Source organism: Accipiter gentilis, chromosome 19 (assembly GCF_929443795.1).
Source record: "Accipiter gentilis chromosome 19, bAccGen1.1, whole genome shotgun sequence".
In the NCBI taxonomy this organism is placed as follows: domain Eukaryota; kingdom Metazoa; phylum Chordata; class Aves; order Accipitriformes; family Accipitridae; genus Astur; species Astur gentilis.
The window spans coordinates 28,493,275-28,552,661 of record NC_064898.1 but is presented as its reverse complement, the minus strand read 5'-3'; the positions used below and the strand labels follow the sequence as shown (position 1 = coordinate 28,552,661).

Sequence of the window (59,387 nt, the reverse complement as noted above, 5' to 3'; positions counted from 1 at the left end):
AGGGAAGAAGATTTCTAAAAATGTCTTTTGGCCAGTCTATGGGTCAGAAGAAGATTGGGTAAGACAGCAATTAAACCTCTGGGTTAATAATAAAAAACCCCTTAACCCGGAGGAGAGTCAGTATGCGGAAGTGTGGCTAGAAAGACCGGGAGCTAGACTTTACCCACTGAATGAAGTAAAAACTAAACAAAAGAAAAAGAAGGAAGAGTTAGACGAAACCCTTCTAACCCCCCCCCTTACATTCCTCCTCCTGCTCCCGCAGCCCCTCCAGAGGTCCCCAGAGCGCCCACTCCCCAACCAGAGTTGGAACAAGGGTCCCCCCTTCCTCCTAGACGTGTGACTAGGAGCCAAAAAGGGGCAGCTCAGATATATCCTCTAAGGGAAATGCCCATGGGGGGACCTCAACCTGTGATTGGATATATTTCTGTACCCCTAAGCTCGGCTGACCTGCGAGATTTTAAAAGAACCGAGATGGAAAACTTAATTGAGGACCCACTCGGAGTGACAGAAAGATTAGATCAATTTTTGGGACCAAACCTTTATACTTGGGATGAGATGCAATCTATCCTTGGTCAATTATTTACTACCGAGGAAAGAGATATGATTAGACGAGCAGGAATGAGACTGTGGGATGCTCAGCATGCCCAGGGACCCCAAGCAGATATTAAATGGCCACTCCAAAGACCTAATTGGGATAATCAGGATCCGGTGCATAGAACTCATATGCAGGACCTGAGAACTATAGTAATTCAGGGGATTAGAGAAGCAGTACCCCGTGGCCAGAATATCAATAAAGCATTTAATGAAATGCAAAAGAAAGATGAGAGCCCTACTGAGTGGCTAGAACGACTGAGGAAAGCCCTTCAGCTGTACTCTGGGGTAAATCCAGACGACCCTTTAGGACAAGCGCTCCTCAAAACTCAGTTTGTGGCAAAATCATGGGAAGATATCAGAAAGAAAATTGAAAAGTTAGAAGACTGGCAGAATAGAGGGTTGGATGAATTATTATGGGGGGCTCAGAAAATCTACATAAGTCGGGAAGAAGAGAGCAGCAAGCGACAAGTAAAAATGATGGTAGCAGCAGTTAGAGAGGGTCGCAAAGGGCAGATCGGTGAACATAAATCTGCTGGAACGAAACAAGGGAACGTAGTAGTAAGGAAGGAACAGAGATGTTGTTTTTACTGTGGAAAGAAGGGACATATAAAGAAGAATTGCAGAGAAAGGATCAGGGATGAGGAAATATTGAAAACAGAATAGGAGAGTCAGGGGCTCTATATCTTAGGGGACCGGAGTCATCATGAGCCCTTGATAAAATTAAAAATAGGTCCCCATAAACAAGAGTTCACCTTTTTAGTAGACACTGGGGCTGAGAAATCAACTATTAGGCAAATACCTGAGGGATGTAAAGTTTCCCCTGAAAAAGTACAAGTAATTGGAGCAAAAGGGGAACCCTTTAAAGTAAGCAAAATCAAAAATGTGGTGTTCGAAACTGAAAATAAATTTGGAATGGGTGAACTCTTGCTCGTCCCTGAAGCAGAATTTAATCTGTTAGGACGGGATTTAATTGTCGAATTACAATTAGAAATTAAAGCAAAAAACCAAGAGCTAATGGTGTCTGCTTATCCTTTAACTGTGAACGATCAAAAACAAATTAACCCTGATGTCTGGTACTCTCCGGACACAATAAGTAAACTGGAAATCCCACCGATTAAAATTCAAATCTCCGAACCCCACATACCTGTGAGGGTGAGGCAATATCCCATATCCCTAGAAGGACGGAGAGGATTAAAACCAGAAATTGATCGATTGTTAGCACAAGGAATCTTAGAGCCTTGTATGTCACCCTTTAACACCCCCATTTTGCCTGTAAGGAAGCCAAATAGGAAATATCGGCTTGTACATGATTTAAGGGAAATAAACAAAAGAACTATCACCCGGTTCCCTGTAGTAGCAAATCCATACACACTGCTAAGCAAGCTAGGACCCCATAACTCCTGGTATAGTGTGATTGATTTAAAGGATGCCTTTTGGGCCTGTCCACTGGCAGAAGAATGCCGTGATTATTTTGCATTTGAATGGGAAGACATAGAGACAGGCCGTAGACAGCAATTGAGATGGACCGTGCTCCCCCAAGGGTTCACTGAATCCCCTAATCTGTTTGGACAAGCCCTGGAAGAGCTCTTAAAAGAATACCAGGTACAAACAGGAAACGTACTGTTACAGTATGTAGATGATCTGCTCATAGCAGGGAATAATAAGGAGGATGTAAGAAAAGAAAGCATTCGACTCCTAAACTTTCTTGTACAAAAGGGACTGCGGGTATCACAAGAAAAGTTGCAATTTGTGGAGGAAAAAGTGAAATATTTGGGGCATTATTTGTTTAACGGCAAGAAGATATTAGATCCAGAGCGCATTAAAGGAATTTTAGAATTACCTATGCCTGTCACTAAGAGGCAAATTCGGCAGGCATTAGGGCTATTTGGGTATTGTAGACAATGGATAGAGAACTACAGTTTTAAAGTTAAATTTTTATATGAACAACTGTCTAAAGACAAAATACCCAAGTGGACCCCTCAGAATCAAGAGCAGTTTGCCAGTCTCAAAAGGGAGCTAAGTCAAGCACCGGTTTTAAGCCTCCCAGATTTAAAGCGGCCATTCCATTTATTCGTTAACATACATGAAGGAACGGCATTCGGAGTATTAACTCAGGAATGGGCCGGACAAAAGAAACCGGTGGCATACTTATCAAAGCTGTTGGATCCTGTGAGCAGGGGTTGGCCAAGTTGTTTACAAATCATTGTTGCTGCTGCCTTATTACTTGAGGAAACGAATCGCATTACCTTTAATGGAGAAGTTGTCTTATATACACCTCATAACATCAGGGGAGTGCTACAACAAAAAGCAGAAAAGTGGCTTACAGATAGCCGATTATTAAAGTATGAAGGAATACTTATAGAATCCCCTAAACTATCTTTAAAAACTATTGGAGCAGTTAATCCCGCTGAATTTTTATACCCAGGAGAAGGCAATGAACTATTGCACAATTGTTTTCAAACAATTGAACAGCAGACACGCATTAGGCCAGACTTAAAAGAAGAAGAACTACAATGTGGAGAAGTATTATTTATAGATGGGTCATCACGAATAGTGGAAGGTAAACGATTATCCGGATATGCCATCGTTAAATTGGAAAAAGGAGAATTTAAAACAATAGAATCAGGCCCCCTGAGTGCCAGCTGGTCGGCTCAAGCCTGTGAGCTGTATGCATTGTGGAAAGCATTAGTGTCACTGAAGGGAAAGGATGGAACTATATATACAGACTCACGCTATGCGTTTGGAGTGGTACATACCTTTGGAAAAATATGGGAGGAAAGAGGATTTATTAACTCACAGGGAAAAGAACTGATACACCCGGGATTAATTCGGCGAGTTCTGGGGGCATTGAAAATGCCGAATAAAATAGCAGTTGTACATATAAAGGGACACCAGCGAGGTACAAGTTATCAAGTTAGGGGAAATAATGCAGCTGATACAGAAGCAAAACGAGTGGCAGGCAATTATAATACGATTTTGACTATGCAACAAATACCTGTTAGTAAAAATTTGAGCTTTGAGTCTGCAGAAAAGGAAAAATTAGAGCAAATGGGAGCTAAGGAACAGGATGGTAAGTACGTATTGCCAGATGGGAGAGAAGTCTTGCCGAAGGGCATAGCACTCGAAATATTTTCAAAAATACACAGCAAAACACACTGGGGAACCCAGGCGTTAGTTGATCATTTCAATCAACAGTTTGCCTGTATAGGCGTATATAACATAGCAAAGACAGTCACGACAGCCTGCGAGACCTGTCAAAAGGTTAATCGAAACAACATGAGACAAAAACCTCTTGGAGGACGTTCCCCAGCATACAGACCTTTTTCACACATACAAGTGGATTTTACTGAACTACCCAGGGTGGGGCATTACAAATATTTATTGGTAATGGTGGATCATTTAACACATTATGTTGAGGCTTTTCCTACCTCCAAGGCAACTGCTAACCAAGTTACTAAGGTATTACTTGAATACATTATACCTCGATATGGTGTACCTGATGTAATTGATTCAGACAGAGGAACACACTTTGTGTCAAAAATTGTTAGAGATCTAACAGAAAGCTTAGGTATTAAGTGGGAATACCATACGCCATGGCATCCACAAAGTTCGGGAAAAGTTGAAAGGATGAATGGGGAAATCAAAACTATTTTGACTAAATTAATGATAGAAACTAAATTATCATGGATTAAGTGCCTACCCATGGCACTATTAATTCTCAGAACCAGACCCCGAGCAGATGTAGGAATATCAGCGTTTGAAATGGTGTATGGGATGCCCTATAGAATTGAAAGTCCACAAACAAATGTTTTGATTCGAGATCGTGTGATTAATGAATATGTTTCACAATTAGCAGAACATCGTAACAAGCTTTGGGAACATGGACTGATTGTGCAACGACCTCCGTTGGACTTAAAAATTCACAATTTTAAACCTGGGGACTGGATATTGGTTAAAACGTGGAAAGAAGAAACCCTAAAACCCAATTGGGAGGGACCTTATCTTGTTTTGCTTACAACAGAAACAGCTGTCCGGACTGCTGAACGTGGATGGACTCATGCTAGTCGCATTAAAGGCCCAGTGACAAGACCCCACTGGAAAGTAATCAGTACTCCAGGTGACACCAAGATAACCCTGAAAAGATAACGTCATGATAGAGACTTTATTTGATTATTTTGCCGCATTACCTTTTAGTGTAAAGTGTATATTGCTGTTTATATTTGCTATAATTACTTCTTTTTTTATCTACTATATATGGAAACATACAAAGTGTGCTAAAGGAAATTGCTAAACCTATGCAACCATACAATATTGAATATACACAAATGTAAATAATTTGAGCACTCTAGATGTATGAATTAGGTGTAATAATTTGAACTGTAATTATTATCCATTTGCTTGTTTCAGGTGTAAGGTATGCCAGAATAAATGGTGGACACACTGTGAATATGAATACCCTCCGATAGGAGTTTGCACACAGTGTTGGAAAAATCCAAAGAACTCTCACTGAATGGAAACTAAAACAATTAGAGTCTAAACAAGAAATTATTTGAAAATCCCATGAATGGTGGGAAATTTTTGCTAAAGGAATAAACCCACAATATTATTGTTACCATTCCAACAAACCAGTCCCCTTTGTAGCTGAAATCTTGGCTATAAAGTGCAGAAGGGAAATACTAACTGTGTCTTGCTTTGTCCCATTAGTCAAAGCTGCAAGGTGGGAAGCCTATGTAAACAGGCAGAAAGCCCCAAACAGCTGTTCTCCTGAAGAATTCCCTTGCTGCCGAGAAGATGATATACCCCGTGGCTCGAAGCAACCGAGTCGACGGGCAAGGCAGAGGAGGAACAAACTGTGGAGAAAAGAACCAGAACAATGGGACACAAAAGCAGCAATGGCCGAACTTCCCCAGGACTGGTAAAAATATACTTAAATTGGCAAAATTGACGGACTCCTTTTTTTCTGGTATACCGTTAGCTTTGTTATTGATAATTACACAAGCAAGTGGGAACCCTCATCAACCTATGAATTGGACAATAACAAACATAAGATATCCAAGTAATCCAATCCAAGCACGAACTACACCGGGCATAGTTAGTTTTAATGTGAGTTTACATGATTTAATTACTGAAGAAGATCGCAAAGATGAAGCAGATATATGTAAACCAATTTATATATGCCCAGCATCAAACCCTGGTAAAAGTTACTGTAATTCTCCAGGTCATTATTACTGTGCATATTGGGGGTGCGAAACATGGGCTTCTGAGTGGTCCGCATCTGGAGACCAGTATCTAGAAATAAAATGGTCACCGGAAGGATGCAAAAGACCTAAATTAACCGGAGACCGATGGGGCCATTGCTTAAGACAAACGATTCCTTGTGTGGGCATCAATATAACTATAAGAAATCCTGCACAGGACTTTTGGCTGGCAGGAAAATATTGGGGAATTAGATATTGGGAAACAGGTGCGGACAGAGGAGGAATTTTTCAAATAATGAAAAGTCCAATGCCTCATGATCCCTTACCAGTAGGACCAAACTTAGTCCTGAATCCACCCACTTCTTCTGAAGAAAAGGATGCCCCCGTAATTGTTGTAACCCCTCCTCCAGACTCTCTTTCGGAAAGTGACACTATGACTGAATCATCCCTGTCCAGGGACCTAGAGTTGTCAGGATCCAAAGACCCCTTATGGAATCTAATGCAAGTCTCTTATCGTGCTCTTAATGAAAGCAAACCAAATTTAACTGAGGAATGCTGGTTATGTTATAATGTTAGACCACCATATTTTGAGGCAATTGGAAAACCAGGTAAGATTCAATGGTCTAATGGTTCAAACCCACGAGAATGTCCATGGGATGACCGGAGGAATCATACGCAAGGAATCACTATTCAATTAGTAACAGGCCAAGGAAAACGTATAGGTACAGTGCCCAAAAAGTACCAGCCTTTGTGCAACCGAACAGTCACTAACACCAACATAGAGAAACATAAGAATCAAAGGGACAAATGGGCTATCCCGACACCAGGAGCTAAATGGGTTTGTTCAGACATCGGAGTAACGCCCTGCCTATCCCTAAACGTGTTTAATCAATCTCAGTTTTGCATACAGGTGATTATTGTTCCTCGTCTGATCTATCATACCTCTGAGGAAGTGCTACGCCACTTTGAAGGAGACCTGAATAGACAAAAACGAGAGCCAATTACAGTGGTAACCCTGGCTACACTGCTGATAGCGGGCGGAGTTGGAGCAGGTACAGGCATAGCCTCCCTAGTAAAAGGCCAGGAATTACAAAGTTTGCAGATGGCTGTAGATGAGGATTTAGCAAAAATAGAACAATCTATCCAAAATTTAGCCACTTCAGTAAAGTCTTTATCAGAGGTAGTGCTGCAAAATAGAAGAGGATTAGATCTATTGTTTTTAAAGGAGGGAGGGTTATGTGTAGCTCTCAATGAAGTGTTGTTCTTTTGCTGATCACACGGGAGTAGTCCAGGACACCATGTCTGAACTCCGAAAAAGATTGGACAAACGTAAAAAGGATCGCGAAGCGAACAAATCATGGTATGAAAACTGGTTTAATGTTTCACCTTGGCTAACCACTTTGTTGTCTGCTTTAGCAGGACCGCTTATTATGTTGATTTTGGGACTTGTATTTGGGCCTTTTATATTACGCTATATTTTACACTTTATTAAAGAACGGTTAGACATGGCTAAACTGCTTATTTTAACTACGAGGTCTGGGGCAAAATATAAGAGTGTACCTATTAATGAGGATGAAGATTGTTGTGAAGACGTTATGCCACGTGAAAACTATACCTATTGTAATTGTGAAGTATTACCTTGTGAATGTTATGATAAATGTTGGGATTATGAGAAAAGTTTGGCTTACAGTACCGAAAGTGAAAGTAACGTCTAATAAACAATAATAGGACAAAAAGAAAAAGGGGGGATTGTGAGAAACTATGAATATGATATTGTTTATTAAGATTTATGTTAAACCCAGTGTAAAGATTAAACTGCAAAAAGACATGAGATCGCTTATGTAATAAACGGGTTAAATTTGTTCAGGAAATCAAGAAGGGGGAAGAGATGTTGAGAGTTAACATATGCCTTGTGTAAATGACAAGACTTGCTCGAATTATGTGTGGAGGTCCCGGGAAGAGGGCACTTGCTATAACTTACTAGATAAGGGGGAAAAAGTAATGGCTATGACTCCCTAGATAAGGAAAGGAAGAACAACAGCTGCATTTCTCCACATCAAAAGACATTCTATATCAAAGGACAGTCATCCTTGAGAAAGATCTACCGAATCTACATGGTAACAGACTTACACCAGTGAAGAAAGAAGAAACAAGACAAGGCGGAGACTTACAAGAAAAGGGTACATGAAATGTATATAAGGAATGTAACTGTAACCTAAAGTTACGGCAGTTGGTGGAGCGCAGACTCCCCTGCCGTCCAGCGCTGTATTTGCTCATATTCTACTTGCTATAATTAATAAAATTTTAATTGGATTATGATCCCTTGTGGTCGCAATTTATGACACCCCCATACTTCTTTCCCGACGGAGAGGTGATGCACCTGATTTGAGGTGGAGTGCAGACAACCTTCTCATCTAGTGCTGGGCAGTTTATTTGTCCCATAAACAAACCCCAGGAAAGAGAATGCACGGTTGGACGGGTGCACCTGAGATTTTGACCACGCGGTAGCACCGTTAACTGCTGAAAGAGCAGGACTCTCTGCCGCTCTGTGTCCATGTCACGACTGCCCTCAGGTCCCCAGTCTGCACCCAGCTCCTCCAGAGTGTGCAGAGGGGCTTCCAGCCCTGGCTCAGCAGGCGTCCACATAAGATCACCCAGCCAAGAGGGGGGTGTATGCTCACCTGCCACATCAATACCGTGGGTACATTAAAAGCCACCCCCCAACCCTTTCCCCAGAAGTGCTTGTGGGAGGCTTTTCATTCATCTGGCTGTAAACCCCCTCCCCCTCAGGGAGACCAACATCCAGGCATGCCTTGCTCTAACTCCCCAAATCCACTGCCCTCCGAGGAATAAAAGGTGTCTGGGCCACTACCCTGGCTCTAATCTGCAGATATGCCTGGCTTCCCAGAAGTAGGCTGAGAAAGCCAGCATTAAGGCAGTCCTTCCCACTCCCAGATCCACAAAATCCTCAGAGAAAAGAAGAAAAATAGCCACTTCACTGCAGCATGAAGTAAACGAACTTGGGGGACACAGGAGGCCAGTTCTCCTGGGGTCAATGGAAAGGAGGGGTAGATGCAACATATCTGAGGATTTTCCATGTGCACAGCTGAAACAGCCATGCGTCAAGCAGGGATGCGTCCCATTTATGGCAGTTCCTCCCCACTTCTCATCCCCAAAAGACAAACTCAGGCCTCCGCCTTCTCCATGTGTAGCTCCCCACTCCCTTCAGCACGGAGCTGCGAGGCTCTGGGTTTGTGGAGAACCACAGGTGGGAAACCAAGGCTACTAATGGTGACCACAGAGAACAGACCAGCTCGGAGGGGGCGAGGAGGGCTGATGCACAATTTCTACCTTTGAATTTGTTGGGAACTTGGTGGGAGTCACAAGCTTGCAAGCCACAACCCCAGCTATCCAGGACATGGGCTTACCAACATCACAAAACTCCGGGGACGGGGACGGCGCCTGCGCCGGCGAGCGAACGCTGGGCTGCCCCACGCGAAGCATGGCGCATGCGCCCGGGAAGCGCATCCGCACGGCTGGTCGGGGAGCGGGCGCAGCGGGAAGCCCACGGAAAACCACGCGAAACCGGCAACTCTCCCGAGTCTGACCTGGTCGGACTCCGGGGTCCGCGAGGACTACGCCCCGCCCGAGAGCCACGCTGCTGCCCGGCCGCCGAGTCCGCGAAAACTACAGCTCCCGGCATGCCCTGGGAGGCAGCCTGCCCTGCTGCCTGACCCCGAGGGGACGCCGCTTCCGTTCCCCCCCACCTCCCCACGCCGGCGCAGCGGCAGTCCCCGCCGAGCCCCCAGCGCCGCTCCGGGTAGCTCCGGCGCTCTCCCGCCGCCACCGCTCCGGCACGGCACGGCCCCGCTGCCGCTCCGTGCGTCCGACAGGGACCCCGCCGTCCTCCTCGGGGTTTTCCCCGGGACCCGCCGGCCGACTGCGCAGCCCCGCCACGGGGCCCGGTGAGCCCCCCCGCGCGCCCGTTCTCTCAGCCGCCCTGTCAGCGCCCCCCCTCCCCCGCGCGCCCGTTCTCTCCGCCGCCCTGTCAGCACCCCCCCACCCCCGCGCGCCCGTTCTCTCAGCCGCCCTGTCAGCACCCCCCCACCCCCGCGCGCCCGTTCTCTCAGCCGCCCTGTCAGCGCCCCCCCTCCCCCGCGCGCCCGTTCTCTCCGCCGCCCTGTCAGCACCCCCCCCACCCCCGCGCACACGTTCTCTCAACCGCCCTGTCAGCGCCCCCCCACCCCCGCGCGCACGTTCTCTCAGCCGCCCTGTCAGCGCCCCCCCACCCCCGCGTGCACGTTCTCTCAGCCGCCCTGTGAGCCCCCAGGGCTCCCCCCCGGCCTCGGCACAGGCGGCCCCCACCTCCCCCGGGCCACCCCGGCCTCCGACGTTAGCGCTCCGAGGGGCGCCCGGCTCCGCTCACCTTCTCCCTCGGGGCAGCCGCAGCCCGGTCACTGCTCAGCTCCGCTCCGCTCCTGCCTGGGCTCCCGGCGGCCCCTCCCCCGGCAGCCCCTCCCCTTGCCAGAGAGGAGGCGTCGCCATCAGCCTCACTGCCCGCACCTGCGGCTCCTCCAGCCCCGGCCCGCAGCTGTGGTACCGAAACGCGGAACAAAACCCCTCAACACCAAGGTGAAGTGAAGCAGCAGGCACTGCCTTGATTGAGTGAAAGATGTCAAGAGTCATCTGATGTGGAAGAGGTGTTAACTGGGGTCAAAACACAGATTTTAATACCCATCTTATTTTAGTTCTAAGACTTGGCGATTGCCAGGTCTCATCTTTTCGATTTCCCCAGGTCCACCAGAGAGCGAGGCCACAAGGGAGATTTCTTCCAGAGAGACGATAGAGTTATTAAGTCTAAAGACCACGATTTGCTTTTCTCCTTCATGAAAAGGTGAGTGGATCATATAGCATCACTAGTCTCCCAAACAGTTAACCCTGAACTTTTCACCTGTCCTTTAATGCAGTCAACTCCAAGCTAAATTTTTCCCGTTATTAAGAGGGGACCAAAGATCATGTGAAATATTATTATACTTTCTACAAATACACCCCCATCTTAGAGCTTTAGCTACTAGAGAAAGTCTTTGGAGTTTGGGGTCAGAGGAGCTGCAAGTATAAACTTTCATACAGCTCTGTTTAGGATGTGTGATGTTCCTCTGGTTGTCTAAACCAGTCTAAATTTCCACAGATGGTCCCGACTCTGGGTGGCTCTAACAAGCATCCTGGAACTCCAGTAAGTTCTAAACATCGTTTTATATTTTAAACATGATCCCAAGTTCCTTTTTGCACTTGTCTCTACGGTTTTGGCAGCTGACAGCCCCAAGGGGTGCTTGTACAAGTTTCTCCCGAAGGGCGAGTAAATTAATTCTTTTGTCCGTGATGGTTTGGTAACGTTATAATTCACAACGCTATAATTCCTTCTTTCAAATTTAAAAAAAAATAATTGCCTTTTAAATCCATCCAATTTAATCTGCTAAAATGATTCTCGTTGTTCTACCTCTTTTCTCAAGTTTTGGTTAAATTCAATGTCAGTATTCTCCACGGAACTAGATTTTCATCTGACTTTGGAATCGGAAGGCAGGCTGTTACTGAGGTTCAATTTTGTGTCTTTACAAAACTTTGAATCAGTTACAAAACTAGATTATTTTTTTTAATCCAAATTACAAAAACGGTTAATATCAAGATGAATAGCTCAAACAATAATTGTTTCATTTTGTTTATCTCATGTTTAGAACCCCTCAAAAAAAATACATACAACCTCTAAACACACAAAAAGATTATTGCCCTCGACAATATTCCTCATAGCAACCCCAACATTATAAACTTTACACAACTGTTTTCCCAAATAGATAACATGAAACTTACTTATAGATTTTCCGTTTTAAAGGGCCAGTTTCTTTAGACTTCCAGTTTCTTGTTGGGTGCTTTCTTTATTCTCGAATAATGAAGCCAAGGTTCTTCTCCCAGACCTTTACTGCTACAAGTGTTGTTAAAATGACTCGATACGGTCCTTTCCACTTCTCGGTGATTTTATATATATTCAATCTCCTGGTCGGAAGGGATGCGCTGCTACGTCCAATTCTAAGGGTCCAGCTGTGGAGACATACTGACAAAGCTCTTGAAAAGAATTGCTTAAAGAAATCATAACACCTTTTAAAAACATATCTCCAAAGGCACTCAAGATACTCAGAACATAGGACTCTTGATATGGTCTTTCATACAACATTTCATAAAGACTTGACTTTTCTTTCTCTTCTGGCTATACTCTGATTCTTAATAGAGCCACGGGTAACGCTTTAACCCATGTGAGGAGTGAGGTTTCCTGACAAATTTTACTCGACTGTTGCTTAAGGATATAGTTCATTCCCCCCCTCTCTCTCTCTCTCCCTCCCCCCCCACACACACACTTGCTTGTGGTCTATGTGGGGTGTGATAGTCTCAATCCATAGATAATACTTTGCTCAACTTGTCTCATGATCTTTGCTATAAAATGAGGGCCATTGTCAGATGACATTCTTACAGGCACCCCATATTTTGGTATTATCTCTTTGAGCAAGACTTTGACTACTTCCCTTGCTTTGTTGGTGCGACAAGGGAAAGCCTTGGGCCACCCAGTAAAGATATCAACTAAAACTAGGACATACCCTTATTTTCAAGGCAATTCTATAAAATCAATTTGCTAATATTCTTCTAAAAAATTTCCTTATTTAATAATCCCAAAGATGATCTTATTACTGATTCGGGGATAATTTTACATATACATTTCACGTCTGCTTATAATTGTTTAAACAATCTTTGTCATATTTCACTTTCTGTTTCCCAATATACTTTGTGATGTTCAGTGGGGCAATTTCTCTTATTATTGTGGGTGGGACTATTATTCGACCTGTCGGTGTTACAGCCTATCCTGTTTCATTTTGTTAGCCTGCAATCTAATAATTAATTCTTCATCTTTTTCATTACAATTTGGAGTTTCTTTAGGCAATTTTATACCTTCCTCTGGAACTAGTGCTAGGATGCCTTTTTCTGCAGCCTCTTTAGCAGCTTTATCAGCCAGTCGGTTACCTGCGTTAGGACCAGTCTTACCTAACTGGTGTGCTTTACAGTGCATTATCGTGACTGCTGTTGGGTTTTGAATGGTTTCTAACAATTTCAGTATTTGTTCTGCGTGCTGAACAGTGGTTCCTGGTGCAGATAACAGTCCTCTTTCTCCCCGTATCGCTCCATGCGCACGTACTACTCCAAAAGCATACTTTGAGTCTGTCCAAGTGTTGACTCGCTTTCCTTGACTTAGTTCCAGAGCTCGAGTAAGAGCTATCAATTCAGCTTTTTGGGCAGATATCATCGAAGGCAAAGTTGGCAACGCAATTACCTCCTCAGTAGTTATTGTCTATCTCGATAGACGTTTTCCTTCACAGATGGAACCGCTTCCGTCGGCATATAGTTCCCAATCTGTTTCTTCTAGTGGCACATCTCAGAGATCCAGTCAGCTGGAGTAAACTCTTTCGATTGCCTGCAAGCAGTCACGTTCCAGTTCTCCTTTAACTTGGTCAGTTGTTGAAAACGCAACAGGGTTAACGGCAGTAGTAGTTTTTAAGTAAACATCATCTTGGTCCAGCAACAACACCACTTGGTATTTCAGCATTCTGCTAGGGGATAACCAGTGCCCCCCTTTCCGTTTTAGCACAACAGTTATCATATGGGAAACGTACAGTAATCCTTTGTCCTCAGGTGAACTTACGAGCTTCCTGGATCAGTAGCACAGTTGCAGCGACGGCTCTCGGACGACCAGAGCATCCCAGACTCACATTATCTAATCGCTTCGAGAAGCAGGCCACAGCTCGCCCACTTGGCCCTAAATATTGGGCCAGGATACCCAGAGCTCTACCTCTTCTTTCACGAGCAAAAAGTTCAAGTGTCTCTTGTGAGATCTGGCAGACGCTAGGGCTGGCACCCCTATTACAGCCTGTTTCAATTCTTGGAAGGTAGCTTTCTTGGCATCGGTCCAATCCATCGTTTGAGGTTTTGAGCTGCTCCTATAAAGGTCAGGCCAGCAAGCCACAATTTATAATCTACAGGTGACACCACTCGACCATTCCTGGAAATGCTTGTCATTAATTTTTTTAGTCTTAGGTTTGGGGAGACGACACATTGCCTCTTTTCCCTCAGGTCCCAATTGTCTCTGTCCTTTTAGGATTTTAAAACTCAAATAAGTTTCTTCTTTCTGGGTTATTTGGGCTTTTTCTTTTGACACTCGATATCCACTGATTCCCCAAAAGTTCAAAAAGTTAAGAGTTAACTTTGTGCATTGTTCTTCCTTCTCAGCTACAATTAACAGATCATCCGTATATTTCAGCAAGATTTCTTGATTATTTTCTTTCTTCCAAATCTCTAATTCTTGTGCCAGTTGATTTCCAAAAATGGTAAGACTATTCTTAAAGCCTTGAGGCAAGACTGTCCACGTATATTGTGTTTTTCTCCCAGTCTCAGGATTTTCCCATTCCAAAGCAAAAACCTCTTGACTATTGGGATCCAAGGGAATACAGAAAAAGGCATCTTTTTGGTCTAACACTGTGAACCATTCTCATTTCTCCGTTAGGGTTAACAAAGTATAAGGATTTGCCACTACCGGATGAATATCTTGTACCATTTGATTTATTGCTCTGAGGAGGTCTTGAACTAATCTGTCATCTTTTTCATCAGCCTTTTAACAGGCAAGATCGGGGTGTTATATCTGGATTCACATTCTATTAACAATTTGTATCTTAAAAATTTTTGTATTACCATTACTAACCCTTTCCAACTTTCTGGTTTTGGGGGGGGTATTGTTTAATTCTTACCGGATTCGATCCTGGCTTTAATCAACTCTCACAAGTTCTGCTTTTTGGATTTACCAGGAACTTCCCAGTCCAGACGATTGGAATGACAGCATTATACTTGGACTGGTATAATCTTCTGCTTTCGGTAAACATCCTGTTAACAACAAAGCCACTGCTTCGATCCGTTTAGTTTCTGGAATTAAAATTTTAATCTCTCCATTTTTAAATTTAATTTCTGCCTCTAAGTTCTCAAATAGATCTCTCCTTAACAGGAGTTTAGGAGAATTTGGCACATACAAAAACTGCTGAGTGACCCATTGCTTTCCTAATTTCATTGTTAAAGATTTAAAGAAGGGTCTAGTTTCTCGTTTGCTTGTTGCACCACCACCACCAATTTCTTCAAAACTTAACTCTCCCTCTAAGGTATTTAAAACTGAAAAGGTGACTCTAGTGTCAACTCAAATTCAATTTTCTGTTCTCCCAGTTCAGCTTGTTGCCGAAAACCGGAATAAAACTCCTTAACAGCAATGAGAAGTTAAGAAGCACGTACTTTATTGCAGCGCTGGGCATACAGGGGATCATTCCACCTAGTGTGTGCACCTGTCTAGTTTAATCATGCAGGTTAAATACACACCCGTTATCCATATTCACTAAATTTCTGGGAAATGTCATACATAATCATCAACTGTCCGATAAATCATTAGCATATGTAAATGTCCTTCTACGCAGGCATGGTGAAGCCTCTGGTGGTCTTCAGAAGCCCGCTGGTGGTCTTCCATAGTCTTCTTCACTTTGTCCGATAGTTGACCTCTCTTATGTGATTCTGCGCAGTATGATTTTCGCCATCATGTATTAGATTTACATAAAAGTACATTCAATGTTAATTCTTGAATTTAACGTTTCTAGTGATTGGCCCTCAGTCACACCACCTTCTCAATATTCTTATACTAAAACATTCATTAGTTAATCTTACTTAATTCCACTAACTGGAATCTTGATCAAAGTGGTGTTTCTAAGCAACAGAACTAAGATCCATAACGATCTCTCTTAGTTTCTTAGGATGAAACACTAAAAACTAACAAATCGGTCGAAGTTTCTATGGTTAACTTATTTTAGACAATACTTATTTTCTTATGACTGTATACAGCACATTTTGTATGTTCCTAACTTTCGATGACTACATTGCGAGCTTCAAACCCCTATATATTCTACAATCTTTACTTTTTCATCAAACCCAGCTTATATAAAATTTTAACTTATCAGAATATTTGTAACAAGCTGTAACCAGAGGTTCTGCTGCGAGACTTCCCTCCGGTCCCTGTCAGATACGTTCACTTAAAAAGAACAAATCTACATGTAGTACTTTATTCCATTTACTCTCTCTCCTACAAAACAACAGTAATTGCAATATAGTATTGTAACTCAAAGTTCTGTTTGTTTACCATTTTTCCTGCAATTCACCCCAATGTGCCAATAAACATCCCAACGGTGATGTTTCTGGTAACTTTTCATCAGCAGTTCTATTTCCTGCACTCTTATTCTTAAACAATTTTGCTAATGCCATTACACTTATATACATTCAAATACTAAATACCAAACAAATGCAAACGACAGCTGTCCCAAATAATACACAAAGTCCAACCCAGCAATAGCTTCCGCTTATGACTTACGGGCAGACGCCTAGGCTTCCACTGCAGACGGGTACCCTCCAAGCCCCAACCCTGCAAAGCTTTCGCTGCGCTTCACGGGCAGGCTTTCCAAACAAATTCCAAAGAAGCAGCGCCTTACCTTTTTTCCAGGGAACGCTGCGAGGAGCTTTGCGTGTCGAGGGTGACGGTTGTCCCCGACAATACCTCGGTGCCGGCCGGAGTTCGATCGACACTCGATCTCGTCCAGTCTCACTCGCAAGGTCCCATCTGGGTCGCCAAAACCGTTACCGAAATCCAGAATAAAACTCCTTAACACCAACGTGAAGTTAAGAAGCAGGCACTTTGTTTATCGCAGGGCTGGGGACACGGGGGATCGCTCCTCCAAAGGCGTGTCCCACTTAGTATCAAAATCCATCAGCTTTTACAGACTTTTCCCGTCAGGTCATTGTTACCTAAGCTCCTTCCGTAAAAACGCATACTATGCTCGTTCTTAAATTTAACCTTTGTAATGATCGGTCCTGTGATTATATAACCTTATCAATATTCTTATTTAAAAACAATCATTGGTCAGTGACACTTGGCTCTGCTGACTGGCATCTTCGATACTCAAATCAAGATGGGAAGGGTAAGGGGGTTTCCAAGCAGCAAACTGGTGTCCACGACGGTTTCCTTAGTTTCCTGAAACAGCATGCAGAAAAAACAGTAACTTCCTGGTGAGGTCTCTAGGGTTAGCTGTTTCAAACTTTAACAATATTACGGTTCCTAGCGTCACGCATAACACAGCTCCTAAAGTTTCTATGGCTACGTTTCAAACTTAACAATCCTATACGTTATGTTTCACAATATTACTTCTTAATCAAACCTAACTCTTTTGTGTGATTAAATGTTGATTTCTTTACCAGAATATTTGCAACAGCTGGAGCCCAGCAGGAACAGGGGGGAGCACGGCCCGCCCCCCCCAGTGCCTCACCTCCTCCTCCCCTGGGCTCCCTCACAGCCCCTCGCCCCATGCAGAGGGAGCGCAAACGCAGCCCGGAGGGCAAAGGGGCCGGCCGGCCAGCGTCTATTCAGTCAGTCGTGCGCCTATCGAGTCCTGCCAGCGAGTCTGCTCCGGGGCTCGGGGCGCCCCCCGGCGCTCCCCCTGCCCCTCCGACACCTCTGATAGCATATTTCCATACGTTCTATATGGCACGTCTAAATATTTGGATGGTTTTAATACTTTGTACCAGCTGTGGTTTGCTGCTAGGTGACTGTAAAAGTGAGATTTGGTAAATAATTATTAGAAATCTTATACTAACGCTATGACTGAAACAATAGACAAAAGTATAGCCGAGCAATTAACTAGCAGAGGTAGGTACTCCTAAGTTTTGCAGTTCTTTGCTCTTATGACTAGATGTTCCCCTGTAAGCTAAATGGGAACAATGCTGAAACTGATCACATGTGATTGAAACTGCGTTAAGCTTCAAGATCAAAGAACAAGGACAAGAATAAAGACTTCGAGGACAGCCAGCAAGAACTTCAAATGGGTCGGTGGTTGCAAAAGCATCCCTTTGTCTCAAATGGACCCTTCATTGCGCGTGATCGGATGTAGGCAGTGCTATGATAATTGGTTGCCTTCATTTTTATGTATATGTATACTAATCTGATTAATAAGCAATTACTTATTCTATATAACCTGTTTGTGCTAAAGCTGTGGCATGCACACTAGGTGGAACTATCCCCCGTGCATCCAGCGCTGCAATGAAGAACGCCTGCTTTCTAAAACTCCAAAACGAGTCTTAGGGAGTTTCTTCGACCGGCTTTTCAGTATCAGAGGTACAAGGGAGGAAAGGAAAAAAAAAAAGGCAGGGGTGTGGGAAAGAGAGGGGACCAGGGGAGGGAGGGGCAGGGAGGGACCAGAACACCGAAGAGGGGAGACAGGGCCCCGAGGGCCCGGGGCTCACCACAGCTCTTGTTCTTGGCGCTGCCAGGAGACTTTGCCAGTTCAGCCGCTTCTTTCTCCTTCTCTCCTCCCTTCCTCTTCTGTAACTCCAGTCGCTTGGCTGTCCTCCACATAACGGAACACGCGAGCCCCTCGCAGCTCTTACGAGATGAGGCCTCCTAGACACGTAGCCTCGCTTGCTCGCTCACTACGTGGCCGTACCGCGCTGCTGGTCGTGCATACAGACCCTGGCGGTCTGACCTGCTGTGGACTACGAGGAGGGATCCTCCCACACCCACAGAGGCAGGGTCTCTCTGGCCTGCAGCGGGAGGCAGCTGCCAGCCAGATGGCCTTCCGTTTCTTCTTCTTTACCTTTCTGTGGCCTCTCCAGCTTCAGCAGCTCCCGTCCACAGCCAGTAAGCACTCCGCCTGTCCCTCTGTGCTCCCATGCCACGAGGAGAGGGAGGCTGGGCAGAGACAGCCCACGCGAGCCTGAGGCTGCTGCAGTCAGCAGCATCCCCAGGGACAAACAGACAACCGCGCTCACGGCGTGGCCTCTGGCAGAGGGAAAGAGGCAGCAGCGACCGTTATTACCGCAGCTCCGCCCTGGCCGGAGCCCCTCCGTCCGCAGGGGCTTCCGCGGACGGACGCCGCTCCTTCCCCGCGCCGCTGCTAACGGCACCCGCGTTAAGGGAGACTCGAGAACACCGGAGGGCCAGCTTGCCGCCCTCACGACAGGGCTCGGGGGCTGCCTGCGGCTGCAGCACAGGCTTCAGGGGAGGGGCTGCAGCTGGAGGCAGCCGCACGGGCCGAGGGAAGGCGCCGGGGGAGCTCCGGCGACTCGGGGAGGCGCCCGCTGGCCGCGCCTGGGGGGTTGCCCGCCTCCGTCCCCTCTTCCCTTCTGTCGGCTCTCGGGGACCTGCCCGGCGCTGCCCTGGCCCGGCTCGCCTCCGGCGGACCGGGAGTCTGCCGCGGCGGCCGCTTCGCAGCTTCCCGTCCCGCCAGCCCCGGGCAGCCAGTGGGCAGGAGGCACCCACCGCCCCCGCCCCCGCCGGAGGGGATCGCTCGCCTCACCCGCGGTCCCGGCGCTCGCCCGCTGCCGCCGAGACCCGCGCCCTGCGCGCCGCTACGCTGCTCCCGGAGACTGCGCATGCGCGCCGGCCGTACGACGGCGCGCCGGAGGGCTCAGAGCCGGCGCGCGAACGCCGGGCTGCAGTACCGCACTTTGCCCACAAGGGGGCACCAGCGGCGGCGGCGCTGCTGCTGCGCACCTGTGCGGTGCCGCCGCTGCTGTTCCGCGCTTTGCGCGCGGAGCGCCCGCCGACACCGCGCCCACGGGGCGGCAGCGGCGTTTCCTTACCGGGAGGGAGGAAGCAACGAGTGCGGCGGCACTATCCCCCGGGGACGCTCTGCCAGTACCGTCGGACCACGGCTGCCGTTACAGGGGCACCACCGCGCCTTTGCAGCCTCCGAGCTGTAGTACTGGATGGATTTTGGGCGCCGGGCAGCAGCAGCCCCGCCGTAACGATCCTCTTCTGAGCGTCAGCTGCATGAGGGATGACTGACAGCTCAGCCGGATGCCCAGCTGCCGTAATGCGTTCTGGTTGCTAGGCGACAGCAGGAGTGCCGCCGCGCATGCGCAGTTACCGAGGCGTCGTGTCTCGCTTTGGTTGCCGGGCAACAGCGGCGAGCGCCGTAGGCACAGCGCGCATGCGCGGATGCGCAGCTGCCGTAACGCGTTCTGGTTGCTAGGTGACAGCAGGAGCGCCGCCGCGCATGCGTAGTTACCGAGGCGTCGTGCGCGCTTTGGTTGCCAGGCAACAGCGGCGAGCGCTGTACAAGGCGCAGCGCGCATGCGCGGTTGCCCAGCTGCCGTAACGCGTTCTGGTTGCTAGGTAACAGCAGCGAGCGCCGTACAAGGCGCAGCGCGCATGCGCGGTGCCCAGCTGCCGTAACGCGTTCTGGTTGCTAGGTAACAGCAGCGAGCGCCGTACAAGGCACAGCGCGCATGCGCGGTTGCCGAGCTGACGTGACTCGTTCTGGTTGCTAGGCGACAACAGAAGCACCGTAAACTGCGACGCTGCGCATGCGTAGTTACCAAGGCGTCGTGTCGCGCTTTGGTTGCCAGGCAACAGCGGCGAGCGTCGTACAAGGCGCAGCGCGCATGCGCCGTTGCCCAGCTGCCGTAACGCGTTCTGGTTGCTAGGTAACAGCAGCGAGCGCCGTACAAGGCGGAGCGCGCATGCGCGGTTGCCCAACTGACGTGACTCGTTCTGGTTGCTAGGCGACAACAGAAGCACCGTAAACTGCGACGCTGCGCATGCGTAGTTACCAAGGCGTCATGTCGCGCTTTGGTTGCCAGGCAACAGCGGCGATCGCTGTATACGGCGCAGCGCGCATGCGCAGATTCCGAGCTGCCGTATCGTGTTCTGGTTGCCAGGCAACAGCGGCGAGCGCCGTACACGGCGCAGCGCGCATGCAGAACTGCCGTAACGAGTTCTGGTTGCTAGGCAACAGCAGGGAGCGCCGTACAAGGCGCAGCGCGCATGTGCGGTTGCCGAGCTGACAACTCGTTCTGGTTGCTAGGCGACAACTGGAGCGCCGTAAACCGCGACACCGCGCCTGCGTGGTTATCAAGGCGTCGTGTCGAGCTTTGGTTGCCAGGCAACAGCGGCGTGCAACGTAGGAGGCGCAGCGCGCATGCCGAGCTGCCATAATGTGCTTTAGTTGCCAGGCAACAGCGGCGAGCGCCGTACATGGGCCACTGCGCATGCGCGCCTGTCAAGATGCCTTACCGCGTCTCAGTTTTCCGTCAACAGGAGCCCACAGACACACGCCACCGCGCATGCGCGCCTCCCCAACGCCAGTTCCCACCTTCGGCCACGGGGCAGCAGAATCCGCACTCTCGCAACGATCCTCTTCTGAGCGTCAGCTGCATGAGGGATGACTGACAGCTGGGCCCAGTAGAGACCAGCCGCAGGCAGCAACTCCTTACTGGGGGCACAGGGCTGACATCGCCCTGCCCCTTCCCCACTCGCAGCCCGGGCAGGCCTCTTCATCGCCTCCCTTCCAAAAAGCACCCGAGGGGCTGGAGTGTTTACAGCAGTCAAGTGCAAGGAACAGACAATTCGGGCGCCCGCTTCTGTCCCTGCCCCCCCACCCCATTATCTAGAGAGGAGAAGCAGCACAGGGAACCTGCAAATTGTGGGGGGGACAAGGGGGGTGTCCCCTGGAGCAAGCCCCAGGGACTGCTGTATCCCTCTGCATGGGGCATCAGGGTTGCGGGAGCGACAGCAGCCAGTCACCAGATGCTGGCGAGAGATTTACAACAAAAAATAACGCCTGGTTCAGCTGACAGCCTGAAGGCAGGCCTCAAGAGACCCAAAGCTGCTTCGTGCAGCTCTGCTCAGCAGGAAAGGCCGCGGCCCAGCGCACCAGATGCGAGCGGCCCACCTGCAAGCGAGCGATACCCCGGCGACCCTGGGGCTCGGTCGGGGTGGGCACCTCCATGCTATCAGAACGCTGCTCTCCTAATCCTGCACACATGCAAGGCTCCTTGCGCGGGGCTTGTCTCTTATCGAAAAGACGCTGCACGGTGTTACTTACCGCCCTGCCCTCCGGCATGCAAAGTAATCAGACGTGAGGCAGGGAAAGCAAAGAGACCTGTCGGGATATTAGATGTCCTCAGAAGAGGACCACAGAGCTCTCGAGGTTCCATCTTTGCTCCCTACAGGAGCGTGGCTCCGCACTCCTTGCCGCTCCTGCCAGCAAGCGTCACAATTGCCCTTTGCCGCCTGCAACACGGCCCCAGTACTGCCGTTTACAGAGCGAGAGGCGCTCGCTATAAAGCGGCGATGAAGAACAAGCACGGCCCGTCGAGATGGCAGGAGGAACATAGAGAGCCCCCAGCATTAGCCAGGCAGGGCTTGCAACTCACCTCATGTCGTGGTTTAATGCCAGCCAGCAACGAAGGCCCACGCGACCGCTCACTCGCTCCCCCGCCCCCAGCGGGATGGGGAGACAATCGGAAGGGCAAAAGTGAGAAAACTCGTGGCTTGAAACGAAAACAGTTTAATTATCATTAAAAAGAAACAACAACAACTTGTAAGGAAAAGGAGGATAAAGAATGACAGAGAACAGGGTGCAGGCAGCACACCAGGGGTCTGGAGGCTGATGGATGATGGGGGCGTGGAGGGGGTGGTGTGGAATATGGAGGAGGGAAAGGAAGCAGGGGGGAGCAGGAGATAGGAGAGCAGGGGGTGCAGGGGGAAACAACTCGCGTGGGTTAGAAACTCAAATGGGTGAAGGGGGTGGGCTGGAGCAGCGGGGGGCATATGGGGGAGAAACACACGCTGGGGAGAGGGTAGGTGAGGGTACAAAGGTGCATGGTGGGACACAGGTGGGGATGACCTACCCCAGGGAGTCCACCCAGGATGATCCACAGCAGGTAACTCACCTGGGATAACCCGCAACAGAGCATCCACACCAGATCATCCACGCTGGGAGGACCCCCAGCAACGCCCCTCAAACTGCCTGTGCTTCACCGCCCGTCTTCCCCAAACTGGGGAGTTTTTTGCTCTTTCAAAATACTCAGTTTGGGGTGTGTTTCAGTGCTTTTCCACAACATAAAAAGGGGTGATCTTTTTGGTTGTGGTTTGTGCATGCAAATGGGGTGGGGTTTTTGCTTTCCAGCTGCGCAAATCCAGGCGGATTTGGCTTTCCCAGGAGTCCCAAATTTGTTTGGTATTTTTCCTTTGCAGACCCAGAATCAGGGGGTTTGGGGTTGTCCTGGTTTTGGCTGGAATAAAGTTAATTTTCTTCTGAGTAGCTGGTACAGGGCCATTTTGGATTTAGGATGAGAATAATGTTGACAACACACTGATGCTGTAGTTGTTGCTAAGCAGTGTTTATACTAAGTCAAGGACCTTCCAGCTTCTCATACAACCCTGCCAGCAGAGGCTGAGGGTGCACAAGAAGAGTCACTGAGCTAAAGGAGGATTCCAGGTAAAAAAGGTCAGCTCGAAATACATCACCTCCTCTAAAAGTTAAGAGCGATTTGAACACTTAAAATCAGCATTTAGGCTAATCGATACCATTTTGAACACCTTCTTAGCATACAAGTAAACACTCTTGCCGGTGTTGGAAAACTGTCTCCTTCCTTCCTTACAGCACTGCTGCAGGGAGATAACCCTGGGAGGCTGCAGGACGAGGTCATACGCAATCAGAATCTACACTTACGGATCCACCACAACAGCTACAGCCCTTGCGCTGCTGCTGCTGCTTTGCATCTTGCTTGTTTGGTGAATAAAGCTGAAAGTGAAGTGGAAAACTTCAAAGAGCAAAATGAAAAATAAAGAATAAATCTCAGTAATTCACTTTACACTAAAAAGGTGTGCCCATGTTTATATACATCCAATGAAAACACTTATACTGTAAAAGTATTTGATTTCCCTTTCCTATTACCTTAACTTGCACAGCTCTGAATTCGTACCGTTAAATTATCCCTCTCCAAAGTACACAGTTATAATGGGACTAGGGGGTTTTGTGCGTGTTGCGTAACATGGAGGGACACCTGGCCAGCTGAGCTGCCCAAGAGAGGCGCTACTGAACTGCCAGGGAAATGCACCATTGAAAGCCAGACAGAAAGAAAGTACTTCAGAGCACTCCGTCAAAACATCAGGAAAAAAAACCCATAACATTCAGTTGCCTCTCTTTTTAAACGTTTAGAAAAATACCTAACTGCTTACATACACCTAACACATCATATACTACAGCTATTTGGCAGTTACAGTTTAAACAATGCAAGTCAGTTTGTAAAATCCCCAGTGCTGCAATACCTCAGACTACCAAAAAGCACTGGTGGATTTCCTAATGCTTTTGGCAGTACTGAAGCAGGCAGAGTAACACGTTTTCATGTTATCTCGACTGTTACAACTGAGAAACCAAAGACCAGTGATGCCATCAACTTTAGGAAGATGGGCTGTGCTTGGGTCTTTGGACTTTTTTTTTTTTACTTTTTTTTTTTTAAAGAGAGTGAAAAGTCTTGTTACTGATGACTTCTACTGTCAAGTCAATCACCTCTGAAGATCCACTCTGATGGGAAGTTCCTAAAACAAAATTTCTTTGAGTGAGAAAGACTTCCATTTTGGAAAATCTCTTTCCAACTGAAGTCAAAATTACACACTGTAGGTTAAAGGAAAAAATACATTCCTGAAGCAGTAACTCATCAAAAACACCTCAGGGCTCACTGTCACTAGTTACAAGGCTGCTAATGCTTCCTGGGAAAGCCTGGGAAACACACAGATGCGACGCCCGTTTGTCCTGTTTTGTCCCCCCTCTCTTCTTTGACCTTTATTGCTTTTAGTACAGATGCTAATTATCTCCATAACGTTTTTGAGTACTACTATAAGATATTTTAAAAAACTCATTGACTGTAAAAGCATAAAGCTTTTATCATGAAAACAAAGTCTGTTTCTTCTGAACACCTGAACTCTCACGAACAGTTTCTTCCCTCTTTTAGTACAAAATTATTTTCACAGTATCATTTACTAGCAAGCACACAGAAACAGATGATTATGCTTTCAGGAAGAGAAAATAAACTGAGGGAAGTAAGCTTTGTATAGGTGTAACATGCTCCAGAACAGAACTTATTTTTAGTATTTCTGTTAAAATATTTCACATTAAAAAAAGTAGAAGGAGAGTTGGCACACTCTCAATGTTAAAGTCCATACCGCAAGTACCTTTGCAAAAACGCAGACACACATCGTAGGCGTACCTTGTACTTGCAGGCCACTACGGAATCTTTCCCTCTGTCTCGTACCGTCACGGCAGAAGAAAGGGCAACCACAGCGAAACGGTGCCAGCTGACATCCAGCTGAGAGAAGAAAAAACCCAACACATTAGCGCAAAGCTGCCTTTTTTTTTGTGAAGGTTTGCGAAGACAGTATGACTGAGCGGAGGAAAAAGTATTTTTGCATCATCTTCGGTACAGTTGTTGACACAGGCCACTAGAGCTTTTGCATCTTTCAGACAACCATGCCTTTTTTTTTTTTTTTCTCCTTTCTTTTTTGACTCATTGGCAACTTTACTTTCACGAGAACTCACTTTCCTAGATACACGCAGGTGACACACCCAGAGACCTACATACATTTTCTCAAGCTTTAGTACAGCCAAGGCTCCATCAAACCTATACGTCCCAAGTTGAGTATTTTTGCTAAAGAGCACAGCAACACATCTGTCCTTGTGAACTGCCTTGTTGCAAAAAAGGAATCATTTTTTTCCAGTCCGTTGCTCCAAATGGGCAAGATCTTTTAAAACCGCAGTTGTGCCACCAAACCCGCTCAGGGTCCCTCCTAGCTTTTGACTGCCCTGAGATTTAACAGGCACACGCTCCATTCCACCTTCCAACAGCAAAAATACGTTAACGCTCTTGGACCCAGAGTGCAACCCTACGGATGTCCACGCACACAGCCCGCCGTTTTGATGAGGAGCCACCAAGCATCCCTGCAAGCACAGCTGCACGCGCCAGATCGGTTTCACCTGCACCACGAGTTACCGGTTTGTAGTGAACGTAGTTTCTGACGCTTTACACCGAAAACCGTATCTCGACGCTTCGCCACAGCAGAAATGACCCATCACTAGGACACTACAAAAACGCAGTAACACCAACTGCAAACCCACAGCAGCAACAGCTCCAGAAATATTTAGACCAGGAACAAGGGAGAAAAATAAAACAACTTCATCTCACGCACAGGGGAGCGGCAGGCAGAGAAAAGGGTTGGCATTCTGAGCCCTTACAGAAAACGGGCATTCTCCTTCCATTCCTCAGCCCGTCCGTTAAGGTCCAAATGCTGCAACACTACTAAGACAACGTCAAGAGTAGGGAACAGCAGCCCTGCCACTGGACTTGCCATTGACCCATGCTATTTACGTAGCAGGACGCAGACGCAGAGGGACACGTTTTGCCACACGCAACCCTGAACTTCCTGAAAATTTATGTTTACCAAAAAAAGCCATTTGGAACGTATTGCCAAACAACATTCGGCAATAAAGCTTTGATGCGTTTGACACACGCAAGTTTTTGGTCACTTGCTATTTGCTTCCTGTTGCTGCTGCTGTTCTTCCTTTAGAAATTCTACCTGTAGCCAAGTTATTCACTACTGGTTCAAGCATTTGCCTTCCTGGTATTACCAGCACATTCACAGAGGCAAGTAACTTAACTGCTCTTCTACAATTATCCAAACGACAATTACAGCCATGAAAGAGAAGGAGAGGTCAGGCAGCAGAAGAGCTCTGCAGGCTGGCACCAGTCAATATTGCACTCTCTAAAAACAAACAACAACACAACAAAACCATGACCCTGTATCCTCCTTTTTTTTTTTTTTTTTTCTTTCAGAGCTCATCCCTGCCTCAGCATTTTGTCTTGTCAGAGCATGAAGCGCAGGTGATCCGTACCCTGACGACTTCTGTGTGTGATGAACGCCTGTCCAGAAATAGTCCAGATCTGCAAGACTGGCGTCATTTTTATGGTTTTAATCATCATAACTCAAATTTTATGTACTCACGTATTTGTGAGGAAACTAATTAACTTTTAGACGCTGCCTCTCCTTTTTTTGGGAGGTGGGGGTGGAAATGTGTTAGAGACTGAAAAATGTTACGATTCAGAGCTCCCAACCACGAGGGAGTGGTGGACAAATCAATGAAAGCAAAGACCAACAGCAGCAACTTCAACTGAAAGTTGGCTTTAATTCCGATCACGTACTTAAGCAACTCTCCAAGTCTATGCCTCGGTCCTAGGAATGACTAGCCCCTTTTTGGAAGGACAAACTTTTTTACTTAAAAGTCCTAGACTGAAGACTCCACTGAACGAAATGGGGATTGTGCCACGGGACAACATGCCATCAACACTCTTAATGGAGAAGAAAAAAAAAACCCCAACAAATAAAAATCAAGTTTAAGTACCAGTTCCCATCATGTTTCACTCATTACATTTCTACTGGCATCTAGGTGCTCAAAAATGAACTACAGGGACACCACATATTCCTAAAAATTCAGTTATACATAAAAAAGTAAAAGGCTATTTCCAACTTGCCCATAAAATCAACATGAACAGAGAGAAGAGAAACACTTGACCCTGAAGAAGCTAACAGGCAGCTCTGAATTTACCAGACAGGAAATTTCATTCTTTCACCTGAAACAAAAACACATCAAAGGACCAGTTCAGGAACAGGGCACGATCTGTTAACAGCAATTTTTCCATCAGCTTTTCTGCACTAGCAGCAAATTTGCCTTCTCTGTGGGTTTAACGTGGAGCATCTGTAGTGCCCTCGAACTCACAATCGTTTCTCTCCGCTCCCCCAGCCCGATACGTGCGATTACCTGAGCAGCAAGCGGAATTGACCACGCAGGATTTTCTTTGTGTGACGCGGAAGGTGACACTGGGAGAAGAGGAGACAAAGAAACGAACCTGCTTGTCACACCCAGCCAACGGTGAAAAGACAGGGGAGATTCTGCCGGAAGGGCTCTGCACCCCAGGAGCTCCTGCTGGCCGGTTTCTCTCCCCTTTGCCTGGTACCGAGGGGACGACGACACCTCACCCGTGCCCCCTTGCGGGGGGGCTGCCCCAGGAGAGCCGGGGGACCCCCACCTCGCTTCTGCCTGCGGCAACGGACCGGGCAAGACCCTCCACGCAGAGAGAGGAGCATGGCGTGGATTGCATCCCCGAGGGAAGAGGCTGGGCTCCCTGCTGGCAGAAGGACAACTCACCTCCCTGCTGCTCGGAGCTGCTTGCTGCGGACAGCCCTGCCTGCACCCGGCCGCTCTTCGGCCGTGCTGAGAGCGCAGTCCGGCCGACGGACGCTCCAGCGAAAAGATGCTCCAGCTAATCGCACCTTCTGCTCGTTACAGCCGCAGGTACTTTTGCCTCTGGCTAACGCACGCTCCAGACAGCGGACACCCCACCTCTTTCCAGCTCCCGCTTGCTACAGTTCTGGCTTGTTGAAGCCCCAGCTCCGCACTGAAGCTCCAGCTGATTTCAGCTGCTTCTCCTTACAAGCTCCAGCTACGTGCAACAGTCTGGGCTTTCCACAAGGCTGTATATCAACTGCTGTCAAAACTGGAGCATTAGGATTAAACATCTGAGTTACATGCCAAGTAAATATCCGTTAGTTTGGGCGATTAATTACTTAACAACTATTCTGAGCAGTGCAGAAAGAAGAGCTGGAGTCCAAGAGGGCACACGGGGTCTGAAAAGCGCCTTTCCCCCCACAGACCACTGCAGATGTTGAGTTTGGCCCACTGCATGCCGCCCTCCTGAACTTTGGCGTCCGACACAACCAGACCCCCATCTCCGGGGATGGTCCACGCACCCTGCCCGCCCCCCGCTTCCCCCCACAGCCCCCAACACCCTCCCACCCACCTGCAAAACCAGCCAAGCCGGCTCCCGCTTTTGGCCCCCACACCAGCTGACTGGGGGCCCATTTGGGAGCCAAAACACCCGGCTGCTGAGCCTGTTCTCAAGGCCCAAACACGCAGGGCCGGACCTCTGTTTCTGGGCCCAAAGCTGGGCAGCTCGGTCTGTTTCCAAGCCCCCACATCAGCCACGCGAGCCTGTCCTCAAGCCCCAGGAACAGAAAACTTGTTCTCCATTTCTGACCCTACAGCACCCATGGGCGATGCCAAGCGTCGCCACCCCACAGCCCTGCACCGCCGGGGCCCCACACATAGTTTCGGGGAGCGCTTGGGACCTGTGGAGGGGCCGGCCCCACGCCTCTGCGGGGCAGCCCCAGCACAGGCAGGGCGCCGCTTCTTGATTGCCGTTTCACGCTTTATTTCCCCGCCATCAGTGGCACGGCCAGGCCACCACCCCAAACCCCCCCAGCTGAAGCACCCCCGCGGGTAGCCGGGCCCAGCCACCCGGAAAACAAGAAAACCAAAGAGGGAACAAGAGAGAACCGCGCTCACGGCGTGGCCTCTGGCAGAGGGAAAGAGGCAGCAGCGACCGTTATTACCGCAGCTCCGCCCTGGCCGGAGCCCCTCCGTCCGCAGGGGCTTCCGCGGACGGACGCCGCTCCTTCCCCGCGCCGCTGCTAACGGCACCCGCGTTAAGGGAGACTCGAGAACACCGGAGGGCCAGCTTGCCGCCCTCACGAAAGGGCTCGGGGGCTGCCTGCGGCTGCAGCACAGGCTTCAGGGGAGGGGCTGCAGCTGGAGGCAGCCGCACGGGCCGAGGGAAGGCGCCGGGGGAGCTCCGGCGACTCGGGGAGGCGCCCGCTGGCCGCGCCTGGGGGGTTGCCCGCCTCCGTCCCCTCTTCCCTTCTGTCGGCTCTCGGGGACCTGCCCGGCGCTGCCCTGGCCCGGCTCGCCTCCGGCGGACCGGGAGTCTGCCGCGGCGGCCGCTTCGCAGCTTCCCGTCCCGCCAGCCCCGGGCAGCCAGTGGGCAGGAGGCACCCACCGCCCCCGCCCCCGCCGGAGGGGATCGCTCGCCTCACCCGCGGTCCCGGCGCTCGCCCGCTGCCGCCGAGACCCGCGCCCTGTGCACCGCCACGCCGCTCCCGGGGACCGCGCATGCGCGCCGGCCGTACGACGGCGCGCCGGAGGGCTCAGAGCCGGCGCGCGAACGCCGGGCTGCAGTACCGCACTTTGCCCACAAGGGGGCACCAGCGGTGGCGGCGCTGCTGCGCACCTGTGCGGTGCCGGCACTGCTGTTCCGGGCTTTGCGCGTGGAGCGCCCGCCGATACCGCGCCCGCGGGGCGGCAGCGGCGTTTCCTTACCGGGAGGGAGGAAGCAACGAGTGCGGCGGCACTTTCCCCCGGGGCCGCACTGCCGGTACCGTCGGACGGCACGTGCAGGACCGGGGCAGCCCCGCGCACTCGCAGCCTCCGAGCTGCAGTACCGAACATTGGCCGCGCGGTGGCAGCGGCGAGAGCCTGGCAGAACGCGCCAGCGCGCATGCGCGGCACCCCAGCTGCCGTACCGGACTTTGGTCGTTAGGTGGCGAACAAGAGCGCTGGCGCGTGGGGCCGCGACCGCGCATGCGCGGCTGCCGAGCTGCTGTACCGTGGTTTGGTAGCCAGGCAACAGCAGGACTGCCGTAAACCGCAACGCCGCGCATGCGCGGTCTCCGAGGCGCCGTGTCGCGCTTTAGTTGCCAGGCAACAGCGGCGAGCGCCGTACATGGGCCACTGCGCATGCGCGTCTGTCAAGATGCCTTACCGCGTCTCGGTTATCCGTCGACAGCTGGAGCCCACCGACACACGTCACCGCGCATGCGCGCCTCCCCAACGCCAGTTCCCACCTTCGGCCACGGGGCAGCAGAATCCGCACTCTCGCAACGATCCTCTTCTGAGCGTCAGCTGTGTGAGGGATGACTGACAGCTCAGCCCAGTAGAGACCAGCCGCAGGCGGCAACTCCTTACTGGGGGCACAGGGCTGACGTCGCCCTGCCCTTTCCCCACTCGCAGCCCGGGCACTCCTCTTCATCGCCTCCCTTCCAAAAAGCACCCGAGGGGCTGGAGCGTTTACAGCAGTCAGTGCAAGGAACAGACAATTCGGGCGGCCGCTTCTGTTCCTGCCCCCCCCCCCCCCATTATCTAGAGAGGAGAAGCAGCACAGGGAACCTGCAAATGGGCGGGGGGGGGGGGGGGGGGGACTGCTGTATCCCTCTGCATGGGGCATCAGGGTTGTGGGAGCAACAGCAGCCAGTCACCAGATGCTGGCGAGAGATTTACAACAAAAAATAACGCCTGGTTCAGCTGACAGCCTGAAGGCAGGCCTCAAGAGACCCAAAGCTGCTTCGTGCCAGAGGGGCAGCTCTGTTCAGCAGGAAAGGCCGCAGCCCAGCGCACCAGATGCGAGCGGCCCACCTGCAAGCGAGCGATACCCCGGCAACCCTGGGGCTCAGTCGGGGTGGGCACCTCTGTGCTATCAGAACGCTGCTCTCCTAATCCTGCACGCACGCAAGGCTTCTTGCGCGGGGCTTGTCTCTTATCGAAGACATGCTGCACGGTTTTACTTACCGCCCTGCCCTCCGGCGTTCAAAGTAATCAGACGTGAAGCAGGGAAAGCAAAGAGGCCTGTCAGGATATTAGATGTCCTCAGCAGAGGACCATAGAGCCCTCGAGGCTCCATCTTTGCTCCCTACAGGAGCGTGGCTCCGCACTCCTTGCCGCTCCTGCCAGCAAGCGTCACAATTGCCCTTTGCCGCCTGCAACACGGCCCCAGTACTGCCGTTTACAGAGCGAGAGGCGCTCGCTATAAAGTGGCGATGAAGAACAAGGATGGCCCGTCGAGATTGTTATAGACGCTCGTGACAAATTGGAGGAACCAATTTGTAGTGAAAAAAAAAAAGTCGAATTTATTAGCAAGCGATAAAAGAGCAAAACAGTGCTGGGCGGCCGGGGAGGCAGTGCTCCGCCACGAGCTCGCAACTTTAGGTTATAGTTACATTCCTTATATACATTCCATGTATCTCTTTCTTGCAAGTCTCCGCCTTGTCCTGCTGCTTCTTTCTTCATTCGTGCAGGTCTGTCACTAGGCAGATTCGGTCTATCTTCTCAAGGACGACTGTCTTTTTGATATAGAATGTCCTTTGATGTAGAAAAATACAGTCTTGGTGGAGCCCATCCCGTTATCTGGTAAATTATAGTTGTTCTTTTCCCTCCTTAGCTAGTAAGTTATAGCCGTTGCCCTCTTCCCGTGACCTTTACGCACCAATTAAGAAAGTTTTGTTATTTACACAAGGCATCTGCTAACTCTCAATATGTCTCTTTTCCCTTACCGATTTCATGAACAAAGTTAACCCGTTCATTACAGAGATGGCAGGAGGAACATAGAGAGCCCCCAGCATTAGCCAGGCAGGGCTTGCAACTCACCTTGTGTCCTGGTTTAACGCCAGCCGGCAACGAAGGCCCACGCAACTGCTCACTCGCTTCCCCGCCCCCAGCGGGACGGGGAGACAATCGGAAGGGCAAAAGTGAGAAAACTCGTGGCTTGAAACGAAAACAGTTTAATCATCATTAAAAAGAAACAACAACTTGTAAGGAAAAGAAGAAGAACAAATGACAGAGAACAGGGTGCAGGCAGCACACCAGGGGTCTGGAGCCTGATGGATGATGGGGGGGTGGTGGTGTGGAATATGGAGGAGGGAAAGGAGGGAGGCAGGGCAGGAGATAGGAGAGCAGGGGGCGCAGGGGGAAACAACTCACGTGGGTTAAAAACTCGTGTGGCTGAAGGGGGTGGGCTGGAGGAGGAGATGGGGGTGTGCATGGGGGAGACACGGACCTAGTGGGGAGGGTAGGTGAGGGTACAAAGGTGCATGGGGGGGTACTAAAACCAGATGTGCTGCTTCACAGAAATACGGTCCCACCTGAATTCAGTAGTAGGGTTTCTTCTGCGCTTAAACATTAATCAGGCATTTAAAAGCTTCAGTAGACTTGCAAACTGAAACCTCTGACAATTTACATAGTCTTATAATTTCTGATATCCAGGATATGTGAAAATAAAACTCTTAATTCAACCATTTTCACTGAGAATGATATGTGTTAATCTAAATCACACAAAGTGAATAATATCATGTTAGCCATGTAGCCTTTATTAAGAGGTTGAAATTACCTTCTCAGGATCTTTTAAGCTTCTAAGCATAAAATAATTAGTGTAGCTTACAGATGTGGAAGAGACATCTTTTGGTATCATAACCAAAGTAGTCTTCTCCTCTATGAATAGCAACACAATCTGTAATACTGCATCAACACCTCAAAACCCATTCTGTCTCTCCCCTTTTGTCAACCAATGTTTTCTTTTAGATATTTCAAGAAATTCTTTCATTGTCTATCCCATAAAATGAGAAGTAGATTATTACGGAAGAGCTCCACAGATAAAAAGTTAATGCATTAGACTAGCTGTGATAAATATATCTCAAATAATTTTTATGTGTGTGATGTTCTGATGAATTATCTAGTTGTTTACAATTGCTAGGACTTCTCTCAGTGGTAAATCACTGACAATGTGCATGAACACAAGAAACTATTCATGGGGCACATTCATCCTTTATGCAGTTACATGAAGTTCTTAAATCACAAAAAGATTTGGCTGTTACACAGTGTGTGTAAATTACATGATAGTAACCCAAACCACAAGACCATGTCTCTCCTACTTTGCTCTGTTGCAGAAGAATCTCAGCTTGCAAAGCACATCAATTTTCTGTAATACAGATAACCAGGGTTCACACAGTCAGACTTTTCAGTTAGAAGGCCACAGAAAGAATCATAAAAAGACCAAGTATCTCTTCCTTAAACATCCTGTTTACAGACAGCTATGTTACCTCCAAGTGCTATGAAAGTTACTTTCTCTAAAACTATCTTCCATTTAGTTTTCCTTTTTTTTTTTTTCCCCCCCTGAAAACAATCTTATAGCTTAATCCTTATAGGATTTTTTTCAAGTTTTGTTTTTTTCTAATGAGTATCAACACATGAAAACTCTAAATAGTTTCAGGAAGGTCAGTATTTGCTACAGTTGCACTTGATCCAACATCCCACTTTTTTTTCCAACAAGCAAACGAGTTCAAGTCTCTTTCAAGAGCCATACAGGAGAAAGTACAGATTCTGCTCTGTCTGCTAACAAGCAGGCGAAGGAGCTGCTACCAATTTGAAAACTATAGAGGCTCTGCCGTGCCCATTTTGAACTGGGGAAGAAAAAAAGTATTTAGGTCCACTTTTTCTCATTTGCAAAGCAGATCCACTGCCTTGGGAGACTGACCAGAATTACCTGGAACAAACATTATTTTTGCCTAGGATCTGTTTGTTAGTTGAGAAAACAGTCACTATGTCTCTGTGATAATATTACACGATTTCATCAAGACATTTCTGTCTCAAGGGGCCCAGTTCTATTTTATTTTCTAGTAACACAGTATCTATCCAATTCCTGTCTCTGACTTAAGAGATGAGCAACATGCAATTTCTTCAATGTCTACTTATCACGTGAGGAAGTCAACAAACCTCTTTCCACAGTTACAAGCACTTTTCAAAGAAGTGACAGTTCTCTCTGGTCATCAACTGACCCTGAACAAGTTGCAAAAAGGATCAATAAATGTGAGAAAGACCTTTGGTATGAGGGAACCCAGACAAACCGGTGCAGCAGCTTTCTTCCCTATTGATTCAAAAAGAATGCTGTTTGGCGGCTGCTGCTTATACGGATAATCCACAAATTATTTGCTATTCTTCTTAGCCAAAGCGCTAAGGCAGTACCATCAGCAACTTCATAATATACCCTGAAACAAGAAGCAGATATTACAGCTCCAAGTCTGAGGAAACAGCATCAATGATTAAGACAGCTCTAACATGGAAGGCATGGTAAGTGGCAGTGGTATAAGGCACTAGCAATTTATCAGGGCTCTCTTTCAAATGCTGGCATTTTCTGCGACTTGGATTTTGCCTATTATTATGAGATCATTACATCACCTATCACAAAAGTGTAGCTTTGTTAACTTTGAAAGAAAAGCTGCTAGACAATATACAAAGTTAGACAAGCGAGGGCAGTACACAGTGATTTCACAGGCAATCTGGAATTGGGCACCCGACTTGAATTCCTGGCTTTGAAAACCTCTCTCCAAATGACTTACCGTCTTTCACTAAGATCCAGCAGGAGTTCTCTCCTGTGCCTCATGCTCTTCTTTAGTCAGCCAAAGCCCACGGAGCTGCACTGTAAGCTTGAAGACCAGGATGCCAGCTTCGTGTCCTATTTCCGTCACCTAGTTCTTATGTACCGTTTCTTGCTAATCAAAAGGCCCAGTGATTCCTCCTCACACATCACACTTGAGTTAGTACATCCAAGCATTATTTCTGCAGCGCTACATTTGTATGGATTAGCTGCTGAACCCTCCAGATGACGTACTGCTTTTCAAGAAGGGTGTAGTATAACTGGTGAGGGTCTACAGTAAGTCCAAGAGGGTGCTCAACGATGTACAGGAGTCTGACTTCAAAGCATAAATTGAAAAACAGCCGCTCAACCTAGAAAGGGCAATACTGAAGAGAAATAACAATGTTTAAACTCTAAAAGGTAGCTATAAGGAAGCACTTTTGTGTGCATCCACTGCACACAGGACATGGAATCATGGGGCTTAAATTACAACCTGAAAAACTTAGGGTATGTGGCAATCTTTGCAACAGTAGTAATAATTACAGGAAATGTTTAAGAATAAATTAGGCAAGCATTTGTCAAGAATGGTACAGAAAGTTGATCATTCACCTCTAGAATGAGAGCAACGCTAGACTATCTTCAAAGGTTCTTCTTTCCCCACTGCTGTCCCTCTCCGCATTTCTACCCTCAAGCACAAGCATCATCCCCAGCTGTGCACTTACAATTACATCTGCATATGCACATGTCTAGATATGCACACATTTATTTCTTCATTACACACAGCTGAAGGAGAGTACTCAGAGGTAAGCCAATTTACATAAACAGCTTTTGAAAGTTAAACACCTCAGCTTCTTGCCAAACGTTAGCCCAACAGAACACCGGGAGCGGTATGTAAATCCTTATTCCAAAACTGTGTTCTCTTAAATCTTATGAAAACCATCTCTAATATAAAGCCTGACTTGTCTATTTTCTGACACTCCCCTTCTCTGTCATCAGGTACTTATTAGATAGTAAAACAACTGACGGGGCAAACACCATAACTAGAACAATAGCTGACTTCCGTAGCAGCTGCATATCATGTCTGAATAAATGTGAGTTTAGTAGGTAGATACACATTCATAAATGCGCAAGAACTGAAAGGAGTAATCTGTAACTGGTAGACTAAGAACACTGCAATAGCATGCAATGTAAATCAACATGCACCTACCTATAGGGAAGGGAAGTACAGAAACATTCTCCTGGATTAAAAAAATATATATATACGCAGCAATGGTAGGAAAAGGTACTTGGAACGTGCCACTTTCAATCCACTGAAACAATGTCTGCAACAGCAGTAAGAACACTGGCAAACTACCTTCTCTGTTCCACAGGGCCTTGAAACCCATACGCATTCTCTGTTGCCACTTGCCATTAGGAAACAAAGGCACTGTGATCAGTAGAAGCGCGTAGAACACCAAAAATGAAACTTTTGAATATGTCACATGCAAGATCCTCATTCTCCGTACAGTCTACAAGGTTACACAATTGTAAAATACTTTGTAAGAATGAGAATCCTGACGTTTGCCTTGCATTAAAAAAGTTTTAAAATTCCGCTTTGTTTTGAGGTTTTTTTTCCCAAGGGCTTTAGAAATAAAAGCATCTTGGTAAAGTGATTTTCACACACTGCACAGACACAAGCAGTGTTTCTCCCACTGCGAGAGGAGTATAAAAATACTCTTATCTAATATGTTAGACAAGAGTGACCGAGGTCTCAGGAGAATCTGTACTTTCCCACTGATTACAAGGAACGGGCCAGGTGCTTTGTGCCTCCTATGCAGCTGGAGCATGCAGTTGCCTGGTAACTTGTTCTGAGCTATTGCATCTTAATCACATATACATGGAGGAATACCAAGCTGACCGCTTAGGTTTATCAGCCAAAACAGTTTACAGCAACACAATAGTTTAGAGCAATTCAGGAAGTTTAACACTGAATTTAGGTATGTGCTTATATGGTTTGATGAACAGAGCTTTTATAAATGAAAGGGAAACAACAGAAGTTATTTACATGTGATTTCAGAGCATACAAAAGGTATAGTCTACAAACCAAATATCAATTATTAGCAATATTTACCTGTTCAAAGGGCATCATGTAATGTCTCAGACTCAACAAGCATGAACTGACAGACTTATGATTTGAAAATTTTTAAAAAGTTCCAATAGTGTGCCCAAAACGGAGGTGTTTCAGTGTTCAGGCTAGACTCATTGTCTCCAGTACATACATATCTTAATTCTAACACAGGATAAAAACCGATTTATAAATTTCCTCTTGTAAAAATGAAACTGTTCCAATCACCCTGTTCACTCCTATTTAAGATATTAAATAGGGCAAATAAGAAGTAACTTGAACCAATCCCTCCCACCCAGCTATAAACCAGGACCATATACAGCCCTTGCAGACTACACAAGATCCTGTCTCATTCCAGCCATATCATTAGCATAAGCTGTGCAAACCCATGCAAATCAACAGGTTTTTCAGACATAAAAGCAGACTCCAACAGCAGTTAAGCCACTTCTTACAACTGACAATATCATACTTCCATCACTGATTATAGCACAAGAACAAAAGAGAATGGGTCTTTATTGTCCTTCATGAACTTGAGGGGCTGCAAGAAACCAGTGAAGTTACAAGCCTGGATTCTGTAACATCACTATCAGCATAATTTCCAGATCAAAGATCCGGCCTCCTGTTAAGATCATCAAACATAATTTTGAGGTCAGAGGACAAATCATCACAACACTATGTTAGGTAGAGTATAAAACCTTATCATCAGATTCTCAGCTAGTTTAAGTCAATGTATTCTGTGTGTTCCGCTGAAGTCAATGAAACTAAACACACTATCACAGGAAAGAGATATTTCAGGACGCCTCAGACCTGGAAAACTATCTTGAAAAATGCCCATAGCTTTTAACAGAAATTCTCTGCACTTCCCACGATCTCTCAACAGCGAGCAGTAGTAAGACCCTAACATTTACTTGCAACACATTTCTTGCATAGCATTCATTTTTATTTTAATTTTAAAAGGGGCAACTAATAAATAAGATTTTTGCAGCTACTCACAAAAATCAATAAGCAAAGACATTTGTTCCAAGATTTAAATTACTTGTACAATTTAAAAAACCATCAAAGCTCTGTAAAGTAAAATAGATACATTTACCTACTAATGTAGGAAACTACAGACAAACTTCAGGAAATGACCAAAGGTGCAGAGGATAGGCTAATAGGCTAAGGTAGAAAAACAACAACAAAAAAATCCCACAGGAGTTCTACAGAAAAATGAGTGAGCAGCCCACAGCACTGGCAGACAACAGATTTTTTTATCCCCACTTCCTCCACCCCTTCTTCTTATCCCCACCCCCCCCCCCCTTTTTTTTTTAAAGGAAATAATTATTCTATTGTGAAACATATTGTCAGTGATGCAGTTGAAGCCAAAAGTTTAAATGAGTTCAGGAGAGGATTAACCGAATTCTAAGACATGGGCCAACACAACTGCTATAGAAAGCATCTGCATCACGGTGAAATGCAAACAGCTACTCTGGTAACGACACATTATTATTCACTAAATTTGCCTTTTACCTTGTCGTATAGTTACTAATGTTGAAAAGAGTCACTGCTGTGCAAGAAACTAAAACTTACAGCGCTTTATGCTCGGAGAGAACTGTGGCCCGTCAGCTCGTGGCTGTGAAGTCTTACAACTTAACACGTTTCAGTTGCACACCAACAAGTTCTGAGGTGGACTGCTGACCCTGGCTAAACACCAGGTGCCCACCAAAGCCATTCTATCACTCCCCCATCCTCAGCTGGATAGGGGAGAGAAAATATAACAAAAGGCTCGCGGGTCGAGATAAGGACAGGAGAGATCATTCACTATTACCGTCACGGGCAAAACAGACTCAGTTTGCAAAATTAACTCAATTTATTACAAATCAACCAGAGCAAGGTAATGAGAAATAAAATGAAATCTCAGAACACCTTCCCACCACCCCTCCCTTCTTCCCGGGCACAACTACCCTCCCGGATTTCACCACCAAGCCCCCCCAGCGGCACAGGGGGACAGGGATGGGGTTTATGGTCATCACACGTTATTTTCTGCCGCTTCACCTCCTCAGGACGAGGGCTGATCACACTCTTCCCCTGCTCCAGCGTGGGGTCCCACCCACGGGAGACAGTCCTCCACGAACTCCTCCAACGTGGGCCATTCCCACGGGCTGCAGTTCTTCACAAAATGCTCCAGCATGGGTCCATTCCACAGTGTGCAGTCCTTCAGGAGCACACTGCTCCAGCGCGGGTCCCCCACAGGGTCACAAGTCCTGCCAGAAAACCTGCTCCGTGGGCTCCTCTCTCCACAGATCCGCAGGTCCTGCCAGGAGCCTGCTCCAGCGCGGGGTTCCCACGGGGTCACAGCCTCCTTCGGCAACCCACCTGCTCCGGCGTGGGGTCCTCCACGGGCTACAGGTGGATATCTGCTCCACCGTGGACCTCCCTGGACAGCCTGCCTCACCAGGGTCTTCACCACGGGCTGCAGGGGAATCTTCGCTCCGGCGCCTGGAGCATCTCCTCCCCCTCCTTCTTCACTGACCTTGGTGTCCGCAGGCTTGTTTCTCTTACATGTTCTCACTCCTCACTCCGGCGGCAGTTTCTCTCCGTCCCAACTTTTTTTTCCTTCTTAAAAATGTTATCACAGAGGCGTTACCACTATCACTGATTGGCTCGGCCTTGGCCAGCGGCGGGTCCGTCTTAGAGCCGGCTAGTATGGGCTCGCTCTCTCTCAAACACAGGGGAAGCTTCCAGCAGCTTCTTACAGAAGCCACCCCTGTAACACACACCCCCCCCCCCGCTACCAAAACCTTGCCAAACAAAACCAATACAACTGCTGACTGTATTCAATAGTTACAGCTTATGTAGGAGGACATGATAAACTTTACTTATTTGCCTTTAACCGATGCTCCAAATATGTTAAAGTCATTCTTAAAGTAGGTTACTGGTTTGATTACCCTTCATACAAAATCCTCCTTCAAATGGAGGTTTCTCTTCTTCTCACATTTAAGGCATGAACAGAAACCACACCTGCATAATCACTGAAATCAGTGCCTATTTTTCAATAACCTTTAGCAGCATCAGAATTCGTCCTCAAGTACCGTTCATAAAGCAAATGCTTCATTCATCAAAACTTTTTTTAGCAAAGGTTAGTAATGCTGTACCACAGACTCTCACGCCCAGTCACACATGTTCTTCCCGAGACTGTTACGCAGCTTCGTATTTTAAAAATCCCATCCTAACTGTGTACCTGATACCGGTTCTCCCCTTTTTAAAGTCTGTTGTTAAGGAAAAGCTGCAAGTCCTACAAAACCAGGCAGACTTGCTTGTTCTTGCCAAAGAGAAAAAGGTTAAGCATTATTAAAAAATAAGACTATTGTCTACCTCTAAGTATCCATAAAGCTATCAACATGAACCGTATGGTGGCTTGTTAGCGTCAATATTTGAACACGGGCATGCAAAATGTCCTTCAGTTAAATTCCAAACTCTATGAATTAATTGGTGGGCAATTCCCCAAGGATAAAACATCTATCAAAAGCCAACAGTAAGCCAGAAATCTCTTTCCATTTCATAGGGTAAAAAAAAAAAAAAAAAAATACAGTGAATCCTTAAAAAAGAAATAGATATTCGACAGGGAACGCCTATATAGTTATAGGGCAAGTAATAAAACATTTAGTGTTTTGATTTTTTTTTTATTTATGTCATCACAATAGTTAGACAAACATGGAAACATTTGCAACAGCAATACTTGGGTCACTTTAAAATCTTGGTAACACTAAAATACAGGGCAGCAACAACTAATGATGTGGGGAGGGGACTTTAGGTCTTATTATTTTCATACACATTCACACACACACACACACACACATATATCTATATACACACGCACACTCCACAACTCCAAAGAGCTATCTTAACTATGTCTGCAAGTAAACTGAAATAGTAGGCAGAAAGGAACCATATCCATACTAAGGCAGTTAGCTGTGTCGTAAAACTGAAGATCACTGCAACCAGTGCCATCTTAAAGAAGAAAAAAAACAAACAAACAAACAAAAAAAAAAAAACTGAAAGGAACCATCACTGTGCATGTCATAAGCATGAAGGTATTTTAACCTGGTGACTACTCTGCTCTATACTTTAAGCATCATTAAGTTTTTATGTATTTTTAAGGTCTAAGGTTATTATTTTAAATGACCTACTTGTAGTGGCAGCCCAAGTAGCATTCTGGAGAACACCACAGTGTCCACAACTTCTACAGGTCAGTGCAGTATGATTAAGCACTACATTTCTAGGGGAGGAAAACAAAAAACCACTACCACTCATTTATTCAATTGAAAAACTTATTACCTGCACTTCCAAAGCAACAGGCTACAGGAACACTGAATGCAAAGTAAACCAGACCCATCTGGAATACTCTGACCTCTCAGCTCCAAGGTACACATCTTTCATTTCGTATTTTAACGGATTAACAGCATTTGGATGCACAGAAACTGTCTTTACAGTGATGTCTGCAGACCTCCGAGTCAAAAGTTAAAATGTCTTCCTAAAATATCACAGTTTTACCACTTCCTCTGAAAGGAGTGAAAAAAACACAGCCAGGGAAGGAGGAAGTGACACAACACCAAGGTTTTTTTTCCAGAGATAACAAAATCCTGAGAGAACAAGATGCTTGTGCTATCAGAATAAAAATCCCCAAAGAAACAAAAGAGTTTACCTTTCCCTTGGAAAAGTTACCTTTGAGTCAAGATCCGCTCTTTTTCTCTCCCAAGCATGAAATCTCTCTTCAGCTTAAGACTGTCTTCTACTGCAGTAGAAATTCAGTGCACACGCTGGAACCTGGATAGAAACTTATTTTAAAAAACAAACAATACAATAGTACTACAGTAGCTAGAAATCTTTTACATATTCTGATGAAAAGACTCAACTTATTTCTAGGAAATAAAGTGTTGGGGGCCAAAGCCAACAGATGATGATCATGTAAGGTTAAATTATTATTAGTAGTACTTTTTTAAATTGATATATTGAAAAAAGCTGGAGAAGGAAGCAGGGACAGAAATGAAAAACCACTTGGGGAGTCAGTGGTATAGATTGTCACCATGCAATCTAAATATTGTAATTGCAGATCACATAGTCAGAACAAGCCAGTCAAAAGTAGCACACTCCCTAGGAGAGGGGCGGGAGTCTCTCTCCCCTTGTATTTCAAGCCAAGACCCAACTAGCAGAAGGCAGCTTTTCTGTCAGATAAAGCAAGGCAAAAGGATCATGTACAGCAACTTCCTTGCAGCCTCTTGCTCCTGAGCACCCTTCTTCACCTCTTTCTTTCTTCCTTTCTTCTGGTGATGGGAAGGCAAAGCATGTTCTGTTCCTGTGAGCCCATACTGCTTGTCCCTATAGTCACAGCAGGCACCTGTGATTCCTCTCCAAAGACATTTACACATAGAAATCAGTTGAGTGGTGTGTTACAGAAGCATAAACTGCAGTGGACATGATTCTGAATCAGTTATTTTCTTGCCCATCATGACAAAATAAAACCAGCAATTTCTTACTTTATAGAAATTCTCCTAAAGTAGTAGTTGCCCCCAATAGCTGTCAAGTTTTTGTGTCACAGGAGAACAAATGCAGCCAAAAGAACATTTTCTCTAAAATGACCACTCTGAACTGCACAAGCAGGCAGGCACAGGCAGCTCCCAATTTAATTAAGTATATGTACACAGCACCACTTAGTGGTGCAAGCAGAGTCACCGCTGACAGGAATGAGAAGTCTGAACACCAACCTTCCTGCCCCGGCCCCCTGGACAATGCAGCCTGATCTTGATAAATTGACCGCCTGGATAAAGAAAGCTATCTGGCAACTAAAAAGATCCATTGTACTTTTCTGCTCAGTACACCTAAAGATACAGATTCACCCTCTAAATCTCGGCAATTTCTTGAATACCACCAATACTCAGAACAGGTTTCAAATGGCAACGTGGCAGGACAAAGTAATAAATACTTATCCTTAAGTCTGCTAACTTTCTAAACCTTTGCCTAGACCTTAAGGAAATGTAAAAACAAACAAACTACTGGCAAGTTCAACACACAATCGACACAAAGTTAAGGCTATCAAGTAGGAACCTGATTACAAGTATAAATCATGCAACAGCTACTCTATGACATGGATGTCCTGAACAGATCCTCCTCTACAGTTTAAGTCCAAGGTACAAACCCATCAGCACCTCCTTCCCTCTCTGTATCGCTGTGGTTATCTGCTCCACGCCCAGAGCCAAAAAGAATCCAGACGTTGGAGTTACTGTTCCTTTTATGCCCACCCCCATACTTCTTTCCCGACGGAGAGGTGATGCACCTGATTTGAGGTGGAGTGCAGACAACCTTCTCATCTAGTGCTGGGCAGTTTATTTGTCCCATAAACAAACCCCAGGAAAGAGAACACACGGTTGGATGGGTGCACTTGAGATTTTGACCACGCGGTAGCACCGTTAACTGCTGAAAGAGCAGGACTCTCTGCCGCTCCGTGTCCATGTCACGACTGCCCTCATGTCCCCAGTCTGCACCCAGCTCCTCCAGAGTGTGCAGAGGGGCTTCCAGCCCTGGCTCAGCAGGCGTCCACATAAGATCCCCCAGCCAAGAGGGGGGTGTATGCTCACCTGCCACATCAATACCGTGGGTACATTAAAAGCCACCCCTCAACCCTTTCCCCAGAAGTGACTGGGGGAGGCTTTTCAGTCATCTGGCTGTAAACCGCCTCCCCCTCAGGGAGGCCAACATCCAGGCATGCCTTGCTCTAACTCCCCAAATCCACTGCCCTCCGAGGAATAAAAGGTGCCTGGGCCACTACCCCGGCTCTAATCTGCAGATATGCCTGGCTTCCCAGAAGTAGGCTGAGAAAGCCAGCATTAAGGCAGTCCTTCCCACTCCCAGATCCACAAAATCCTCAGAGAAAAGAAGAAAAATAGCCACTTCACCGCAGCAGGAAGTAAATGAACTTGGGGGACACAGGAGGCCAGTTCTCCTGGGGTCAATGGAAAGGAGGGGTAGATGCAACATATCTGAGGATTTTCCATGTGCACAGCTGAAACAGCCATGCGTCAAGCAGGGATGCGTCCCATTTATGGCAGTTCCTCCCCACTTCTCATCCCCAAAAGACAAACTCGGGCCTCCGCCTTCTCCTTGTGTAGCTCCCCACTCCCTTCAGCATGGAGCTGCGAGGCTCTGGGTTTGTGGAGAACCACAGGTGGGAAACCAAGGCTACTAATGGTGACCACAGAGAACAGACCAGCTCGGAGGGGGCGAGGAGGGCTGATGCACAATTTCTACCTTTGAATTTGTTGGGAACTTGGTGGGAGTCACAGGCTTGCAAGCCACAACCCCAGCTATCCAGGACATGGGCTTACCAAGATCACAAACCTCCGGGGACGGCGCCTGCGCCGGCGAGCGAACGCCGGGCTGCCCCACGCGAAGCATAGCACATGCGCCCGGGAAGTGCGTCCGCACGGCTGGTTGGGGAGCGGGCGCAGCGGGAAGCCCGCGGAAAACCACGCGAAACCGGCAACGCTCCCGAGTCTGACCTGGTCGGACTCCGGGGTCCGCGAGGACTACGCCCCGCCCGAGAGCCACGCTGCTGCCCGGCCGCCGAGTCCGCGAAAACTACAGCTCCCGGCATGCCCCGGGAGGCAGCCTGCCCTGCTGCCTGACCCCGAGGGGACGCCGCTTCCGTTCCCCCCCACCTCCCCACGCCGGCGCAGCGGCAGTCCCCGCCGAGCCCCCAGCGCCGCTCCGGGTAGCTCCGGCGCTCTCCCGCCGCCACCGCTCCGGCACGGCACGGCCCCGCTGCCGCTCCGTGCGTCCGACAGGGACCCCGCCGTCCTCCTCGGGGTTTTCCCCGGGACCTGCCGGCCGACTGCGCAGCCCCGCCACGGGGCCCGGTGAGCCCCCCCGCGCGCCCATTCTCTCAGCCGCCCTGTCAGCGCCCCCCCACCCCCGCGCGCACGTTCTCTCAGCCGCCCTGTCAGCGCCCCCCCACCCCCGCGTGCACGTTCTCTCAGCCGCCCTGTGAGCCCCCAGGGCTCCCCCCCGGCCTCGGCACAGGCGGCCCCCACCTCCCCCGGGCCACCCCCGCCTCCGACGTTCGCGCTCCGAGGGGCGCCCGGCTCCGCTCACCTTCTCCCTCGGGGCAGCCGCAGCCCGGTCACTGCTCAGCTCAGCTCCGCTCCGCTCCTGCCTGGGCTCCCGGCGGCCCCTCCACTTGCCAGAGAGGAGGCGTCGCCATCAGCCTCACTGCCCGCACCTGCGGCTCCTCCAGCCCCGGCCCGCAGCTGTGGTACCGAAACGCGGAACAAAACCCCTCAACACCAAGGTGAAGTGAAGCAGCAGGCACTGCCTTGATTGAGTGAAAGATGTCAAGAGTCATCTGATGTGGAAGAGGTGTTAACTGGGGTCAAAATACAGATTTTAATACCCATCTTATTTTAGTTCTAAGACTTGGCGATTGCCAGGTCTCATCTTTTCGATTTCCCCAGGTCCACCAGAGAGCAAGGCCACAAGGGAGATTTCTTCCAGAGAGACGATAGAGTTATTAAGTCTAAAGACCACGATTTGCTTTTCTCCTTCATGAAAAGGTGAGTGGATCATATAGCATCACTAGTCACCCAAACAGTTAACCCTGAACTTTTCACCTGTCCTTTAATGCAGTCAACTCCAAGCTAAATTTTTCCCGTTATTAAGAGGGGACCAAAGATCATGTGAAATATTATTATACTTTCTACAAATACACCCCCATCTTAGAGCTTTAGCTACTAGAGAAAGTCTTTGGAGTTTGGGGTCAGAGGAGCTGCAAGTATAAACTTTCATACAGCTCTGTTTAGGATGTGTGATGTTCCTCTGGTTGTCTAAACCAGTCTAAATTTCCACAGATGGTCCCGACTCTGGGTGGCTCTAACAAGCATCCTGGAACTCCAGTAAGTTCTAAACATCGTTTTATATTTTAAACATGATCCCAAGTTCCTTTTTGCACTTGTCTCTACGGTTTTGGCAGCTGACAGCCCCAAGGGGTGCTTGTACAAGTTTCTCCCGAAGGGCGAGTAAATTAATTCTTTTGTCCGTGATGGTTTGGTAACGTTATAATTCACAACGCTATAATTCCTTCTTTCAAATTTAAAAAAAAATAATTGCCTTTTAAATCCATCCAATTTAATCTGCTAAAATGATTCTCGTTGTTCTACCTCTTTTCTCAAGTTTTGGTTAAATTCAATGTCAGTATTCTCCACGGAACTAGATTTTCATCTGACTTTGGAATCGGAAGGCAGGCTGTTACTGAGGTTCAATTTTGTGTCTTTACAAAACTTTGAATCAGTTACGAAACTAGATTATTTTTTTTAATCCAAATTACAAAAACGGTTAATATCAAGATGAATAGCTCAAACAATAATTGTTTCATTTTGTTTATCTCATGTTTAGAACCCCTCAAAAAAAATACATACAACCTCTAAACACACAAAAAGATTATTGCCCTCGACAATATTCCTCATAGCAACCCCAACATTATAAACTTTACACAACTGTTTTCCCAAATAGATAACATGAAACTTACTTATAGATTTTCCGTTTTAAAGGGCCAGTTTCTTTAGACTTCCAGTTTCTTGTTGGGTGCTTTCTTTATTCTCGAATAATGAAGCCAAGGTTCTTCTCCCAGACCTTTACTGCTACAAGTGTTGTTAAAATGACTCGATACGGTCCTTTCCACTTCTCGGTGATTTTATATATATTCAATCTCCTGGTCGGAAGGGATGCGCTGCTACGTCCAATTCTAAGGGTCCAGCTGTGGAGACATACTGACAAAGTTCTTGAAAAGAATTGCTTAAAGAAATCATAACACCTTTTAAAAACATATCTCCAAAGGCACTCAAGATACTCAGAACATAGGACTCTTGATATGGTCTTTCATACAACATTTCATAAAGACTTGACTTTTCTTTCTCTTCTGGCTATACTCTGATTCTTAATAGAGCCACGGGTAACGCTTTAACCCATGTGAGGAGTGAGGTTTCCTGACAAATTTTACTCGACTGTTGCTTAAGGATATAGTTCATTCCCCCTCTCTCTCTCTCTCCCCCCCCCACACACACTTGCTTGTGGTCTATGTGGGGTGTGATAGTCTCAATCCATAGATAATACTTTGCTCAACTTGTCTCATGATCTTTGCTATAAAATGAGGGCCATTGTCAGATGACATTCTTACAGGCACCCCATATTTTGGTATTATCTCTTTGAGCAAGACTTTGACTACTTCCCTTGCTTTGTTGGTGCGACAAGGGAAAGCCTTGGGCCGCCCAGTAAAGATATCAACTAAAACTAGGACATACCCTTATTTTCAAGGCAATTCTATAAAATCAATTTGCTAATATTCTTCTAAAAAATTTCCTTATTTAATAATCCCAAAGATGATCTTATTACTGATTCGGGGATAATTTTACATATACATTTCACGTCCGCTTATAATTGTTTAAACAATCTTTGTCATATTTCACTTTCTGTTTCCCAATATACTTTGTGATGTTCAATGGGGCAATTTCTTTTATTATTGTGGGTGGGACTATTATTCGACCTGTCGGTGTTACAGCCTATCCTGTTTCATTTTGTTAGCCTGCAATCTAATAATTAATTCTTCATCTTTTTCATTATAACTTGGAGTTTCTTTAGCCAATTTTATACCTTTCTCTGGAACTAGTGCTAGGATGCCTTTTTCTGCAGCCTCTTTAGCAGCTTTATCAGCCAGTCGGTTACCTGCGTTAGGACCGGTCTTACCTAACTGATGTGCTTTACAGTGCATTATCGTGACTGTTGTTGGGTTTTGAATGCTTTCTAACAATTTCAGTATTTGTTGTGCGTGCTGAACGGCGGTTCCTGGTGCAGATAACAGTCCTCTTTCTCCCCGTATCGCTCCATGCGCATGTACTACTCCAAAAGCATACTTTGAGTCTGTCCAAGTGTTGACTCGCTTTCCTTGACTTAGTTCCAGAACTCGAGTAAGAGCTATCAGTTCAGCCTTTTGGGCAGGTATCATCGAAGGCAAAGTTGGCAACGCAGTTACCTCCTCAGTAGTTACTGTCTATCTCGATAAACGTTTTCCTTCACAGATGGAACCGCTTCCGTCGGCATATAGTTCCCAATCTGTTTCTTCTAGTGGCACATCTCAGAGATCCAGTCAGCTGGAGTAAACTCTTTCGATTGCCTGCAAGCAGTCACGTTCCAGTTCTCCTTTAACTTGGTCAGTTGTTGAAAACGCAACAGGGATAATGGCGGTAGTATTTTTTAGGTAAACATCATCTTGTTCCAGCAACAACACCACTTGGTATTTCAGCATTCTGCTAGGGGATAACCAGTGCCCCCCTTTCCGTTTTAGCACAACAGTTATCACATGGGAAACGTACAGTAATCCTTTATCCTCAGGCAAACTTACGAGCTTCCTGGATCAGTAGCACAGTTGCAGCGACGGCTCTTGGACGACCAGAGCATCCCAGACTCACATTATCTAATCGCTTCGAGAAGTAGGCCACAGCTCGCCCACTTGGCCCTAAATATTGGGCCAGGATACCCAGAGCTCTACCTCTTCTTTCGCGAGCAAAAAGTTTCAAGTGTCTCTTGTGAGATCTGGCAGACGCTAGGGCTGGCACCCCTATTACAGCCTGTTTCAATTCTTGGAAAGTAGCTTTCTCGGCATCGGTCCAGTCCATTGTTTGAGGTTTTGAGCTGCTCCTATAAAGGTCAGGCCAGCAAGCCACAATTTATAATCTACAGGTGACACCACTCGACCATTCCCGGAAATGCTTGTCATTAATTTTTTTAGTCTTAGGTTCGGGGAGACAACACATTGCCTCTTTTCTCTCAGTTCCCAATTGTCTCTGTCCTTTTAGGATTTTAAAACTCAAATTCAAGTTTCTTCTTTCTGGGTTATTTGGGTTTTTTTCTTTTGACACTCGATATCTACCGATTCCCAAAAAGTTAAGAGTTAACTTTGTGCATTGTTCTTCCGTCTCATCTACAATTAACAGATCATCCATATATTTCAGCAAGATTTCTTGATCATTTTCTTTCTTCCAAATCTCTAATTGTCGTGCCAATTGATTTCCAAAAATGGAAAAGACTATTCTTAAAGCCTTGAGGCAAGACTGTCCACGTATATTGTGTTTTTCTCCCAGTCTCAGGATTTTCCCATTCCAAAGCAAAAACCTCTTTGGGATCCAAGGGAATACAGAAAAAGGCATCTTTTCGATCTAACACTGTGAACCATTCTCATTTCTCCGTTAGGGTTGTTAACAAAGTATAAGGATTTGCTACCACCGGATGAATACCTTGTACTATTTGATTTATTGCTCCGAGGAGGTCTTGAACTAATCTATCATCTTTTTCATCAGCCTTTTAAAAGGCAAGATCGGGGTGTTATATCTGGATTCACATTCTATTAACAATTTGTATCTTAAAAATTTTTGTATTACCATTACTAACCCTTTCCGACTTTACGGTTTTAGGGGGTATTGTTTCATTCTTACCGGATTCGATCCTGGCTTTAAATCAACTCTCACAGGTTCTGCTCTTTGGATTTACCAGGAACTTCCCGGTCCAGATGATTGGAATGACAGCATTACACTTGGACTGGTATAATCTTCTGCTTTCGGTAAACATCCTGTTAACAACAAAGCCACTGCTTCGATCCGTTTAGTTTCTGGAATTAAAATTTTAATCTCTCCATTTTTAAATTTAATTTCTGCCTCTAAGTTCTCAAATAGATCTCTCCTTAACAGGAGTTTCAGGAGAATTTGGCACATACAAAAACTGCCGAGTGACCCATTGCTTTCCTTATTTCATTGTTAAAGATTTAAAGAAGGGTCTAGTTTCTCGTTCGCTTGTTGCACCAACACCACCAATTTCTTCAAAACTTAACTCTCCCTCTGAGGTATTTAAAACTGAAAAGGTGACTCTAGTGTCAACTCAAATTCAATTTTCTGTTCTCCCAGTTTAGCTGTAACCAGAGGTTCTGCTGGGAGACTCCCCTCCGGTCCCCGTCAGATACGTTCACTTAAAAAGAACAAATCTACGTATGGCACTTTATTCCATTTACTTGCTCTCCTACAAAACAACAGTAATTGCAATATAGTATTGTAACTCAAAGTTCTGTTAGTTTACCGTTTTTCCTGCAATTCACCCCAACGTGCCAATAAACATCCCAACGGTGATGTTTCTGGTAACTTTTCATCAGCAGTTCTATTTCCTGCACTCTTATTCTTAAACAATTTTGCTAATGCCATTATACTTATATACATTCAAATACCAAATACCACGCAAATGCAAACGACAGCTGTCCCAGATAATACACAAAGTCCAACCCAGCAATAGCTTTCGCTTATGACTTACGGGCAGACGCCTAGGCTTCCATTGCAGACGGCTACCCTCCAAGCCCCAACCCTGCGAAGCTTTCGCCGTGCCTCACGGGCAGGCTTTCCAAACAAATTCCAAAGAAGCAGCGCCTTACCTTTTTTCCAGGGAACGCTGCGAGGAGCTTTGCGTGTCGAGGGTGACGGTTCTCCCCAAGAATACCTCGGTGCTGGCCGGAGTTCGATCGACACTCAATCTTGTCCAGTCTCACTTGCAAGGTCCCATCTGGGTCGCCAAAACCGTTACCGAAATCCAGAATAAAACTCCTTAACGCCAACGTGAAGTTAAGAAGCAGGCACTTTGTTTATCGCAGCGCTGGGGACACGGGGGATCGCTCCTCCAAAGGCGTGTCCCACTTAGTATCAAAATCCATCAGTTTTTTCAGGCTTTTCCCGCCAGGTCATTGTTACCTAAGCTCCTTCCGTAAAAACGCATACTATGCTCGTTCTCAAATTTAACCGTTGTAACGATCGGTCCTGTGATTATATAACCTTATCAATATTCTTATTTAAAAACAATCATTGGTCAGCGACACTTGGCTCTGCTGACTGGCATCTTCGATACTCAAATCGAGATGGGAAGGGTAAGGGGGTTTCCAAGCAGCAAACTGGTGTCCACGACGGTTTCCTTAGTTTCCTGAAACAGAACGTAGGAAAACCAGTAACTTCCTGGTGAGGTTTCTAGGGTTAGCTGTTTCAAACTTTAACAGTATTACAGTTCCTAGCGTCACGCATAACAGCTCCTAAAGTTTCTATGGCTACGTTTCAAACTTAACAATCCTATACGTTATGCTTCACAATTTTACTTCTTAATCAAACCTAACTCTTTTGTGTGATTAAATGTTGATTTCTTTACCAGAATATTTGCAACAGCTGGAGCCCAGCAGGAACAGGGGGGGCATGGCCCGCCCCCCCCAGCGCCTCACCTCCTCCTCCCCTGGGCTCCCTCACAGCCCCTCGCCCCATGCAGAGGGAGCGCAAACGCAGCCCGGAGGGCAAAGGGGCCGGCCGGCCAGCGTCTATTCAGTCAGTCGCGCGCCTATCGAGTCCTGCCAGCGAGTCTGCTCCGGGGCTCGGGGCGCCCCCCGGCGCTCCCCCTGCCCCTCCGACACCTCTGATAGCATATTTCCATACGTTCTGTATGGCACGTCTAAATATTTGGATGGTTTTAATACTTTGTACCAGCTGTGGTTTGCTGCTAGGTGACTGCAAAAGTGAGATTTGGTAAATAATTGTTAGAAATCTTATACTAACGCTACAACTGAAACAACAGACAAAAGTGTAGCTGAGCAATTAACTAGCAGAGGTAGGTACTCCTAAGTTTTGCAGTTCTTTGCTCTTATGACTAGATGTTCCCCTGTAAGCTAAATGGGAACAATGCTGAAACTGACCACGTGATTGAAACTGCGTTAAGCTTCAAGATCAAAGAACAAGGACAAGAATAAAGACTTCGAGGACAGCCAGCAAGAACTTCAAATGGGTCGGTGGTCGCAAAAGCACCCCTTCGTCTCAAATGGATCCTTCGTTGCGCGTGATCGGATGTAGGCAGTGCTATGATAATTGGTTGCCGTCGTTTTTATGTATATGTATACTCATCTGATTAATAAGCAATTAGTTATTCTATATGACCTGTTTGTGCTAAAGCTGTGGCATGCACACTAGGTGGAACTATCCCCTGTGCATCCAGCGCTGCAATGAAGAACACCTGCTTTCTAAAACTCCAAAACGAGTCTTAGGGAGTTTCTTCGACCAGATTTTCAGTATCAGAGGTACAAGGGAGGAAAGGAAAAAAAAAAAAAAGAAAAAAAGTTTGGGTTTTTTTTTTTTTTTTCTCCCAAGGCTCCCAGGAGCGGCACTCCTGTGGAGCACTCCCCTGGAATGTGGTAATTGCCACTGAGTGCAGAGAATGAGGTTGGTCTGTGGATGGTCTTTGGAAGACAGTTTAGGATTTTGTGGGTGAAGGGTGGGGGGAGTTGGACTAGATGGCCAGCATGGAGTAGGCCAGGGTTGTCAAGTGGCTGAGAGTAACTTCATTATTCCATGCTGTGTTTGTAAAAAATATTGAGGTGATCTAATGATATTTATAATTTTTATGTCTAAGTGTGGAAGTGGACAGTGGGTGAAGAGGAGTGGAGCTCACTTGTTTTCTGCTTGGGAACAGGGATTGCAGAGGTAATGTCACCTCATGCAGTAAAAGTTCTGGATGGGCAGTGACGGACGTAATCGCAGTGAGGAACGTGGACAAGACTGATATGGCAGAAAATGCTCTGTAAAACTTTGAAAATAAAGAAAATACAAAACAAAAAGTAAAAGAATATGGCACTGCTCCAGATGTAAGTAAAGAAGTTTTTAATTACAAAAAAAAAAAATTTAACATCATAGCAGCTGTCCTTACATAGTACATCTTTTGAAGTTGCGATTGTAAATGTCTTGCAAAACTTTGAAGTTGGTATTCTAAAACGTAAATTTAAAACAAAACACCATTCACCGTGGGCTCAGTCTCTGGGAGTAAAGACATCTAAGGTAAAGTTAAAAAATTTACTCCCAGGGCAGAAACCGTTTTCCTTTGCAACATTGCAGTAGGGCAGTGCTTTAACGTCAAAATGTGCAGTAGTGCTGTGCTTAACATGGTCACAGGTAAGGGGTCGGAGGTCAAAGGGTGTGGGGCTCAGAGGCCATAGGTTAGCAGGTGCAGGGGGCTAAAGTCTCTGAAGTCAGAGATCAAAGGGCACTGGGGCTGGGGGGGTCAAAGCTCATGGACTCGGGGGTCAAAAGTCACTGGGGTCAGGGGGTCATATGTAAAAGGTCAGGGGGTCAGGGCTCAAAGGTCACCAGGGTGAGGAGGTCAAAAGCTCAAAGGTTGAAAAGTCAAGCTCAAAGGTCACAGATTGGGGTCAAAGGTCACCAGGTCAGAGGTCACAGAGTTCTGGGTCAAATGTCACTGGGGGCAGGGGTCAAAGGTCACTGGATCAGGAGTAAAAGGTCACGGTGGTGAAGAAGACTCCCAGTGGAAGAACTGGTGGAAGAACTCCCAGTCTGAGAAAACGGACGGCTAGAGAGCAGAGCTGCCAAAGCAGCCCAAAAGAATGCCGCAAGAGAGGACTGAATGGAATCTATCAAGACCAATCCAAGCTTTAGAGCTGCTAATACAAGAAAAGCACTCCATTGGCACTGTGCCGATGAGTACGGGCATTCGAGACCCTAGGGATGGTGCCTAAAGCGCATGCCACCCTCCCCCGGCGCAAAGTGCAATGAGGACATGGAGACCCAAGGAAGGTCTAAGCACAGAAGACAGACTACACAGACTACAAACCACCGCAGACAGAGGCTGGAACTGTCCTGCTAGCCCCACGCTGCTCTCACACTGAAAAGCAACCCGCTCCCTTTGCCTGCCCAAAGGGGACTGCTCCTGGACAGCCCTCTCTCCTGTGCTAACTTCAAAACCCCTCCCTGCAATTCCCAGCTCTGTCCCTTCCTCCCAGCCTCTCCCCAGCCTGGGTCCCTCAACTTAGCTTTCAGAGGACCGAGGGTCCAAATCCATCCTCCACAAAACCACACGGGCTAACTGGGATGTTCCTCAAGGGGACACATTGCTCTTCAACATCTGCAATGAAAAAAACAAATAAACAAACAAAAACAAATCAGAAAAGGGAGTAAGCATCCCGCTGGCCAACGCCAACTACTTTCCCAACTCCCCCTTCCTCACGAGTGCCACCGTGTTCACTTCCCCGCTCATTCCAGACTCAGACCCTGCAGCCGTCGTCACTGGTGGTACCCGAGGTACCAAGAGACACCAAGTTAGCACGGCGCTCCTGAGAAGCCATCGGCCCCACGCTCCTCCTCACTAATCCACAGCTCACCTCAAATGCTCATCCAATTCAAAGATAGACCACACAGCGCCTCCAGAACAGAAGGTAAATGCTGAACTGAGCAGCCCCATAATACTTTGCTATCCAACACTGACGTGGCCAACAACTGCCTCACCTTCTCAGACCGCTCACCGGCATGCAGCTTTGCAGGAGACCTTATAGCAGACTTCACGGTACATAAAGGGTGCCTATAAGAAACCTGCAGAAGGACTTTTTACAAGGGAGTACAACTATAGGACAAGGCAGTAACGATTTTAGTCCTAAGAAGGGGACATTTAGTTTAGGCGTTAGAACGAAGTTTCTCACTATGGGTGGCGAGGCACTGGAACGCGTTGCCCAGAGAACCTGCAGATGCTCCCTCCCTTGAAGCATTCAAGGCCAGGTCAAATGGGGCTTTCAGCAACCCAGTCTCACAGAAGGTGTCCCTGGGGGGGTTGGAACTAGAGGATCTTTATGGTGCCTTCCAACCCAAACCATTCTATGATTCCATGAAATCCAAATCCAACCGCAAAACTCATCTAAGAAAGGCTGGTGAACCCTCCTCCCTTTCCCCAGCAGTCCCAAAACTTTAGAAACTCCTTTTCTTCTCCTCAACTGTCAGGAAAAGAACCCCACTGCTTCCTGACACCTCCTGCCCTCAATTTGCACCCCTGAACCCCCTTCAGTAGCTACTCCTCAGGAGCTGCTCTTCTGAGCCACACCCCAAATTCTGGGGGCACCCCCTAACCTACAGCTTCCCAGAGACTCTGAGGTCTGCTCCATGCCCACAAAATAAAGTCAAGTCCCAAGGCTTGTAATCTACGAGGGGCCTGCCACAAGCTGCAAAGATTGTAGGGACAATGTGGCATTCTGTGGGCAATGAGGAAAGGCATCGTGCCTCACGGTCCTTCTGCTTTCTTCAGAAATACTAAAACTCCATATACAGATGCATACAAAGACGCTCACCCTAACCTCTGCTAACAATATCACCATCGGTCCCATTAAGAGAGATATCAGCAACTCACACAGCATACAGCAGAACTGGTGAAAAAAACCCCAAGGTTCCATTTTCAATAAAGTTGGGAATTCCAGGGAAACACAACGCATGAAGAATTAAAAACAAATAAACAAACAAACAATGCATACTATTAAACCATCTTTCTACCCCTGAACACTCAAAACAAAACTACTGACCTGAAAAAAAAAAAAAAGAAAAAAAATAATAAAAAGCACACATATACAAGTGTTAACTTTCTACCACACATGCTGCTGAACCTTAACTGGTCCTGAAGCTTTAACCTCAAGCAGACACATCTTCCCAAAGGGCTGAGCCAGCTCAAAAGCTGCAAAGGACTCAAGGAAGAGCTGAGCACCAACACCAGAGAAACCCAGGAGCACAATGAGCTCCCTCAGCAGAGGCTGTGGCTCAAATACCCCCGAGCCCCTGCCCACCACCCTTAGCACAATCCCCTGGGAAAGGGGAAGGGCAAATCACCAGAAGTTATGAAGTCAGCTGGAGGAGCAGCAGCACTGTTCTCACCTGCCTTAAATTTACAGCAAATGAGACCCTGAATAGAGAAAGCAACACTTACTGGCAACAATGATACCTGCTCCTACAGGAGCTGTACTACAGCTACAACTATTGCATCGGCAATGTGACCAGCTAAGGAGTTAAACTTAATTTTTCTGAGACATAGACAGAAAAAGGCACATGTGTCTCTAAATTTGGTAGGAAATTAGCTCATTAAATGCAATAACAATGTAGTTATTAAAATCACATCGGTCAACGGCGAGGCCAGCAGACGCAATGGTAAGTTGGCGGCTAAGCACTAGATTGAGGCGGACCACGAGGTTCCCGAGGCCTAGGAGCCCTGGGGAAGAGCAGAGGGCAGAGACTGTGCAGAACCGGCAGCTCTCGCGAGAGAGGCTGACGCGGCGTGGGCATTGCCAGGGGCAACCGTGGGAGATTTAAATGGCCCTGAGGAGCGCCAGCGACCGGGAGCGTGGCAAGCAGGGCGTGGTGCGTCAGAAAGGTGTGCCGTGGTGCGGCAGTTTGTGTGGCAGTTCGTGCGGGCAGAGCGCAGAGCCCCCCCCCGCCCAGCTCAAGCAGGCTACTGAAGCGGTGGGCATCGTCCTCAGAAGGAGACCCTGGTATCACTGCCACTGAGGTGAAAGCCATCGCTAGGACAAACGTGGTGATGCAGACTGAGCTCCCATGTAAACATGCAGCTGTCCGGGTATCTGGCTGCGGGGAGTGCCCGAGTCTATCACTGATGCCGGAGGGCAGCAGGGACACCTCTTGTGTGAGATGTGCCCAGGTAGAGGATCTGCTCAGCCTGGTGGCAGAGCTGAAGGAGGAAGTGGAAAGGTTGAGGAGTATCAGGGAGTGTGAGAGGGAGACAGATTGGTGGACCCACACCCTACCATCCCTGAGGCAGAGGCAGCAGATGGAGGCTCCGTGAGAAGCGGAGGTTCCCCTGCCCCCTCGCCACCGGGCAGGAGGGGACCTAAGAGATGGAGGGGAATGGATACAGATCCCTGCTCGGGGAGGCAGGCGAGTCCCCTCCCGGTCTCCCTCACTTTCCCAGTTGCCCCTACGCAACAGGAGCGTGGCTCTGGAACTTGAGGACCAGGTCAATGAAGATCGGGGTATAGGTGAAGCCCTATCCAGGGAAGGCGCCTAGGCTCAGTCGGGCAGCCCCACGCGTTCCCAAAGCCCCCGAAAAAAAGAAAAAGGAGGGTAATTGTCATAGGCGAGTCCCTTCTGAGGGGGACAGAAGGCCCAATATGCAGTCCTGACCCATCCCACAGGATGAGGAGGAGAGGGAAGGCCAATAAGGCAGATATTGTGCTGAGAGTCTGTAATAGACTGCCTGACCAGGTCGAAGAGATGGATGAACCATTCTACAAGTGGCTGGCAGGGCACTGGGGCGATTAGTGGAAGGAGCACAGGTAGTGTTTTCCTCAATCCCTTAGTGGCAGGGAAATATACTGAAAGGAACAGGAAACCACACCTGGTGATTACGTGGCTCAGAGGCTGGTGCCATCGGTGGCGTTTTGGGGTTTTTTGATCATGGGGAGGTTTACACGGCACCAGGCTTGCTAGCGACAGATGGTATCCAGCTATCTCAAAGGGGTAAAAGAATCCTTGCTCGAGAGATGGCAGGGCTCATAGAGAGGGCTTTAAACTAGGGCTGAAGGGGGTAAGGGATAAGACTAGGTGCACCAGAGATGAGCCTGGGGGCAGCGTGTGCCGATGTTAGGGGTGGATTCGATAGGCCAGCTCGAATGCATCTATGCCAACGCCCGCAGCATGGGCGATAAACGGGAGGAGCTGGAAGCCATCGTGCAGCAGGATAGATATGACTTACTCCCCATCACGGAAATACGGTGGGATGACTCCCTTGAGCAGAGTGCTGCAACGGATGGCTGCGAGCTCTTCAGAAGGGATAGGCAAGGTAGAAGAGGTGGTGGGGTGGCTCTCTATGTTAGGCAGGGTTTGGACTGTACAGAGCTACACGAGTGTGATGACAAGGCGGAGTGCTTATGGGTGAGGATGAGAGGGAAGGGCGATAAGGCAGATATTGTGCTGGGAGTCTCTTATAGACCGCCTGACCGGGTCAAAGTGACAGATGAATCGTTCTACAAGCGGCTGGCAGTAGTCTTACAATCGCGTGCCCTTGTTCTCGTGGGGGACTTCAAGTGTCCAGACTCTGCTGGAAATATGCCACAGCTGAGAGTAAACAGTCTAGGAGGTTCCTGGAGCGTGTGGAAGATAACTTCCCGACACAGGCGGTAGGTGAGCTGACCAGGGGAGGAGCCTTGCTAGATCTATTGTTTATGAACAGGGAAGGACTGGTGGGAGGCATGATGGTCACAGGCAGTCTTGGGCTTAGTGACCGTGAAATGACAGAATTCTCAATTCTTGGTGAGGCAAGGAAAGGGGTTAGCAAAACCAGCGCTCTGGACTTCTGGAGGGCAAACTTTGGTCTCTTTGAGGCACTGGTTGAGAGAGTCCCTTGGGACATAGTCCTGAAGGGCAAAGGGGTCCAGGAGGGACAGACATTCTTTAAGAAGGAAATCTTAACAGCTCGGGACCAGGCTATTCCCCCGTGCCGCAAGTCGAATCGCCGAGGAAAACACCTGGCCTGGTTGAACGGGGAGCTTTTGCTAGGAGTCAGGAAACAAAAGGAGAGTTTATCATCTCTGGAAGAAAGGGCGGGCAACCTGGGAGGAGTGCAGGGATCATGTTAGGTCATAGAGAAAGGAAATTAGAAAGACAAAAGCTCAGCTAGAACGAACTCTGTCTGCTGTCGTAAGAGACAACAAAAAATGTTTTTACAAGTACATTAACAGTCAAAAGAATCCCAAGGAGCATATCTATCCTTTAAGGGATACTGAAGGGAATGTTGCCAACAGAGATGAGGAAAAGGCTGAGGTACTTAATGCCTTCTTTGCCTTAGTCTTTAAGAGGGAGACCAGTTATCCTCAGGGTACTCTTGCCTCCTGGGCTGGAAGGTGAGGACAAAGAGCAGAATATAGACACACACACACCCCTTAATCCATTAATCTGGGAGGAAATAGTTAGTGACCTACTACACCATCCGGATGCTCACAAATCTGTGGGACCAGATGGAATCCATCCAAGAGGACAGAGGGAACTGGCAGAGGTGCTTCCCAAGCTGCTCTCCATCATCTGTTGGCAATCCTGGTCAACAGGGGAGGTCCCAGAGGACTGGAAGCTTGCCGGTGTGACGCCCATTTACGAGAAGGGTCAGAGGCAGGATCCGGGGAACTACAGGCCTGTCAGCCTGACCTCGGTACCAGGGAAGATTATGGAACGGTTTGCCTTGAGAGCGCTCACGTGGCAAGTCTGGGACAAGCAGGGGATTGGGCCTGGTCAGCGTGGGTTTACAAAAAACAGGTTCTGCTTGACCAACCCGATCTCCTTCTGTGACCAGGTGACCCACCTAGTGGATGAGGGAAAGGCTGTGGATGTTACCTACCTTGACTACAGCAAGGCCTTTGATACCGTCTCTCATGGCATACTCCTCGAGAAGTGTGGTTAGACAGGTAACCCGATCGGAAGATTTCGCGGTGTACGGAAAGGTAGGACCCCACCCCCTTCAGTTACGTTAACCAATAGCAGTTCAGTGGTGACGCAAGCGCACCGTGGCTATATAAGGAAGCAACACGGGGAATAAACGCTTTTCGCCATCCACCA

The 59,387-nt window shown here is 47.6% G+C and overlaps 3 long non-coding RNA genes across 4 annotated transcripts; all 3 read right to left on the bottom strand.

Annotated features, from left to right (window-relative positions):
* Positions 1 to 10,368: 10,368 nt before the first annotated feature.
* On the bottom strand, positions 10,369 to 19,369 carry LOC126048325 (uncharacterized). 2 transcript variants are annotated; one of them, XR_007508840.1, is made up of 6 exons: positions 18,204 to 18,676; positions 16,400 to 16,938; positions 15,246 to 15,434; positions 14,633 to 14,765; positions 11,658 to 11,885; positions 10,369 to 10,383 (listed from the first exon to the last, which is right to left on the bottom strand). It is a non-coding gene; the product is annotated as an uncharacterized LOC126048325 (long non-coding RNA). The 2 variants fall into 2 exon arrangements; XR_007508839.1 differs by lacking the exon at positions 10,369 to 10,383 and having other exon boundaries at positions 11,421 to 11,885; positions 18,204 to 19,369.
* Positions 19,370 to 31,537: 12,168 nt separating this feature from the next.
* Positions 31,538 to 44,363, bottom strand: LOC126048326 (uncharacterized). Its single transcript, XR_007508841.1, has 5 exons — positions 44,280 to 44,363; positions 41,088 to 41,735; positions 34,798 to 35,200; positions 32,054 to 34,446; positions 31,538 to 31,882 (listed from the first exon to the last, which is right to left on the bottom strand). It is a non-coding gene; the product is annotated as an uncharacterized LOC126048326 (long non-coding RNA).
* A 1,885-nt stretch (positions 44,364 to 46,248) lies between these two features.
* On the bottom strand, positions 46,249 to 50,638 carry LOC126048327 (uncharacterized). The gene is made up of 3 exons (XR_007508842.1): positions 50,414 to 50,638; positions 49,434 to 49,567; positions 46,249 to 46,702 (listed from the first exon to the last, which is right to left on the bottom strand). It is a non-coding gene; the product is annotated as an uncharacterized LOC126048327 (long non-coding RNA).
* Between the last annotated feature and the right edge of the window lie 8,749 nt (positions 50,639 to 59,387).